Below are 70,642 nucleotides of genomic sequence, written 5' to 3' on the forward strand. Positions count from 1 at the left end.
GCTTACAACCTTGTTGGGAAGGTGAAGTAGTTGAAAACAAAATTTAAATTTGTGAAACAGGGCGTGTGCGTACGCGCAGGGGTGTGCGTGCACGCTCTGGAGAGTTTTAAGACGTGTGCGTACGCATAGGAGTGTGCATATGCACAGATGCCAAAATTCACAATGCCTGTTCACTCGCACAACCTGTGCCGGCGCCCCCAACAGACTGGCCTTCCCAACGTGTGCGGTGCACAGCGCTGTGCGTACGCTGCAAATAGATTGCCTGCCTCTGCGTGTGCGTACGCACAGGTCTGTGCGTGCACACAGGATGAAGATTTCGCAGAGGTGTGCGTGCACACACACCAGAAATCACAATTCTGCAACTCTGCAGAATTTCAAATTTTAACACCAATCTTTGAATGATCATAACTCCCTCTATAAAATTCCAAATTTTACAAACTTTATATCGATTCGAAGAGTTTTCAATGAACTTTGATTCTAAACTAGTTTCAATAGATTTTAAAAACCGAGGCATAAGTTATGATCAGACAAAACTCACTAAAAATCAACTTTTATCCAAAATCACAACTTTCACAATTTCTTGTAAAATACAACCAAAACCATACCAAACCATTCCAAAACTCCATTTCTCATCCCAATCTACCCTTTGTGTCATATTTTACCAATCTTGCCACATATCCCTTCTCATTTCATCCTTCTAAACCTCAACATCAACTATATAACACTCATAAACAATCCACATTCAAATTTATCATTTCATCAACCTCAACATTACATTAATCATACCAATCTACTTTTCAAATCCGTACTATTATTCATCATCATCATACCATCATAAATCATCATACAGCAACATTCAACAACTCATCAACCATATTAAGTTCAAACCTATCCTATGGGTCACTAGCCTAAGTGTTCATGGATATTATATACTACATAGAGGAAACCGAAACCATACCTTGGCCGATCTCCAATATGCACTAAAACCTCAAATTGAGCCCAAGATAAGCTTTCAGTCACAATCTAAGCCACCAAGAATCTCCAGCAAGCATCAACAATCATCAACAAGCTCCAAACTCACCATAATCAAGCTATATATACATAAAACATCACAAATCAACCTAGGGCTCATTATAATTGAAATTTCACAAGAGTTTCAATGCCTCTTACCTGGCCCAATAGTTTTGAAAACCAAAACCAACATCAATCAAAGGTTAGAGTGTACCTAAACACCTAAAAATCACAAAACCTCACTTAGCCAAAAACCCTAAAACTCGAAACTTTGAGGAGAAGAACTGAGAGAGATTCGAGCTTTCCTTACTAGTTTCTTGGGTGGGTTTTGTAGAGCTCTTCACAAGGAACGCATAGCCACAAACGATACAGCGATCGAAGCTCTATAGCTTAAGATATGAGCTTGGGAAGATTAAAGTGAATAGTGTTCAAGGATTTCTCTTCTTCCCCTTCTCTTTGAGCTGGGTGTGTGTGTTTGTTAGTGTGGTTTGGCTGTTTGGGTTCATTAAATGAACCTTATATATGTTGGGCTTGGGCCCGGTCCAACCCGTTAGCATTTTTAGCCCGTTCGGCCCAACTTTAGGCCAAACTTTTAACACTAACGCCCGATTTTCTATTTCTAATATTTTTCTAAGGTTTTCGACTGTTTTCACTTTTCCTCGCATAGTATCGGGTAGACTTGAACCGGTTCAATCGGTTCGACTATCGGTTCGTAGTTTTTTACGGTTTTTCTCAAAAAACACATTTTCTGACTCAGAAAAATCTGCTGACTCCTAAAATCACATTTAAATCCTTGAATTCTCACTCTAACTTTTGGAACTTGATTTGGGCAATATTAATCACTAAATTAAACGGTTAATTGAGCTCGGTTCTTACATTGTGCAAAAGGAGTGGAACAGTTACTCGAATACCAGCATATGTGGGAGTTACCCTTGAATCTGATTGGTCATTTTATAAATAGATAAAAGATCAATGAAAAAGTGGTTGGAACTTTGCTTAAAAAAACACTCAAGCACACTCACATCTCAGAAATTTTTGGAGTCTGTATTTGAGTCATTTTTCTGTAGGGTTCCTTCCACATTTTAAATTTCTATTTAAATTTTCTGTAACCTTTACTTTCCATGCAAATTTATCTTTCAAGCAATAGTTATCTTTTTTCCTTGTTTAATTTTAAGTTTCAGTACTTTATTTTCAATTTTAAAAATTCTTTAATCTAATTGAAGGCATTTTACTGTTTCATTTAAATTTAATGCATATTATTTCAAATTTAGTCAATTTATTTTTAAAATTTATTTTGTTTATCTTTCATATTTCCTTTTATTTTTTTTAATCTAAAAGGTCATTTAATGCACTTTAAAAATCTGATACTCATAGAAGAATAAATTTTACTTTTAGACATTAAATATCAAACCACTTTCAATTTGTTAAAAATCGATAAAACAAATACATAACACATAATAAATTAAAATAATATAAAATAATAATTTCACCAAATAAAATATAATAAACTAAAATAATAATTCAAATTATAATAAGTATATCCATATCTTTTATAATTATGTAATAAGTATGAAACAAACTACAAACACAAAACACAAAATAAAAATAAGACTTGAATCAACCCTAAAAGCACAGACATAAAGCAAAAATATGAGTTAGAAGTTAGAAATTTAAATTAGGAGTAAAAGCTCATAAGCACATGCAACCATAGCAAAAAAAAAAAGCGAAATAAAACCGAAATAAGTGATCGATGAAGAAGGATGGATGAAGGAAGAAGTTAGTTGGGAAGCATGAAGAAAAAAAAACTAATAAAATTGTGAAAGAATAAGAAAAGAAAAAGAAGAAAAGATGGAGATTTTTTATTGATTGTTTATTGATTGAATTATGAAGGTAAAACTAAATATATATAGAGTATTATCTACAAAAGATAAGATAAGATAAGATAAGAAGATAACAGAAAGATAAGATAAGATAATAAAGGCTAAAATTGTAATTGAGTTTATGTATTTTATTGGGTTGAATTTATGGGCCGTGAGACTTCTTTATTGTTGTCATGGGTTAAGGTGGAAGAATGGTTTAATACGTCCGCACAAGTTGGACGATGTCAAGAACACCAAGCTTATTGAGATTAAGATGGAAGGGTTGAAAAGACAGACTTGGTGAAGATGTCAGCTAGCTACCCAGAAGAGGGAATGGAGAGAAGTTTCATCACTCCAGCTTGAGCTTTTTGTCGAACCAAGTGACAATCAACCTCTAAATGTTTGGTTCGTTCATGAAAAATTGGGTTAGCAGCAATATGAACATCACTCTGATTATCACACTATAAAACTGGTGGGCGGATAGGAGAGATGCGTAAAAATTATAACACATTTAGTGTCCATTGAAGTTCACAAGTTGTGTTGGCAAGTGTACGATATTCTTCTTTAGTAGATGAGTGGACAACGGTGGTTTTGTTTCTTGCTCTTCCAAGAGATTAAAGAACTGCCTAATAAGAAACAATAGCCTGTTAAAGATTGTTGAGTGTCAGGACATCTGGCCCAATCAGAGTCACCGATGCCGAGAAGCTAAATTTCTGATTCTCTTGGAAAAAAAAGTCCTTTGCCGGAACTAGTTTTCAGATATCATAACACTTACTTGGTAGCTTGAAGATGAGATTCAGTAGGAGATGTCATAAATTGACTTAATTATTGAGTGGCATACAAATATCTTCAAAAATATCTCCATGTAAAAAAGCATATTATTGACATCCAACTGATGTATGGGCCAATACTTTATAGAAGCCAATGCCAAAATTAATCTGATGGTGGCAAGCTTGACAACAGGGGGAGAAGGTTTCCAAGAACTGAACACCTTCAGTCTGAGTGAACTCTTTAACCACAAGGCATGCTTTATATCGATCAACTGAACCATCAGACTTGCGTTTAATGCGATAGACCCATTTACAGCCAACTGGCTTAATGCTTATAGGGCAATCAACAAGACGCCAAGTTTTGTTCAACTCAAGAGCATCTAGTTTATCTTTCATGGCACTACGCCAATTAGAGTGTTGATTGGCGTCTTTAAAAGATTTTGGCTCTACATCAGAATGTAGAGATAAAAGAAACTTATGATGAGAAGATGAAAGAGAAGAAAAAGATATAACTGAAGATAGAGGATAACGAAACATTGAGGGAGAGAAATTTGTGGATGTGAGAGAAGAATTACACAAGTAATCAGAGAGATATGTTAGAGGTCAGTAAAGTCGGTCAAAATGATAAATACGGGGTTGCTCAGGTGACGTGGGATGAAGAGGTGATGATGGGTTAGTGCCTATTGCAGAAAGAGGGGAGGTTGTATGACTTGAAATAGATTCGGGGTCATGGGTTCGATTTGGGTAGGACACGACAGTAAAAAAAAAGAGGTGTTGTTGGAGAAAAGGAAGAATTGGATAGAAGGGTTCAACTGGAAGACTAACTGAATATTATTTTTGAAAAGGCGTGTTTGGCAATGTTGGATTGAGTATATAGAATTGGACATTTTTGGTAACTAAGGACAAGATCATTTCATAAAAAATCTCATTTATAGAAATCTCAATTCTTTTATCTTCTAAAACATAAATAATATATCCTTTAAAATCATGTTGAAAACTAATAAACACAGCCTTTTTGGCTTTTAGATCAAATTTTGATCTGTTTGTCATTAGAGTAGAAACAAAACATAAGCATCTAAAAACTTTAAGGTCATGATAATTTGGTAGATGATTAAATAAAATATCAAATAGTGTTTTAAAATTAATTGCGAATGATGTAATTCTGTTAAATAAATAAACAGCATGTTTAACAACATAAGACCAAAAAGATGATGGTAAATTAGATTGAAACATAAGAGTATGAGTTATATTCAAAATATGCTGATATTTGGTTTTACCACTCTATTTTGTTAAAGAGTTTCAACACAACTACATTGATGAATAATGTCCTTTGAAGCATAAAAATCATGTAAAATGAATTCTGCTCCATTATCGGAACGAATAGCTTTGACTTTATAGTTGAATTGTATTTTAACTAAAGTAATAAATCTTTTTACATGATTTTGCACTTCTCCCTTTTGATTTCAATAAAATAACCTATGTAAAGCGACTAAAATCATCAACAATAGTAAAAAATATTTATAATTATTAATAAAATTTTGTCGAAACGGACACCAAATATCAAAATAATAAATCAAAACTTGCATTGGCTTTATTAAAACATTGAGAAAATGAAAGTTTCTTTTACTTAGAAAGATGACAAATATCACAAGTCTCATAATGATGCATAGAGATAAAAAGAAGATGTTTATATACATGATTAAGTCTTTGTCCAGAAAGGTGTCCTAAACGAAAATGCCATATATTTGAAGATGTAATGGGTGGGAATTGGATGAAATTTATGGAATATGCAGTGGATAGATTTTTACTGAAATTGGGTTCAAGGAGATATAATCCCTCTCTCATTATGCCCAAATCAATCGCCCCCAAATTGTTGCTCTGTAAAGTGCAAGAAGAAGATGAAAAGTTAGTACACATTTGAGTGCTGATGTAATTTTTGAGATAGAGATAATATTAAAATTGAAATGAGATAAATAAAGAACATCATGAAGAATTAAAGATAGTGAAAATTAAACAATGCCTTTATAAGAAATAGTAATTTGAAAACCATTTTGGTAAATGAATAATAATAGGAGAAATTTATGTGTAATAAATAAACTAAGACAAATTTGATGCAATGTGATCTGTGACACTAGAATTAATGATCTAAGTGTTTAAGAATGAATCTCGATTTGAAAATTTGTTAACAATAGAAAAAGTACTTAAAAAACAAAGATAATGAGTAATTGAATTTGACAAAAACCTAAGTTGGTTTGAAGGATGAGTTTTTTTTATTGGAAGAAAGTGTCATGAAAAAAAGTGTTTGACTGATAAAAGGTTTAAAAGAGGCTCTTGATAAAGTTGTTGGCGTGCCATTTCTCCTTGATCTAGGATAGAGTAGGGAGACAGTTCAATAATTCGAAAAAGATTGCTTTGAGTTAAATTAGAAGGTTGATTATTCATAGTGGGAGGGGAGGTTGAAGGGATTTTAGGATCTGAATTGATTGGTTTATTTATGGATGTTAGCAGCACTCAAGAGGAGTTCTGGTACCATAATAAAATTGTGAAAGAATAAGAAAAAAAAGAAAAGATGAAAAATTTTTATTGATTGTTAATTAATTGAATTATGAAGGTAAAATTAAATATATATAGAGTATTGTTTACGAATGATAAAATAAAGATAAGATAAGATAATAAATACTAAAATTATAAATTTGCAACTAAATTTATATATTTTATTAGGTTAAATTTGTGGATTGCGAGACTTTTTTATTATAAGATGAAAGAATAGTTTGATACAAATTAAAAATATTAAAGTAAGACAGTAAATAATAATTTTTTTTTAAACTCAAACAACATCAGTTTGGCTCAAAATAGGTAAAGTCACAAACTCACGAATTTAAATGAGTTCATTCAAGTCAACTCGAATTCAATTAAATCTATATAAAAATAAATTTGAGACCAAATCAACTTGATTCCATTTCTTGAAAATATAAATTTAGAAAATTCCACGAGCTAACTCTAAAATTTTCAACAAGAAACATCAGTTTTCAAGAGAAAATCCGAGTGAAGGAGTGATGGTGGCTAAAGTAAAAAACAAAAGGAAAAAAGAGGTTTTCCTGAGGAGAAATACATGTTGATTTTTACGATTTAATGCCACCGCAGTGTTCAGGTGCTGAGCCAATGAAAAATAACGAGCAACTGTGGCATCGACTTAAGAAGGGGAAAAAAAAAGGATAACTAGCCAAAATATTCAAGCGGTGCACACGCAGCAAAAATTTTAAAAGATTTACTTGCTTTTTGGTTTTTGGAGGGGTCGTGGGAAGACTGGAGAGGATTGATATGAAAATATCTTCCGAAGTAGTGGTATCACTGCAAAAAAAAGAGAGATTTATATAAAAATAAATAAGCCAGCATGGCTTGTATAACAATAAGAATAGAGAAATAAATAAAATAACAAAATACTAGTTATAACAATTAGAGTTAATTTCGTTTTGGTGTCCGAAAATGGGAAGGCCGGTGGGTACAGCGGAGAAGACACACGAAAGAAAGAAACAAAATTAAAATTGCAATTAGAAAACCCTCTTTGGTTGTTGTTCTTCCACTGAGACTAAAGTCTGAAGCTGAAGCTTGGTCTTCATGAAACAGAAAGAGAAAGAGCATTGAAAAGAAAATAAACGAAACGACGTGTCGATTTAGTCGACGGAGGAAATTATGGCTGAGAAGGCGGAGGTGCAGCTCAAGGAGCTGGGATCCAAGCTTGACACCCTTCCTTCCTCCAAAGACGTTCTTATCAAGCTCTTGAAGGTACCTTCCCCATTCCGATTCCCTCTTCTCGCAATTCAATCTCTTTAGGCGGCTTCCTTATTTCTCGTTAATTATTATTTATTTATATATAATTATAATTATAATTATTAGCTCAAATGCCTTCGATATCGGTGGGCTTAGTCCAAATTTAACGCTTCTCTTCTTCATGGTCATGAAGTTTGTTTGAAAGTGGGAATATGGCATCTGCTTTATTTCAACGGTGTTTCCTGCAACTGGGAAACGAGAAGTGCAATTAGTTGGTTTGAATTTGCTATATATTAGTTGAGGCTTGTCTTAATGTCGAGTAAGCTTGTGAAGAATCTTGCGACTTCTTAGGTTAATGCTTGAGTGGTAGGAAAGGTGTAAGGTGCTCCAGTATTGTGTGCTAAATCAAGGGAAATTGCTGAATTGACTGACCATTATAATGATCTTGTGCTCTGATTCTAATAAGTTTAATATATTCGGGATGTGAAGAAAACTGGGCAGCAATGGATAAAGATGCTGAAAATTGCAACTTAAGTTTGTGGATGTGAATGTAATAAGTCCATGTATGCGGAAAAGGGAGAAATTGGGGTTATTTTTAAAATGCTATTGTGCTTGAAAGTTTGTTTACTTGAGATGGATTATGGCATAAAGAAACAGCAAGATGAAGAGAGAAACATATATTGGACTGTGATTGGTGAATGAGGGATTGTTGAAGTTTCATATGTTACCGTTGAAGTTTATATAGATGTAGTCTTACAAACGTAGTTTTTGCTAGAAAGTTAATATGCCCTTTTTGTGTTGTCAACTGCTGTTCCCCTTCTCACTTTTCTCTCCCTCTTACTTGTAGCAAGCAAGTACATGCCTTGCTGAGTTGGATCAGTCACCTTCGGTTTCAACATTGGAGTCAATGAAGCCCTTTTTTAATGCAATTGTTAAGCCAGAATTGCTGAAGCACCAAGATAAAGATGTCAAGCTTCTAGTTGCAACCTGTGTGTGTGAAATAACTCGAATCACTGCCCCTGAAGCTCCTTATAGTGATGATATTCTAAAGGTACCTTCCCTTCTCTAATACCCTATAATCATGAATCATCTTCTCATTTACAACTTGAAAGTACAATTGTTTCCCGTTTAGTTTCAGCTGAAGTTTAAAAAGAAATTGGAAAATAATTACCGTTATCCTTTGTCCTACCTAATCTTGGAAAGATCTCTTTACAGGAAACCTTTCACTTGATTGTGGGCACTTTCAGAGGTCTAAGCGACACTAATGGTCCTTCCTTTGGCCGAAGAGTTGTTATATTGGAGACTCTTGCAAAATATAGATCTTGTGTTGTAATGTTAGATCTTGAATGTGATGATCTTGTGAATGAAATGTTCAGTACTTTCTTTGCTGTTGCCAGGTTAGTTTATCATAAAATCTGCCAAGTGGTTAATTGCGTGATATGCTTGTTTATAATAAAACCTTTAATTATTTTTTTGATTAAACATTCTCTTTGGGTTATGAGTCTTGCATGAATATTTTGTTTCATGCTCAGAGATGATCATCCAGAAAGTGTACTGTCCTCCATGCAAACTATAATGGTGGTTCTCTTAGAAGAGAGTGAGGATATCCGCGACGATCTTTTATCTATTATATTGTCTTCATTAGGTCATGAAAAAAAAGTAAGTACTTTATGTAATTTCTTTCTCCTGTTAAAGGCAGATATTAAGAAACTATATTTAAGAAATTTTAATTCCAGGATGGTACTATGGCTGCAAGGAAGCTTGCTATGAATGTCATACAGCAATGCATAGGAAAACTTGAACCCAGCATTAAACAGTTTTTGCTATCGCTAATGTCCGGAGATGACAAGCTGGTGAACAGTCAAGTTGAATATCACGGTGTTATCTATGACCTATATTGCTGTGCTCCTCAGATGCTATCTGGAGTTCTCCCTTACGTGACGGGGGAGCTACTGGTGAGTAGTGATTTATTACCTTGACACTGTCTTTTTAAACAGATTATCATTTATTTACAAGTTCCTTATTGCTCTATGAAGTGTTTCCGTTGTGAAATTTTATTTTATTTTTTTATCTTTTTGTGCTTTGTGGAGGTTCTAGCTTTGAAATGTTTAAACTTGTTATATCAGAGTCATTACTGGAGCTTTTTTTCACCCTAATTAATCTAGTTCATGACATTAACAGAATTGTTTATTCTTGCGTGTCATCTTGATGTCCGGATTCTCACATGTAATTTGATAATTTGTAGACTGACCAGCTGGAAACCCGTTTGAAAGCAGTGAATTTGGTTGGCAACATAATTACTCTTCCTGGATCTTCCTTTCCTGAAGCATTTCAGCCTATATTTTTAGAATTTTTGAAGAGGTTGGCTGATAGAGTTGTTGAGGTTCGCATGTCTGTCCTTGAGCATGTTAAGAAAAGTTTGTTGTCCAATCCTTCTAGAGCTGAATCTCCTCAAATATTATGTGAGTGCATTAAGCACACCACCATTCTTTTACTATAGTATCAATACTATTATTGTTGTTGTTGCTATTGTTGTCTATATGTACTGATTGTATTTGGGTCAAACTTAGCTTCCCTATGTGAGCGGCTACTGGATTTTGATGAAAATGTCCGAAAGCAAGTTGTGGCTGTTATCTGTGATGTAGCATGTCATTCACCGAATGCAGTTCCAATTGAAACTGTGAAACTTGTTGCAGAACGTCTTCGTGACAAATCTGTATGTATAGATTTATGTGTCTATTTTTGTTTTTGTTTCCTTCTTAATTCATTGTTTGATGATTTCAACTAAGGTATCTTGATCCTTATTTTGTTTTGCATTTGCAGCTACTTGTTAAAAGGTACACATTGGAGAGATTGGCTGACATGTATAAAATTATTTGTGAGAAGCGCTCTGACAATGTCAATCTTAATGAATATAACTGGATTGTTGGGAAGATCCTTAGATGTTTCTATGATAAAGATTTCAGGTGAAACACTTGTGCTTTTAATTCTTCATCTCTATCATCATGTGAATCAAAATTTATTCCTTTTTATACATTGGTTATACTTGTAGTTGTACTGATACCAGTAACACTCATATCTTGAGTTTCTATTTTCTTGTTATAATATTTAGTAATTATGATTTTGAAGATTTCTTCTTGTATTTGGGCACACTCTATTTTTCTGTTACATTTGATCAATGATTTCCCTGTTATTGCTTTCTTCCCCTATTTGGTTTGGTTTTATGTTATTTCTTTCATAGAGTTGGGGGTGTTCAGGATCAATGACTTCCATGTTGTTTCCCTCTTCTCCTTTTTGGTTTGGTTTTCTGTTATTTCTTTTCATTTAGTTACTGGTGTTATAGTTGTTGGTCTCTCTCTCTCTCTCACTCTCTTTTTTCCTTTCTCCTACATTCTGCAGGTCAGATATAATTGAATCTGTTCTGTGTGGGTCCCTGTTTCCTGCAGAGTTTTCAGTCAGTGAACATGTTAAGCAATGGATTGGGATTTTTTCTTTATTTGATAAAGTTGAGGTCAAGGCTTTTGAAAAGATGCTGGAACAGAAAAGCAGGTAAGATTGGTTGACCTTTGTGAAGGCTTGTACTGCACCTGGCATCCTGATATCAGTATGTAAATCAAATTTTAGTTTTAACAGAATCTCTTTGGTAGCAGGTTACAACAAGAGATGCAGAAGTATCTATCTCTGAGGCGGACAAGTCAGGTATGTGACTTTGGAACTTTTCAAAGGGAAATTGATGGGCAGAAAGGATTGACTCTTATTTAAACGCAGGGTAAAGATGTTCCCATGGTCCAAAAAAAGATTTTGTTCTGTTTCCGAGTGATGTCTCGTTCATTTATTGACCCTATAAAGGCTGAAGAAAGTTTCCAGATTCTTCATCAATTAAAAGATGCTAATATCTGGAAGATTTTGACAAATCTTGTGGATCCAAATACTAGCATTGACCAAGCTCGTGTTTACCAGGTAAATAGTCTATAACTTACAGATACTGACGGTTTCAGAGATATTTATTTTTATAAACATGTTAAAACTGTTTGGCCATTAATCGTTGAACATAGAACTACTAAATATTTGAAGGCAGTATTCAATTCCTCTGATATATTTCATCCGCTGGCTTCATGAATTTGAGGGGTTATTTTTTATCCCTTTGCCATTGGCATCTTCGTTTGCTACCATACATTGCACTGCCAAATGCTAATTACTGTGCCTTTCTGGTGCTTTTTGGCAATAATCCTCATTAATTTTCTCATTCACTCTTCCAGTTAATTGTAGCCATTTTTAACATTATAATTGAGCATGAATCACAGTTTGATCATAATTTAATGTTTTTATCAACTGATGCTAGGACAAGTCAAACTGCTGTTTTACCAACTAGATTAAAGTAAATTTAAGTCCAACATTTTAATGAATTTACAACTTGATGCTTGTATATCTGTCTCTAGGACTGCTTTTCTCTAGCCAGTAAGAATGCTTTTTCTAGGTCGAGACCGATTGAACTGCATAGATGTCATTGCTGTAGTTATTCAAACCAGTATAGTTTCTTTTCCTTGTGTGTAAAGAAAGAAACTCTAGCTTGTAATTTGTTATGTGTTGATTTAAAGTATTTATTTATGTATTTTTGTTTGCAGGGTGATTTGCTCAAAATTCTTGGTGAGAAGCATCGCCTCTATGAATTTCTGAGTACTTTTTCTGTGAAGTGCTCCTATATGCTTTTCAACAAGGAGCATGTAAAAGCAATTCTTTCAGAAACAGCTGCTCAAAAATCTGCTGAGTGTGCTCAGCATACACTATCTTGCATGAATATACTGGTGGTAAGAACACAGCTTCTTGGTGTCCTTGATTAAATTTAGTTCTTGAACATTATTTGATGTCTTTGGGTGTGATTTATATTTAAATAGTTGTTAACTGGCGTCAAAATATTTTCAAAATTGCAAGGTTTATTTCCATAAGATTACTGAACAAAGTTGTGAGACATGAAAATTAAAAAGTCAGCATTATCCCTCCCTTTTTGCGTTTCTTGTTCTTCTTCTTCTTCGTTAACTACACTCATTGTAAACTGCAGATGATTGCTCGTGTCAGTCCATTTCTTCTTACTGGCAGTGAGGAGGAGCTAGTGAATTTACTCAAGAAAAATGATGATTTGATTAAAGAGGGTGCTTTGCGTGTGTTAGCCAAGGCTGGTGCTACTATTCGTGAACAACTTGCAGTTACTTCAAGGTTCTCCTGTTAAGGTTGTTAAAGTTTTAAACCAAACTTTTCACATAATTTTCTTACCATCTCTTTATTTCTTCCAGTTCTGTAGAGCTTATATTGGAGAGACTATGTTTAGAAGGTAGTCGAAGACAGGCCAAGTTAGCTGTCTATGCACTGGCTGCAATATCAAAGGATGACAGCCACAAACCTCTCTCTGTTCTATACAAGGTTTATATGGTTAATTCATTGATTATAAATATACTCATGTTTTATAATATTCTGATTCTTTCCCACCTTATATACAGAAACTTGTAGATATGCTGCAACAGAAACAACATCTGCCTGCAGTGCTGCAATCTCTGGGATGTATTGCTCAGACCGCAATATCTATCTTTGAAACTAGAGAGGGTGAAGTCAAAGAATTTATTATAGACAAGATTCTGAGATGTGATAGTGTAAGCCTTTGGTGTCCCTCTGAATGGTGTGCTTTTTAATGGAACAAGCATTGAAATAATTGATTTTCATACAAACACATCTTTCTCTGTTTCAGAAAGAAGATCGCACGAGAGAATCTTGGGATGATAGAAGTGATATTTGTATGTTGAAGGTTGGTATGAAGAATAGTCTTTTGCTATTGGAGATACTTAGGATAGCTTTTTGTGCTCTGTAATTTGATATATTGAATATGTTTGTAAGTTTGGTTCTTTTTTAATAATTTATACTCTATGTTACCCTTTTTTTACTTTCTTTGCTACAGATATACGGCATTAAAACCTTAGTACAGAGCTACTTGCCAGTTAAAGATGCCCATGCTCGTCCTGATATAGATGGTCTTTTGGATATACTTAGGAACATCCTATCTCATGGTGAAATTTCAAGAGAGCTACAGTCCAGGTTTTATAAGCTTCAGAGTTGTATATATACACATTTAAGTTAGTTCAAATTGAATTGTGGGTTCAAATACTGGGTATTCATTGATGCTCTCTTGCAGTTCAGTTGATAAGGCCCATTTAAAGCTTGCTGCTGCAAAAGCAGTTCTTCGTTTATCAAGGCTGTGGGATCATAAGATACCTGTTAATCTATTCCACCTAACTCTAAGGGTATCAGAGGTGAGCTCCTTTTTCTGTGTAGTTAATCTTTTTCATGAACGTTTGTGTGTGTTTTTTTTCCTTCCCCACCTAATTATTATGAAGATTCAAGACTACTACTACCATATTTGTAAACAGTAATTCATTTATTGAAGTTTTCATTTCAATGTAGAAATATTTGTTTCTCTTTCTGTTTTGACTCTTGCAGATCAACTTCCATCAAGCTAGGAAGATTTTCTTAAGTAAAGTTCACCAATATATAAAAGAACATCTTTTGGATGCCAAATATGCGTGTGCTTTTTTGTTCAACCTATTTAGATCTAAGCCAGAGGACTTTGTCGAGGTAATAAATTCTGTCTTTTGTAATTTTCAAGTTTTAGGTAAATTGTTGATAAATAATGCCTTCTTTGCAATTTTAAGTTTTCCTAGCTTTGACGTCAACTTTGTGTTTTTATGATGACTTGTCTCTGTTAATGCAGGATAAACAGAACCTGGCTGATATTATTCAAATGCTACACCAAGCAAAGACACGACAGCCTTCTGTGCAATCAGATGCAAACTCCTCAACAACTTATCCCGAAGGCATCCTTCCGCACCTAGTTCATGCACTTGCTCACAATTCATGTCCAAATGTTGATGAGTGCAAGGATGTTGGAGCATATGATAATATATACCGGTACTACTTTACCCAAATAAGAAATTTGAGCTGGATGAGTATTTATATACTCTTCAAAAAGGGTGTGAGAAGATTCTAGAGATCTGGAAAAAGGGGGGAATAGGGCAGCTTGGATGTTATGGTATTTCATATACGTTTTGTCCTGTGCAAATCAACTTGTGGCTTACTAATGCCTGTATTGCTAATATTTGGTTCTCTTCTGTTTGAATTTGAAAGATAAGAAGAAAGCCATGTGTATTGAATTTATGTCTTCAAAAGTTTTTCCTTTTTGCATATTGAGCTGCACTTGTTCTTTTTTGGCTCTGATGCTTACATTACATGTCTATGTTTTTGCTGATTTGTTTTGTATTTAGCAAATATTTAGATGCGTATGTGGTGTTGAATTCAAATATGGTTAGGAATGGAACTTGGGTTCAGTAGCTAGGAATTATTTTTTAAAATACTTGAGAGATGGAGTATGTTATGTTGCATATGCTTATTGCTAGTGTTTCAAATGTTCAGGCAGCTGCACTTAGTTATGTCAATGATACTGCAAAAATATGTAGATGCCAAGTCAGAAGCAATGACTGACAAAGAGAATGAAGCAATATCTACCATCACCTCTATTCTTGAGAATATCAAGTGTTCTGAAGATATAGTTGATTCGTCAAAATCAAAGGTTGAGGACAAATATAGTTTAACTTTTGACCATTAAAACTAGTAAAAGCCCAAGTGATAAGGGAGTGTAATCTTACATTTCTGATAAATGAATGTCCAGAATTCTCATGCAATATGTGACGTTGCGTTAGCAATAACAAAGCAATTGGTGCCAAAGGTTGTTGATTCACAAGGATTTTCCCCTTCAGTTCCTCTACCTCCAATGCTGTACAAAGCATCTGACAAAGAAGGAGATGAAACCGTGGTATGCTTTCTTTGGATCTTTTTTTTTTTTAAAGAAAAATAAAGGTTCTCCTTCCAGTATGCTAAGTTATTTCATATGGAATTAATGCTTAGTAATGCAACTGAATTCATCTGGCAGGTAAGTGAAGTGAAAACCTGGTTGGCTGATGAAAGTGTCTTGACTCACTTTGAATCTCTTGAACTAGAAGTGGTAAGTGTGATGCAAAGTTTATGTCAACTTCTAGTGCTTTTCACTCTGGACCATGTGGTTATGCTTTTGCATGTCAGGTTCCATCTGAGTCTGCTGATAATGAAACTTCAAAGGACAACGAACAAGATGAAACTGACATGCCTCTGGGAAAGATGTTGAAGCGCATAAAAGCTCAGGCAACAAGTGGCAAAAAGGTGAAAAGGAGTAAGAATGTTACAGCTGAAGTGGAAGATGCTGAAAATGATGATGATATCTTAACTCCAGTCAAACAAAATAACTTGGATAAATCAGGTGTATCTACCAATTTTGAACCTAGTAATGGTCATGAACATTCTTTGAGTAAGAATGAACTGAAGAATTCAGAGTATTCATCATCAAGTAAAAAACGAAAAGCTGGAGAAACTACACCTATCTCATCATCTAAGAGTAGGCGGTCATCTACCTCTAAGACTTCTCAAAGAGTATTAGGAGAAGACTTTCCTGAAGCTGAATTAATGTTGAGTGCAGGAGTTGAGCCTGATGGAAAAAACAAAAGTAAGCAGAGAAAAATGGTCAAAGGCAGTGACAAAGACTTGTTAGTCTCCTCATTAAAACGAAAAAATAAGCACTCTGATAGCTATCATAATGATGAGTCTGACGAACCTGATGATCATGAAATGAAGGTGCAGTCTTGTGGTCAAGTACATTTATGCTGATGTGGAATCTAATTTATCTACATTGTAGACTTAAGCCTTCTTTTTTATTTTTCCTTTTCCCCTCTGTTGCAGAGTTCCCATAGTTTTAAACGAAGTAATAAGATGTCAAATACAGCAGGGTCTACAAAAAAGGTGAAACGAAAAACTACAGCAGGATTGTCCATGGTAAATACTATATACAGGATTTTAGTTGATGTTGTAATGGTTTGCATTTTAATATTACCCTATGCAATGTGTGTATCTTAAATGACACGCACACAGTTATTATTTGTATTCTTGCAAGTCTCTTTATTCAGATCGTTTGATTTGATATATTATCTACAGTGCACAATGAAGGAAGATGAAATTGATACTGAAGATCTAATTGGTTGCAGAATTAAAGTTTGGTGGCCCTCGGATAAGAAGTAAGTGCTTATGATTATAAGATCATGATGTAGAAGCAAAACAAATTATTGATGTCAATATATCTCTCAAATGTTTGTTTTGCATTTTCAATTCGTTTGGATACTGCAATAAATATTTGCATCTGGCTATCCACCTGACATACTCAATATCTTCCTCGTTGGAACCCTGGAGACATTGCTTGTTAGAGTTTTCTTCATCTCTGCCACATTCCAATTGAAGTCTTTATGATGGTATATTGATGGTCTGCAGGTTTTATGGAGGCACTGTTAAGTCTTATGACTCACTAAAAGGAAAGCATGTGGTATGCTGAACTTACCTAATTTAATTATATGATGCCAAAAACTGCCTTTTCTTCTCCCCCTCTGCTTTCTGCTGTTTAATTCTAATACAAATTCCCTGTCTCACATCTTGTTGAAGATATTATATGATGATGGTGATGTGGAAATACTCCGTTTGGAAAAAGAGCGGTGGGAGCTCATTGACAAGGGTCGCAAGACTTCAAAGGTGGGTTTTCCTTTTGTGCTGTTCCTACCTTTCACCGACTTGTTTCCAATATTTTTTGTTTCCATTTAAAGACATTAATTATATTTAAAATCTGAATATCTGATGCACTTTTTACTTTTTCCCCCCCTCCAGAAGTTCAAACCCTCTTCGCTTGAAGTGTAAGTATTCCTTTACAAGTTAGTTTTTATTTCGGTTCTATCTGCATGAATTAGATGTTTTAATGTGTATGAATTATGAGAATGATCATAATATCTTAGAAAATGAAAAGGCCAAGTACGTGTTAATCTATTTTAATTTGTGTGCTGACTTCCGCCACCCCCTCTCTTCTTTTTTCTTTTTAATTTGTTTTATAGGTCTGGGTTCAAACATAAAGGTCCAAACATAAGGTCCGATAAAAGAACAAAAAAAAGGTGAGTGTAAATAACTGATATCTTTTTGCACATTTGTGATTCTTTCATTTATTTATTTTTTAACGCTTCAATCATTATCTTTGTCCTGTAGTATAATTGGTAAACAATCTCCGAAAAAGCCTGTAAGACGTGAGCAACTACATGCGTTGAAAAGTAATTTCCATGAGGAGAATGTAAAAAATTCTTCTGAAGTATCAAATCCTGAAGAAACTACTAGTGAGATGGACTCAGGTACTGCGTCTTAAATGAGGCCTATGTGTTTGTGTCTTAGAGTTCAGACTAATCACGTTTAATTATGTATGTATATCAAGAAAATTCAGTTGATTGATTCATCGTTTAGGCTGGAATGAAACCTGGTAATTGTATTCTACTTTCAATGTATTTGTATTTCTAGTGTCTCATGAAATTTCTTTTGAAGATGGTTCAGAAAAGGAACTGGCTGAAGTGTCTGATGAAATCATAACAAAAAAGAACGAGTCTAAGAAGAAAGCAACATCAACTTCAAGAGGAAGGAGGCTTCAGAAAAAGAAGAGCTGGAGTCATTTAGAGGAATTAGATGAGGAGAAGCAGGATTATGGCGAAAGGCTTTCTGATGACAATGTGAGCATCCCACAAGGTGGTCAAGACGACATTGATGGTGAAGAAAGAGAAGTGGAGCAATCAAGTGAAGCTTCAAAAGAAAATGATCATGGAGAAGAAGAATCAGATTCTGAAGGGCACCAGGATAACAGCAATGTGGGAGGTAGTCCTATACAAATGGAGAAATCACATATATCATCAAGCCTTGATGGTGCCGGGGTTGCTGAGATTTCTGATGATGAAGCTCCTTTGGTAAATGATTTATCCTTTCCAGTACTTATAACCCTTTTCTTTATTGCATGTTCTAAGCTCATCAATGAGTTTGTCTGGTGCAGAGCAAATGGAAACATCGGAAGACAACGTCAGGGAAAAAACGGTGAGCATTGTAGCAAATATGGACAGCAGCACCAGCAGCAGCAACAGAGGTGACAGGTTTCAACAAGAATGAAGATGACCTCCAACTTGGATGATGGATATCATAGTTATTATTAACACACCATAAAATATAAATGTGCTTAGCATGCCTGGTGATTACTGGTTAATGGCCATGGCAATTTTATACAATGTAAAAAGAAAATATTTAGGGCGCATCTAGGTTCATTAGGAGTAAGTTCATGCTAAATGAGATGACCTTTGTTTTTGGTACACTGCTAAATGATCTTGTATTAGGCCGAGGAAGTTATAGGTTTAGCTTTAGCATATGATTCATTACCGACTCTGGCTATCAACAATGTGTACAGCTATACCTATACGTGCTGGATAATTATGTTTGCATCTTTAGCATCTTTATGTTTTTGCTTAATTTTTATAATGAAATATTTAAACGAAAGAAATTTAATTAATGAAATTGAAAACGGAGTATTTAAGTGAGAGTATACCAAGTAATTAATAAACGTTTTGTTCTTTGTTAAGAACTGAAGTCCTTCTCAGGACGAAATAAATTAAGGACGCATTTGGAGTGAGTGAACTAATTTATACATGATATACGATATAGAACACATTTTTCACTAGTAAATTGTGCATTTCAAAATAGACTGATAAGAAATGATTAAAATGCAAGAACGAATGTTGAGTATCAATATTTGTTAGTGAAGTGACACGCTCTCTTCCAGTTTCCGTGACAGCAGATCACCGAGGAAGTTTGGTCAATGGTCAACCCGCGGTGTCTAGGTGGAATGACAAGCAAGCTTCACGTGGTGACTTTGGACGAGGATGTTCCATTAGCACTTGCTTCTTTATATAGTTTTGTGTTACTCTCCACTCATTCTGTTGAGTTTTCCATTGCTTCTGTTGTCGGTGTTCACTTGCTGGTTTCTTTTTTTTTGTTCTAGTTGTGTTCTTGTTGCTCTATAATTAAAATTAATGGGTGAAGGGTTGAGGCTACTGAAAATCACAGTTGTGCGAGGGAAAACATTAGTGATCCGGGATTTCAAGAGCAGTGATCCTTATGTTGTGGTCAAGCTTGGCAATCAGGTATATCCTTTTTTTTGTTTTAATTAATATCATATCAACACTAATCAACATACTTTAATCTCAGATCAGAATGTTAGTATGATTCATCTAACTGTGTATCAGACAGCAAAGACCAGGGTCATCAATAGCTGCTTGAATCCTGTTTGGAATGAAGAGCTAAATTTCACTCTCACTGAACCATTGGGATTGCTCAATTTGGTGAGCTGAGTTTCTTGATATTTGTTTTGCTCTTCTTAAATAATGAAACTTCCTAATATAGTGTAAACTAACTAACAAGTTGGTCTTGTATGAATAGGAGGTATTTGATAAAGATGTTTGGAAGGCTGATGACAAGATGGGAAAATCATACCTGAACCTTCAGCCATTGGTGTCTGCAGCTAGATTGAGGGACATTTTGGGGAGTTCATGTGGTGAAACAGCACTGAGGAAGGTGATGCCAGAGAGAGATAACTGTCTTGTCCGTGAAAGCATCATCAACAATAATGTGAATGGAGAGGTGGTGCAGAATGTTTGGTTAAGGCTTGATGGAGTTGAGTCTGGGGAGCTTGAATTGACCATCAAGTTGATCACTCGTGTTGCCTCTTAGTAGCTTTAGACCTTAGTGTATTTATTTATCTATTCTTATTATATAAATAAAAGTTAATATCTGTTATAAATATATTTTTTTGGTAGCTTTAAACCTTTAGTTAAGAGTTGGGTTCTTGGTTAAGAGTTAGACCCTTAATTATAAATAGCCATTCTCATGTTTTTTAATGCATACAATCAATACTAGAATTACTTATCATACTCTTTATTCTCTCTCCTCCTTCTCTCAAATCTTAATTCTTATTTTTGTAACACATTATGAGTACGAATTTTACTCCAAGATTAAGTAATTATCTCCCCTCACTACTATATATACCACACATAAATAACTATTTTTATCATTTTTTTTATAAATACATTTTTTCTTTTTTCTTTTGTTTTAATTCGTATAAAGATTTTTGAAGTTTTATTGAACAAATCTCCAGAAAATTATTTTATGCTTTAGGCACTTTGAGTCATTCAGGAACTTTTATATAATTTTTTTTTATCAATTGAGTCGTATAAATAGGATGTAACAACATCCATTAGGTGCATGTCAAGCTTTTCATGCACAGCTAAACTAATCATATATCTTAATGTTAATTGAGTCCACTAGGAGAATATGTTTTCACATAGTTAATACCAAATTTTTGTGAGAACCCTTGTAGTACTAGTCGTGCTTTGTATCTTTCTATTCTATTTTTTTCATTCCGTTTGCGCACAAAAATTCACTTGTATCCCACTAGTTCTATACATTCAGGGGTTTTGATTATAAGATTAAAAACTTCACATTTTCTAAGTGAAGTTAATTCAGCGTGAATTGTGTCTTTCCATTTTGACATTTTGGCCAATCATCTCTCTGTCTGCATTCTTTGACATATTTTGGTTCATGATCCTCATCTTACTTTACTATTTCTACAACAATATTGTAAGCAAAAATGTTGTCGACAACAGTATTCTTTCGATCCTATATTTTTTCGGTAGTGACATAACTTATCGAGATCTCTTCATTTTCAACTACCTGAACCTCTTCAGAGGTTTCATCAATAATTATGTCTTCGGATCCCCTTTGAGTATTTTTCTCCATATTGTGACCATCATGATTGATTATCTCTCTCTTTTTTTTGGGAATTTTTATCCTTAAAACCGATTGGTCTTCACGCTTTAAGCGTGGATTGCTTTCATTTGTACTACTTCCAAAATACTTATTTTTATTGATGCATTTACAACTACAATGTAAGATTTTGTTACTCTCTTTAGGTCAGTAAATACGTCTGACAATTAGTTTGTAATATTTTGTAAATGAATTAACCTTTGTACTTCTATTTCACATTGTCTAGTGCGAGGATCTAAATGTAATAACGACAATGTATTATAAGTAATTTCCTTTTTCAACAGCTTATTTTTTCTCCCTAATTTGGAAAAGTTATTTTATCAAAATGGCAATCAGAATATCTTGTCTTAAATAAATCACCTGTCGTGGGTTCAAGATGTTTTATAATGAACTATGCTAAGGAGACAATTAAGAATCTTAACAATGTGTACAATGGATTGGTTATTTAGTCTAATAAGGGTAAAAAATAAAAATTATTCTACAAATTACCTTAAATCCAAAAACCTTCGTTCATTTATTTCAAAAATAACCATCCAAATCCTAAATTATAAACAATTTCACTCCCAAATCGCTCTTCCTCCCTAGCCAGTAGCCACTCCTGTAGCCCCCTCTCCTGTCACTATCGTAGGATTGTCATCAAACAACTATCCACGTAGTTATTGAAATAATCACCTGGCTACCTAGTGAAATGACTATCTAACATTTGTTAATTGTATATACTTAAGCTGAAACAAACAAAATAACCATCCAATTAAGAATTAAAATAATCATCTACATACCTAGTAAATTGAACATTCAACACATTTACAAGGTGAAAAGAGTTTATGGCAACTAGATTGTGAAAGAGAACATAATTAAATCAGAGGTGTTAAAGAAGAGGAAAAAAAAAGGTTAAAAAATGCATTGCTTGATATATTTGCTATCAACATTGCCAAGGTTATCAAACTCGCGAGTCTAAGTAAACTCATGGAACTAACTTGAGTCGAGTTAAAACTCTATATATATATATATATACTCATTTAAAATTAACAATATCAAATTTAAAGCACATAATAAACTAAAGTAGTAGATACACTATAACAAGTATTTTAGAACACAAGTTCAAATCCCTTACAATTATATTTATGCAATTAGTACAACATACAACGTACACAACTAAAAGTTCTAAACTTCTAATAAAATTAAATTGAACTCCTCCAATATCTTTATCTTTCATGACATCAATAACATCTTCATCAAAATCTTCATTTATCATTTTCTTTAAGCAATATTTTCAAACATTTGGTACCTAAATAAAAAATATCAAATAATCAAATTACCAAAGTTGTCCCTAAATAAACACTATGTCCCTATTTTCGTTATCAACTATAAGTTGTTCTTAATTGTTAATTTTCTATGTTATCCCTAGATAACAACCATGAACATTGAAGTTGAACCATAATCAAAGCACTGTAATTTACTAACTGCCTAAATTTTCAAACTACATAAAAGACAAGTAATAAAATTTAGAAAAAAAAAAAAGACTTGAATGGAACAAATGCACAACAGCTAGCTGCGAGCCTGGGATGGCTGGCAAAGAACCAGCACGAAACCGAGTAGAGATGCAGCACAATTGTGCTCATGTAGTGCAGAGATGGAGTCACGCTGCAGACGCAAAGAATGAGAAATGGTGAGCAACAGCAAAGCACAATAGAGATAAGAGATACGAGCCAACAATGACAACGTAACGGAGTTATGCACGAACGGTGCACGAACAAACCACGGTAGCGCGACGAACTGTAGAGTCATAGAGGACACGATAATAGTGGCAATGAGATGAACGAGACAACGTGGTGGATGGCAAAGGCTCCTTGTGCATCGAAGCAAAACCTAGCTATAGTAAGAAGCAGAGCACTGAGAGGAGAGAGTAGAGATCGACGTACAACTGTTTTAGGACAGAGTAGAGAGCGACGTACGACTGTTCTGGGACACAAGCAACCATCGGTGAATGGTGATGAAGATTGAAGTGTGAGAAAACGACAAAGAGGGAGAGAATTGAGAGAAGAGTGATTAGGAATTTAGTCATTTAAGGTTACGTATTACTGGGTTAGCATAAATGTTATAATATTATTCCTTTTTTTTTTGCCCAAATGACGTCATTTTTGGCCAAAATCGACACCCAAAGCAAACTCGTAAACTCGCTCTTAAACTCGTGATTTTGACCGAGTTTACATGAGTTCACCTGAGTCTACCCGAGTCTACTAAAAAACGAATTTATGTTCGAGTTAACTCGACTCCACTATCTAAACTCATAAACTCATACGAATTTACGAGTTAACTCGAGAGTTTGACAACAATGAACATTGCTGATGAGTGAAGATATTGACAAGAACTGACACGTTAATTCCATCCAAACTGATCCGTAAAAGAAAACTATATTATATTAGAAGAAAAGAAAAACAAACAAGAAAAATTGAAGGAAGCATGCATACATAATGTTGTATGGTGTAAATTGTTGTAAAATGATTTTTCTAATAGCTTACTATACATTTCTCTCTATGACAAAATTCTCTAACTGAAATCGAAAAAAAAAAGTTAAAAATGCATAAATGGTCATGTTTACTATGCAAGAGAACAAAATAAGTACTACTTCTTCATTGAACTTGAACTTAGAACAAGAAATCCGGCAACTGCCAGGGGCTGCACAAACACCGCAATGGGGGCTGCTAGGGTCACTCTTTGTGGGCGAAAGAAGTGCTCAAGAAGTGCTCAGACGTCCGCGGCAAGCACTCTTGCGTCAACGGGTGCTCTAGGTGGCGGCGGCTTGTGTTTCTTGCGGCGACGGACCAGTGAGAATGGAAGAGAATAGGAGAGACGAAGCGAACACACATGCGGAGAGGGAAGCAGGTTTGTTCTCTCTACAATTCGAAATCCTAGTTTTTTTTTTAATTCAAAAACGGTAATTGTTGGTAATTAATTAAATTAATTTAATTATTATATGCTCTTAATTTTCTTTTTATTCCTATTGTATACATTGTACACTAAAATTAATATTTCTCTATATTTTTTCTTTTATAATTGACGGACATAACCAACATATATCCTTAATCCTTTTTGGGGTCCTGTCTTTGTGCATTGTGGTGGAGTAATTGGGACATAAATTGCACATTTAAATACTTTAAGATGAGTAATATTTGACTCCTAACCACAACCCAATTGTAAAGGAGAGAATTCTAAGTAGAAATTAACCATTTAAAAAGAACATGTTTTTATAAGTGTTAGAGATATAATCATTAATATTGCCTTCTCCCATTAGCTTAAGCTTTTGGGATGAGTAGTTTCATAACTTGGTATTAGAACTCTATGTTCGAATAGTTTGATTCTTAAGCCTATACAAAATCAAACAAACTCAGAAAGAGACTCTTGTTCGAGGAGGAATGTTAGAAATATAAATTAGTTTAAGCTTTTGGGATGAGTGGTTTCATAACAACAAAAACGTCTAATAACAATAAAAACTAAAAAAAAACAAATACAAAAATAAAAATAACAAATAAAAATATAATTTTATATAATTTCAATATAAAAAAAATTATATTACAAAAATTTTTAAATAATATAATAATTATTAAAATATATTTTCTATTATCATTAATTTATCATTCTGCACATCATACAGGTACCAATCTAGTTTATTGGTAATGATTAATTCCATCATATATAGATGCATATGCCAATGTAATTTATTATCTAATTTATAAATGAAAGTGTTCTGCTTCATGCTTATAATTTATGCCATGTGGTAATGGGATAGTAATAAAAAGATAAAAAGATAAAATTGATAAAAAAAAAATTACCAGCCAAAAGTCCAAAGCAAACAGAAAATGAATAAAAATAATAATTAAAAGAGGTTGCCTTACGTGCCTAAAATTTAATCCATAAGAATAGGATCAAAGAAAGGAAAGTGTATACTGTATACTGTATACTACTGTGGAAAAAAAAAAAAGATGAGGAAGTGGGTCCCTTTCACAATAACATATAATAATTGCCGTATTTAGTTTCCCAACGTAATTCGCTTTTCCTTCGTTTGATCTGAGCTACTTTGCTTGGCTTCTCAAAGTCTCGCGCCTCTGTTCTAAGTTCTAACATCGACCTTCTTCAATTCTGTTTCCTTCTTGTTCTGACTGTGAGTTTCCTCTGCAACCGTAACTGTAACAGTAATTTTAACTATGTGATGGTTCTTGTGACATAACAATAACATATCATTTTTGTTGTCAAAAGGTTATTTTTTATATTTCCGGAAGCACCCCATGTCGCCAAAATCCCGAGGTATGTCTCTCTCTTGTTAAATTTTGAGACGCCAATCATTAATTTATACAAATTTCAATTTTGAGATCAGTTGGTGCTTCTCTCTACTTCCTTAGCTTGCTGAATTTTAGAAACTTAAGATGGATTCCCTCTGAAGGGAAGTACAGTTGATGAATGAGAACAGCATGAAGCCTCTCTAATCAGTGAATTTAACTCCGCTTTAACTCAGTCTCGGTGCATATGTGTGTGTGCTTTTTTGTTACAGATGTTTGTATTGTTGGTGTTGCAAGGACTCCAATGGGGGATCTACTTGGCAACCTATCATCAATTATGGAAAGGGTTTAGCTAACATGTACCCTTACCATTAGTAGAAAGTTTTAAATGTTTTTGTTTAATGCGTGCAAAATAAATGCATTGGAAACTTAAATTTTTTATATTTTCAATGAAAACTTTCGTAATTTGTAAACTTAACATCAGATACATAAACCCTTATGGAGTCAAATACTTGATCTTCTTGTGTTTTATGTTGTCATGTAAATATATGCAGCTGCTCTCAAGAGAGCAAATGTTGATCCATCCCTTGTGCAAGAAGTGTTTTTTGGGAATGTTCTTAGTGCAAATTTAGGACAAGCTCCTGCCCGACAAGCCGCCTTAGGGGCAGGCATACCTACTTCTGTAATCTGCACGACTATTAACAAGGTGTGTTCATCGGGGATGAAAGGTACATCTTTTAGTGGGTTTGGAAGGCTATTCATACTCCAATATATGATTTATTAGCGGGTATGTGATGAAATCATGGTCCTGTGTTTTTTGTTGCAGCTACCATGCTTGCAGCACAGACCATAGAATTGGGTAGAAATGATGTTGTTGTGGCTGGTGGTATGGAAAGCATGTCAAATGCGCCTAAGTACATTGTAGAAGCAAGGTTTCCTTTTCATTCATAAATTGCCAAAATTATACACTTTGCCGTGTTCAAATGATTTTCTTGTGGTGTTTCAGTAGATACTTTATCCCACCTAGTTTCACCTACTAAGTTGCTTGCATTTTATGCTGGGTTTTTCTTGTATATATTGCACTTGTAATACAGGAAGGGGTCTCGGTATGGACATGATACGATCATTGATGGTATGATCAAAGATGGCCTTTGGGATGTCTATAATGACTTTGGCATGGGAGTTTGTGCAGAAGTATGTGCAGATCAGCATGTCATAACAAGAGATGAGCAGGTTGTGTAATATATTTCATGCTATGCTTATATATTTCTTTATTATATCGATTTGAGAAGCTTTACCTTCTTGCCAAATGACATTACTCTATCCCTTGGAATATATTATTTCAACTCATTGAAAACCTTAGTTGAATCAAGTATTCATCTTGCTATTCTTTTTTTCTATGTATATCTGTTAGGACTCGTATGCCATTCAAAGCTTTGAGAGAGGAATAGCTGCTCAAAATGCTGGTCATTTTTCTTGGGAGATAGTTCCGGTGTGATTATGATTTCTGCCTGCACTGAACTGTTGATAACTTATGCGGTAATATTTATGTAATTCTGATTTAAGACTTTGGTCTCCTACAGGTTGAAGTTTCTGGTGGAAGAGGGAAACCTTCTAGAATAGTTGATAAAGATGAAGGATTGGGGAAGGTAAGCAGATAACAGTATGTAATTACATGTGTTAACTTATCTCTATAGGACATAGTGGTAGATATTAGGATTACATTGTGATGCCATGTGTATGCACATCTAGAGTATAATGTACTAACCAGAGTTACTGATAAAGGAGAGTTTATTAGAATTTAGAGTTTCTTTCACTTTACTCTTTTTTTTTTTCTTTTTTATTTTGTGGTATCTTCTGCCTCTATTGGTATAACTAGAGAAATTTGTCACCAAATTCACGTCAGTTCCGTAATAAAAAAAAAATCTGTATCTGTTGTTGATTTTTGGAAGGCAAGGGGAATTTTTTCAGTTCATTGTTATTTTTGTTTTCAGTGTTATCTCAGCATCTAGCCTTTTGGTACCGCCAAGGTTAAGGTTCTCCTGAACACCCTAAAATTAAGCTCTGTTAATATGGTATCATACACTGGTTAATGTTGGTGTGCTTACTTCTGTTATTTAGTTCAGAAGTTCTTCTGACTTTTTATGGTTCGCAGTTTACTTGATTCATGGTCTTTCTGACTTGCTTGGCATTGGATTATGGTGGAGACTGGTGCATTTTGATTAATATCTATATTATTGTTCTTGTGGCTAGTTTGATGCTGCAAAGTTAAAGAAGCTTAGAGCAAACTTCAAGCCGAATGGTGGTACTGTGACTGCTGGCAATGCTTCTAGCATAAGGTCCGTCTCTTCCACCATGTCGCTCTAAACTTCATACATGTCTCTTTGCTTATCTGTTATATGTGCTCTAAATCTAGAGTGCATTCTTTATTCTTATGTGAATTCATGGGAATAGTTCCATGCATCATTGCAAGAAATTCGATTAGTTTTAATCATACCATTCTAGAAAACACTGATATAGCAATCACGAGGTTGTGAAGTGCATGCCCTTTTATTGATAATGAACTGGTTTATGGATTTGACTAGTGATGGTGCTGCTGCAATAGTGCTAGTGAGTGAAGAGAAAGCACGTGAGCTCGGATTGCATGTAATAGCTAAGATAAGAGGATTCGCAGATGCGGCTCAGGTCTTGTGACTGATTATTCTAAACTGTTTTGATCTTGATAAATATGATCATGTAGAGCTGAATCAAAATGATCCTTACAGGAACCTGAATTATTTACAACTGCTCCTGCCCTTGCAATACCAAAAGCTATATCAAATGCTGGTCTGGAGGCTTCTCAAATTGATTATTATGAAATAAATGAAGCTTTTTCTGTAAGGAATACAGCACCCTTTACTCATTTATTCTTATTTCCTTTATCTTTTGTTGTTCTAATTTCTTCTATACAGGTTGTGTCTCTTGCAAATCAGAAGCTTCTTCGTCTTAGTCCTGTGAGTGTTCATGTGACTAAACTAGTTCTTTGCACATTAATCTGACATTTTCTTTTGGCTAGCATGGCTGCTTCTCCAATTTGATTCCTTCATTCTGCCCCATTACATGACTAAATATTGTATATAATTCATGCATTTCTTATTAAATGCAGGACAAACTTAATGTACATGGTGGAGCTGTATCATTAGGCCACCCACTGGGTTGCAGCGGGGCTCGAATCCTAGTTACATTAATAGGGGTAAATTGCAATCTTGGTTACTCTAAGCATCTTATTCCTTCACCCTTGCATACTTTTGCATGTATATGAACCAACTTGGGTTCGGCTGTTTAGGTATTGAGACAAAAGAATGGGAGGTATGGCGTTGCTGGCATCTGCAATGGCGGAGGCGGGGCATCTGCACTTGTCCTTGAGCTCATGTAAGCACTTTTTTTCTTTGGTTAAGCTTTAGCCAAGCTTAACATACTTTACAGTGTAGTTGGTCCTTGTTTTTAATTAATGTAGCTTATAAAGTTATAACTGTAATTGCTGGTGAATTATTCAGGGGCCTTAAAGCCTTATGCTCAAATATGATGCTTAAATATGGTTTAAGATGATAAATGTGGCTTAAATAAAGGGCAGAAGATAATCCTTGTGGAACAATGAGGTTTATACATAAAAGAATGGAAATATTGTCAATGAAATTGAACAATCTTAATTCCTGTAAGTTGTAACAATCTGTCTCAACTATCTTGGTATGTATTCTGATGAATAATTAAACATATGTTTGCTTATTATTAATCAAGAAATCCCCAATAATTGAGGATTTTTGCAATTTGCAGGCCATCAGCCAGGTTGGGGCATTCTAAATTATGATCTTGGTCTCCTCACATACTGCTTCACAACACTTCTGTAGCAATTTTTTTTCTTTGATCGAGGAATAATGTAATAAGTTCAATTAGAGAAATAAATGGAAGTATTAGCTAAGCATCACATTTTTCTTTCTTGGATTCATCTCCTTCTATTCATATATCTTCTAACACTATTATTGGTTCAGCTTTCAATGGCATTCAGTTTCTTCCATAATAATTTGGTTTGGGGATTCTTTGAGCATGACTTGCATGCCTTCCCCTTCTTGTTTATAGTGTTTATTCTATGGAAAAAGATTTTTTGTTAAAAAAAATTCACTATTGTGCTATTCATTATAAACTTACGTTATGACTTTTGAGAGATTTTGGTAATTTTATGGCAGCAGATCAGATTCAAAGGGGACAAATAATTAAAAAAAAGGAAATGCAAAAAGAAAGGAAAAGAAGAAAATAAGGAAGGCATAAGGAGTTATTAAGATGTGGAGTTATTCATTGTGAAACATGAATTGATTTAATTTTTTATGAAAATTAGCAAATTTAATACGAGGAGTATCAGAATGAGTTGAATAAGAAAGATGGTACCAATAGGGAAGCTAACGTAAGTACAAATAACTATTTGACATAATCTTTTTCCTAAGAAGTGAGATGCCTTAAAATATTATAGGTATTATTTTTTATATATATTTTGTTTTAATATTAAAAGTGATTGATAAGAAGAGAAATTTTTTCATACAAAAAAAAATGTACCCTTAAAAAAATAGTACAAATATTATTCTCAACTTTAAAAGCATTTTATTTTTAGAGAAATATTAAAAAGTTAGAATTTATTGTTTTTTGTCTTTTTGGTCATTAATGTTTAACAGTATAGGTTAGAAGTAGGGTTTTTATTTTTTGTATTGTAGGACAAATAGTGTTTTTCAATAATGGAAAAACTTAGTGTATTTTTATTTGAAAAAGTTTAAGGGACCAGCAAATTTTGTGTTTTTTGGTCAGCATTTAATCATCAAAAGAAAAGTGAGTGATTTCTCACCATTGGATGTAATCTCATATCATTAAAAACATTATTGATGGCCAATTGATGGTTACAAAATATCAAAGTTGCTGGCCTCCTAGCATTCATCTTTTTATTTTATATGAATACTACAAATCTGAGAGTCAGTTTTGTATTCCAACACTGAAAAAATTTTTGAACAAGCAAATCGATCTTCTGAATTGAGTTTTCTGAAATTTTTTTTTGTTTTTTTATCCAAAACTGACCTTCATTTTTCTACCTCCACTCAGAACCGATTCTCGTTTTTTTTTTACTTTCATCCAAGATCAGACTCTTAGTTTTCTATCCCTACTCAAATCTAAAAAAAAATTATCTCCATATCCATAAGAAACACACTTTTTATAATTATGTATAACATACTCTTCCAATTCATTATCAAAAAAATTAATCTTAAAAGTACGTTATTGAATTACTAAACTAAATAAATTGAATTGATAGATAAAAGTGATTGATAAAAAATAATATAAATTTTGCCTATCCTTAAATATTTTTATTTTTTTTTATTTCATCATTTTTTACAAATTACAAATAACGAACTACAACTAATATATCATATCATTTAGGCATTTAAAATGACCACTATCACAGTTAGGAATATTATCGTTACGCAATTACGTGAAAGAGATTGTTGTTGATTTCTACTTGTTGGTTATGCTATGTATGGTATGGAGTCAAATCTTATCAAAGGATTGGCTGTAACAATTCAATTCATGGACAAGAGAAGAAAAGAGAAAGACAATCCCCATCCCGATAATAACAATAACAGATCATATACATAATGTTATGGATAAGATTAAGGTTAAAGTTAAAGTTAAAGTTAAAGTTAATCCTGTGGTGTTTCACTATGTCCAGCGTGGCATACTTACTAATGATATTCCGAAAATACCCCGGGAGAGAAATTTCAAAATAGTATTTTGACACCACCCTGTAATGACCACAAACCTGTCTGTGAGATGAGCCAAAATAGGCAAAGCGAAATGTACGTCGCTGCAGATTTATTCAAACACATTGTCAAAGGGGAAGGGTCCCTGAAGCCTTCGCATACGTGTATAGGAGGGAAAAGCTTGGGCTCAAAGGAACCTCTTCCTCTTCTTCTGGGGAGTTCTTTTGAGTTCCTACCTTCCCCGGGCCCCCCCTCTCTCTCTCTCTCTTCTGCCTTCTTCATCATCTTTGTGTCTTTCACGTAAGATATCATATTATTTGTACATAGTAACAAGAAAATGCCGTTTGAAAAGCTTGCATATTTTGTTGTGCATTTTTTATATCATGCATGTCAAGATCTGTGTGCATAGAAACGGTTATCAATAAAATATTATATGAATTGTGGTGTGGTGCAGGTAATTAGAAGGATCAAAGAAAATGCACGCCGGGTACACAAGGAAGGCAGCTTCTCCAAGAGGAGAGGTGGGAGAGATTGACACAACGGCTCCGTTCCAATCCGTCAAAGCTGCTGTTAGTTTGTTTGGAGAAGTAGCCTTCCATAAGGACAGATTTTCTATCAAGAGAAGATCTTCAGAGGTATTCATCAATTAAGATACCAAAATTCAATCATTACATAGATAAATGATATGCAATGTTCTTGGATCTGTAGGCAACTTTACAAACTCACAATCTAGATGATGGATGTTGAATAAGGAATATATATTTATAGATATATTGTTTGGCTCTTGTTTTATGGTTGCAGAATGTGTTTGAGAAGGAGACACAGCTTGTCTTGGCACAAAAAGAGTTGAGCAAGATAAAAAAGCAGCTGGACAATGCCGAGACGGCGAAAGCGAAAGCGCTGTCCGACCTTGAGAAGGCAAGGATGACACTCAAGAATTTGACAAGAAAGCTGTCCAACATGAGAGAATCCAAGCAATCGGTGATCAACGCTGCTCAGGCTGTGCAGAATCAGGGAAAACAACTCGAGAAGTCGCTAAAGTCGCTGTCCGTAAAAGCCATAGGATTTGAGGCATGGAAACGTGAAGTGGAAAATGCAAGGAAGAAGTACACGGTAACCATAAATGAACTAGATGCTTCTAAGCAAGACCTCACCAAGATCAGGCAAGATTTTGATGCAGCTTTGGAGGCAAAGCTGGCAGCACTGCAGGCAGCAGTAGACGCTCAGCGTTCGGCAAAACTCAACTCCGAAAGGATCAGCGAACTCTCGAGTGAAATCGCAAACATGAAGGTGAGAGCATCAATTGAGCAAATGAAGCTTTCATCTGAAGCAGCAGAACAAGAAGAACAGCAATCAAATGTCACAGGACAAAGAGAAGCCCAACTAGGCTTCTACAGAAGTGCTAAGGAAGGAGCATTGGAAAAATTGCAGGCCTTAAAAAGCCAGTATGATCCAGAGCTAGTGAAGAGTCTAGATGCCAAACTTGCTGAAGCAAGTGCAGAGATTGAGGCTCTTCACGAGCAGATGAGAAAGATCCATGCTTCTGAGATGGAAACTGTGAGAATTGTAACTGCAGAGCTCAAAGAAGCAACAAAGACACTGCAGGACATTGTTGCAGAAGAAAACTCCCTCAAGAACCTTGTGTATACTCTGAGGCAAGAACTAAAACATGTGAAGAAGGAGCAGGATGAAGTGAGGGAGAAGGAACAGGCAGCAGCAGATCTTGCTTCTTCCCTTGCTGAAGAACTGCAAGGGAGCATGGCAATGGCAAAGCCTAAGCCTGGTTCTGAGGAGGAGAAGGAAGCTGAAACCTATTACGAGCAGAGTCTGCAAATCCGGAAACTAAAAAAGGAGGCAGACGAAGCGAAGAGAGAAGCTGAAGAGATGAGCAGAAAGGCTCAAGAGCTGAAGCAGGAGGCTAAAAATTCCCGGGCAGTGTCTGAAGAGCAAGGGATTAAGCTCCAAATTGCTATGAAGGAGGCTAAGGAAGCAAAAGCATCAGAACAAAGAGCCCTTGTGGAGATGGAGCATCTGGCTGAAGTGCAAGCCAGAGTCACAAACTCGAAAACCGGTGCTAGGATCAAATTGTCAAAGAATGAGTATGAAACAATGAATGAAAAAATCAAGAAGTGTGAAGATTTGGTTCATGAGAAAGAGGCAGCTGCCAAGGCTGAGTTACAAGCAATTTGCATGAGGAAGAATGAAGTGGAGATGAAGGTGCAAGCTAATCTGAAAGCAATTCAGGAGATAAAGGCTGCAACAGAAATGGCTTTGTGGCATGCAGAGATGGCGGATTCTGCAAAGGAGGCATTTGAGAATGAACTAATGAGGTGGCGCCAACAAAAGCAAAAATCAGATGTTTCCTCCAAGATGATGGATTTCTCAGAGAGCTCTTCAAGATCAGTGTCACTTAGCATCTAGAAAGTGAAATCCACCAACAGATGCTTGTGAGGTTGATTGACTCATTCTTTCATTCATTCATTATAACAAAGGAACACTCCTTGCAGTGAAACACCACTCACTTTATGTATCAGCATCTCTCATAGTACGCTTGGAAACATTTAAGGCTTCCATTTTTTCATTGAAAGAACATTGTGCAAAAAATGCCAATTATCATTGTATACATACTCTTGCTCCTAGGTGATAACTTTAAAGTAAAGTTTCTGCCTCTTCAGTCAGGTAAACTTAAAATGTAGACATAGTTGTCTATCGTTCCTTACTGCACATTATGTAGACTTTTGCAAAGTCAACGATGGTTAAAAGTACCATGTGTTATTTCAGGAAGTAACAAAACATCATCAACATCACAAATTCACAATCTAGTCGTACCAAATAATCAGGATTCTTAGAATGCTTCTAAAACCAAATCAACTCGCCTAATATATATTGAGACATTAGGAGGCTTGAGCATCAAACATTCTCATTGGAGAAATTCTTGTATGAAATATAAATCTAGCACTTCATATTTTAACACAATAACAATCAAACTCACTCCACTAGCTTTGTTTAAACTACACTTCACTGCTGTGCTTAAATTAGGAATGTCATGTCTATCAATTCAAGAGCCTTTTTAATTAACGAGGACAAAGGACATGATTATTTTATATTGTAATAACGAATGGGAAACAAAACACTGGCGCATAAATGAATTGGATGTGATGAATTGATTATATTCTGAGACTAACATTAATAGTAAAGTATTATGTAAACAACAATACTTTAGCCACAAATAAGAATGTATTTTTATTCCTACTTATTTCTCTATACAATACTTTCAATTTAATATATTATATCTGCAAAGAAATGGACAAATGATATATCTAATCTGGCTACTACCTCTGAATTTCTAAAACAAACAAAAAATATGGATGATTAGTAGTACTGTCAAAGATCAGATGATCAAGAGATTCAACAAAGCCTTAGATGTTAACTCATCAATGCAAATCCTGAACGCAAGTATTAGTCATCATTGATTTTGAGGTCTGAAACTCCATTGCCATTATGAAACTTCTGTAACTCTGACTCTAAAGTCTTGGCAATTGATGCTTCTTCACCTTCGGCCGGCGGCTCCGGAAAATCTACATGAAAGGATCCCTGCTTGATGGGTTCAACAGATTCACGGAGTCTGGCTTGCTGATTGATGTAACTGTAGAGCTGTTGGTGAAAGGGGTGATCCAAGGAATAGCAATTTTCACTTCCTCTCCCTGAATGCTTGGATGATCCAGAGCCTTCTTTTTTGCAGAAGTGTGGCAGAGATGAGTAATCCATGATCTACATACCAAGTTTTCTTTATTAGATTCAATTAGGCAACGTAGAAAAAAGAATGCGGAAACCACATAACCAAGACTGTCTCTACCTTCAACAACTCCTCTCGCCCACAGCCTGGTAACACCTGCACTTTTCTTTTTGTCCTCTCTTGTAAAAGTGGCTTCACAACCTGCTAATGCTAAGTGTTTAACATCATGCTGGTGTCTCAATAGGTGCTCAGCAGAAAGCAACTGCCATTTAAAGTAGCAATTTCGCACAGGAAACAAAGTTGTAGAGAATAATGTCTTCTTACCTTCCAACAAGCTGAAAATATGTATGGGGTATTTACAACGTAATAAGTTTCTGTCTTCTCGGGGTAGTTCAGATCATCAATGGATGATATAATAGTTAACAACTGCAACAGCATAAACAAGTCAGCAAGATATATAGCCATTAAACTCAGGGAAGGGAGGAGGGAAGAAACTTCATTATGTCATTTTTCATAAAGCAATGAGCAAAGACTCCAATCTGGAACAAAATTTTGTGCATGTTAAGCACTTTCAGATATACTACAAGTTACTAATCCTGATCTGATAACAACCATTTTTATATGAGCACAAACTTCTCCAGCATACCAATTCTTCACAAGCCATTCTATTCACAATCCATATATAACTTCAAGAAGGAACATAAATAAATTCAGTGCATAATTAATCATGGGCATGCTAGTCTTGCTGGATCAAGTGGCCATATGAACTAAATAAGTACCTTAATCTGGTTCAGGGCTGACAGCTTCAATCCTGTCATATCTAAAACCTTTATACATTTGGTAATAGGCCGCCCATGCTTCTTCGACGCAGAAGGCTGCAGCCATATGTGTCAAAACAAAAAGGAAGAAAGTCTCCTATAACTAATAACTGGTTAACAGAAGAGTATTCCAAAGACTACTGCTCACCAAGATTACTCGATCACGATATTCATTAATTTGAATGTGAGACTGCACATAATAATGAACCTGCACTCAAACAAACATACAAAATAATGCCAGAAGAGATTGGAATCAAAAGCCTGAAGATTAATGTATACTGTACCCCAAAAAATAAAGCAGTGTCCTTTTTCTTTTCTTCTAATAATTAAACTTACAGATGCTTTATCTAATGTGCTAAGCCCAGCACCAATTGCGAAGACAGGAAGACCCTAGAGGAAAATAAACAGGGAAATAAGTCAACTAAACAATATTATTTAATCAACATAAATGTAAGTATGTGGTCATAAAACCAATGTTTCACTAACAATTGCAATAATGTCAGGTTGCTTTCTGTTTTGAAGCACAACTATGATGAAATGGAATGAGAAAAAGAATATGTTTGAGAATGAGTACCTCTCTTGAGTACCCTGACAAACCTATGAGTTGTGAATCACGCACTGCTCTGTATAAATCAGGAGGAATAATTGATTGAACTTGGAAAAAAAAAGAATATATATATATATATATAAACTATTGTGTTAGAGATACAACATAATATGAACTTACAGATAAGATGTTGTCAATATCATTTTGAACTCTCCAGTTTAAACAATCAACCAACTGAAACACAGTACAACATCATGTTACTTAGTTTTAACTTACAGTGAAGAAGATATTAGCAAGCAAAAGATTAAACAAAAAGGACACTTGCACTATCTTACCATTTTATGGGCCTTGGAAGGATTCCACTCTCTTGCTTTTAAAAATCGCACTAGAGTTTGAGTGACATATCCTTGATGAACATTCTATCCATGAAAGCAAGTAAAATCAATGAGAGAGAGAAAAGGAGAAGGAACAAATGTATTATATCGAATTTAGAAGGAAGAGTTATTAGCTTTTTCAGCCAACTTTTAGTCAATACTAATATAGACAGAAATTATTACTCTTGTGTTCATCAGTATATAACTAAGAAACTGAGTGAAAGTGTGAAACACAAGAAAGACTATAGATACTTAAAAATTGAAACATTTTACATAGTGTGCCAAATATTCAAATCACCAGCAAAGACAAAGATTTCACTTTCAGGGACTCAAGCTATGTAAAGAGAACCCATTATCTCACAAAACCTACAAAGCAGCGAGCTTTCTAACAGGCGATACAAGAACACAAAAATTAATGCAGATTAAAAAAAAACAATATATAAACTGTCAAAATCAGCATAGTTTCCTAGTAGCAAAACCCAGGAAGTGATTTTAATTCAAAGTCAATAACTGTGGTCGGGAGAAAAGTTGAAAGGTCAAAAAGTCAAGGAATGAATTTGACTTGAAGAATTTGGAACCGATCGGTTAGAGCAGAAAGAAAGGAAGGAAGAAAGAAAGGATGAAGAACGAAAGCAGAAGGAAAATAGGAGAAATGCTAACCTGGAATGTTTTCTTCAATGGCTCCTCAACTGCCATTGTTGGGAATGAAGTTCAGCAAAAGAGAAAACAAGTGAGGAGCCCATAATGAGAAGAAAAGGAAGAAAGAGAGGTAAAGGAGAAACCTTGATCCATTGATGCTTGCAACTCTTTGACGGCTTCCTCAGGAACAAGCCCCATTTTCTTGTGCTGAGAATGAATGAAGAGCCAACAAGCCCAGAAACTGGTGTCGTGAATGTGAACACAACACAAACCCAATTCAATTGGGGATAAGCCTTTGTTGCAGCTTGCTTAGGTTCAGTTTTTTTTCGCACTTTAATTTGCTAATTTCCTTCAATGTTACTGATACCGCTAACGAGAAATTTGAAGAACGGAGAGACACACACACGGAGAGAAAGGTCTAATGAAGAAAAGGAGGGTGCATTATATATATAATTAAAGAGAGGAGAGTCAAAACTCAAGATTCAAGAATGGCGGGCCTAACCTAACCCCGCTCTCACCTGGAAACAAATTCTCTGTGAATTAAATTTACATTTGATAAATTGAATCTTCTTGAGAGAATAGTTAATTCAAAACACACACACTCTCTCTCTCTGGATTGAATGTTCTCGTGATTAGTGGCATGGTTGATGTTTATTTTTCCCTTACTACTATTATATGTTAGAAATAAAGATGCAGAAAAAAGGGAAGCTTCCGAATCTAAAGTATCAGAAGACTTTTCAGCATAATGCAGGAACCCAAAGTATCTTTAATTCTTGAATAAAGTCCCAGCCACGTCGCGGAAGATTTTGATTTCGGATAATTAGTGTCCGAAGAAAAAAAATTTTTAATTTGGCCATTTACAATAATAAATGCCTAAATGGTGATAATTTTTTATTAATTTATCACATAAAATTTAATAATGATATATATCTTTATTCGTATCTGAATCAAAGTTATGAATTTATGAGTTTTGGAAATTTTAATTGGCACAATATTATTTTTAGGTCTGTAAAAACACTTTAATACTTAAGTTAATAGTGTTCTTAAGTGGTAAAATAGATAGATATCTACTTGTTAAGTTTTCTCTTTTTTTTATATCGTTTTTTCGGTTCGACGTTATTAGATATTTATTGTCTTCGATATCTATTTGTTATTATCATAATATGGTGACTTAAAGAGGTTTTGACGTTTTCTTTTCCTTGTGATATATTCTTTAGCTCGTAACGTAGTATTCTCGTTAAATGTTAATAATATCCTTTAACTTGTTGTTTCGGTAAAAAAAAATCTATCATTGTTTGATCTTTGATAGCAGAACGTGATTTATATTATATATCAAATTAGGATAACTCTATGGACTAACTCAACATTCGACCTGTCAAATCTGGCTTTTGCAAAACCTTTCAAATCGGCTTATCGATTCGTACTATAATTAAATAACTTTGAAAATATTGACATAAGTGACGCACCGACGTAATCAAACCAAAAGCCAATTTTTCTAATTTTGAATATCTTAATTCATGGAATTGAAGAACCTTACTTATAAAATAGACAGGCCATTGGTGTTTACTGTTTACCCTCGTTTTCCAATACTAAAGTGGAAGCTATAGTTTCCTCAATCACAGACAAATACAAATAAAATGGGTTTTCAGGTTCTAGTTCCTCTAAGATAGGAGGAGACGATAATAATTGTTTAAAATATTGGAAGGCAGTCTCACACTCCTCTGTCCAAGTAAAATCTATGCCTTTTTCATTAAATTAAAAAACGGCTTCGTTTTTACAGTAGAAGTACCCAAAAATCTTGATAAAGCGACTAACCAACCTGTTAGCTCTAAACATCTTTAAGGCTCTAAGGACTTGATATGTCGAGTATAGCCTAATACTTCTTAGAATGAGCTTTTATTTCCCTTTGAGTTACCATAAAGCCTAAAAATTTACCTCTCCAAACTCCAAAAATGCATTTCGCTAGGTTCAACCTCATCTTGTAAAGTTGGAAGCAAGAGATTTCTTTAAATCAGTAATCAAATCGGAGTCTTCTTTAGTTTTTATCAACATGTTGTCAATATAGACTTCTATGTTCTTTCCAATTCGCTGCTTGAACACTTTAGCCATCAATCCCTAATAAGTGGCCTCTATTTTTTTCAAACTAAAAAGTATTACGGTATTAGTAAATCTCTTTTGGGATAATAAAAGAGGTTTTATCTTCATCAGGTTTATGCATAAGTATCTGATTATACCCAATATAAGCATCTAAGAAACTGAGTATATGATATCCTGAGATAGAATTTATCATGTTATATATATTAGGCAACCACGTAGAATAAGTTAATTCTCTGATAAATCCAGCATCCAACAACTCTTGAACCTGTTTCTTGACCTCGAAAGCTAGGTCAGACGACATCATTCGACGTTGTTGCGCAACAGACTTAAATGTAGAATTAATAGCAAGTTGGTGGGACATGAATGTGGGATCTATCCCGCACATATCAAAAGGTTCTCATGCAAATAAATTTACATTACCTCTCAAGAAACCCTAAAGTTTCGACTTCAGGGGATAAAGTAGATCCTTATTAATTTTGGTGTATCTTTATACAACATCTCCAATATGAAACTTTTCCAAATTCCCATTGGGCTTTGGTCTCAACTTCTCTTGAATTTGGGAGTCCATATTAACAAGAAATACGCCAGTAGAATCCTTAGCTTTGTCTCTCAAGGACAAACTCGCTTTATTGCACTTCATGGCGGCTACCCAATCTCGTTGAATAGTTGCCACCCGACCTTCTGAGGTTATATACTTCATGACTAGGAATTTTGTTAAAATAAACGCAGACAAATAATTCAACGTCTTCTTTTCGAGGATCAGATTATAAGTTGTTGAATCCTTCTGAACGACAAATTCTTCTGGAACCACTTTAACATTTGGACCTTCCCCTACGGTAAATAGGAGATCAATAGCCCCATGAAGCTTGATGTAGTGATCTCTTAATCCCACTATCCCAGGAAGGTATGACTTCAAGTGCTAGTCCTTCAACCCCAATGCATCAAAAGTGTTTCTAAAAAGCAAATTCGAATCTGCCCCAGTGTCTACTAGGATTCTTCTTACAATGTAATTTGCTAATTTTCCAGTAATTACTAATGGCTCATCATCATCTGATATGGTGAACTGAAAATCATCCGATGTGAATTGTACAGTAGGGATGCTGTTTACTTCTAGGACCTCCGAATTTACTGCTTTAACATATCTTTTAATGGCATTCTTAGATTTAGGTAATCCATTTCTGCATATTTTGGTCTTCATAATCATTTTGCCGTCTGAGCGACCTAACGTGTTGAACAAATTTGGAAAGTTTTCCATCTTGAATTGCTTGTTTCAATGTATCCTTTAAATAGATGCAATCTTTAGTTTGATGACTATAGGATTTATGATAGTCACAATATTGTGACTTATTCAAAGAAGCCTTTAATCGTATTTGTCTTGCTTTAGGGAGGATACCCCTGTGAGACACTTGCTGATAAACTTCCACTAATGAGGCCACCAACGGAGTATAGTTTAAAAACTTTCCAACTCACGGGGTTGACGGTTTTGGAGGTGTAGCTTATCCCGACGTCCTGACCTTATTAGGTGATGGAGTGAGGTTTTTCCTCTTGGTCACAATCACTTTCGAGACATCTTCATCCCTCATATACTTTAAGGCGATATGATAGATTTCTTCCATAGATTTTACATTCCTGAAATTCAAGTGTCTCCAAAAATTCCCTTCTAACAAGCCTGCAACTAGGAACAAACACACAACCTCAGGAGTTCGTGTGTTGACTTCTAGTAAAGTCTTATTAAAGCGATCCAAATAATCCCAAATGCTTTCACCCATTCTCTATTCCATACCAAGTAATGAGATCGAGTGTTTAGCTTGAGTCCTCCTAGTCGTGAAGTGTGCTAGAAACTTTATCTTCACATCATCAAACGATGATATAAAATCGGAAGGAAGAGTATTGAACCATCCCATGGTTGGTCCAGATAGTGTGACAGGAAAAGCTTTACATCTAATGGCATTTCCGATCCCTTCCAGATTCATTCTTACTTCAAATATATCTATATACTCCTGAGGATCTGACTTCCATTTGGACTTCAAGTTAGTTAGCTTATCAAAGTGTTTTGGTAAATAGACCTGAAGTACGTGTGAAGCAAATGGAGTCTGTTCCATAATAATGTGTCCCTGGGGTATCCTTATGCCTTTTAGGACTTGGGATCTTTTCTGGAGCCTGCCTCTTTCTAGATTGGGAAGAACGAGAACCAACTCTATCCCTTTTCCCTGGGTCACGATGTTGCTCCTCACATCATGGGGAGTCCCTCCTATGTCTATTGTTACAATCTAACGACCTTCTAGTGCGACTATCTCGTCGGTCCCTTGTGTGACTCCGGGATCGAGAGTGTTGAGACATAGACAATTCTACCAATCGATGCTCCAGCTCCTGCATGTGATGTTGCATTTCTTGGATTATTTGCACATAATTTCCCCTAACCCTACCAGATGTTATTCTCCAACATTCTGGATTGGTTGTTGCTCATATCCAGGGGGAATTGGCTTCTTTTCAGTAGTGTTGGGATCAATTTCATGCCAATCTTCATGGAGCTTCTCATTGTGAGGAGCGTTTCGGTTGATAATTAATTGTAACTTGAGGTCGGCCATGGAAACAATGATGTAGGATTCCCACATATGACACCGACTATTTGTATCTGAGTTTGGGTTACAAGCTTATGAGTTTCGGAGATCCTAACTGGTACAATGTTGTTTCCAGGATGGGAGAGCTACCTGCGAAAATAGTCCAACGCTTAAGTTAGTAGTGCTCTTAGATGCTAAAGTGGACAAATGTTTACCTACTAAGTTTCCCTTTCCCTTTATACGGTTTTTCCAGTTCGGCGTTATTAGACATTTAATGTCTTTGATATTCGTTTTTTAATACTGTAAAACCTGCAAAATTAATAAAAAGATGGTCAATAAATAAATTATTATTTAAATAAATTAGAAAGTTAAATTTTATAGTTTGTAATGGAAGAAATAATTAAATACAAATTTAGACACTAATTTTAAAGAATTTGGCCTAAGATTGGACCAAACGGACCAAATCGATTGAACCGGACCCGTACTGGGCCCAAGGCCCAACTCAACAATACTAAAGTGAAGAGCACAGCTCTTCTTCCCCAAAAGAAAGGGGGAAACACGCTGGACAAGGGTGAGAGAGAGGAAGAGGGTTTCATGAAAGCATAACCTTTAAAGTGGGATAACTTTTGCTCTGGTGGTCGGAATTGTGTATCGTTTGTGGCCACGCGTCGGGCTTGTCGAGCTCTTTCAATTCCATCCAAATAAAACTGTAAGTAACTCGTGTTTTCCTAGATCTATTTCTGCTGGTGTGTTAAATTTGGGTTTGGGGTTTGAGGAACTCAATTCCTTGATGATTTTTATGTTTTAGGGATTTGCTAGCCTTGATTCCTTGTGGGTATTGCTCAAGGATAAGTGGGTGAAGGTAAGAACCTTAAACCTTTTGTTGATTAGTGAATTAGTAAGCTTGAATGTTGATTATAGTGATATGTTATGGGATTAAATTGAATATTGTTGATTTGGAGTACATTAATGATGTTGGGAGCTTGATTGTTGGACCTTTGATGGCTGAAATCATTGGGTGTGGATTGGAGTCTTTAAAGCTTGAATTATGGTGGTTTTGAGCTTAGGGAGGAATCGGCCAAGGTATGGTTTTGATTTCTCGTAAATAATATAAATGTCTCGTAAAAACATAGGCTAGATGACCATAAGATAGGTTGAAGCATGTATGTATATGATGAGCGGATAATTTATACGCTTTTTGGCATTGTTTTTAGGTAGTTTCTAGTATGTTTTAGTCACTTTTTAGTATATTTTTATTAGTTTTTATGTAAAATTCACATTTCTGGACTTTACTATGAGTTTGTGTGTTTTTTTGTGATTTCAGGTATTTTCTGGCTGGAATTGAGGGACTTGAGCAAAAATCTGATTCACAGGCTAAGAAAGGACCGCAGATACTGTTGGATTCTGACCTCCCTGCACTCGAAGTGGATTTTCTGGAGCTATAGAAGCCTAATTGGCACGCTCTCAATTGCGTTGGAAAGTAGACATCTTGGGCTTTCCAGAAATGTATAATAGTCTATACTTTACCCGAGACTTGATGGCCCAAACTGGCATCCAAATGCCCACCAGAGACCCTTTTCTGGAGTTAAACTCCAAGGAAGGCCTATGCACGTGAAAGCTTCAAGACTCAGCCCAAACACACACCAAGTGGGCCCCGGAAGTGGATGTATGCACTATCTACTCATTTTTTGTAAACCTAGTTTACTAGTTTAGTATAAATAACACTTTTTACTATTGTATTCGGAGTTTTTGAGCTTTTGGGGAGTTCTTGGAACCTTTTTTGGAGGCTGGCCATTCGGCCATGCCTAGACCCTTTGTTCTTATGTATTTTCAATGGTAGAGTTTCTACACCTCATAGATTAAGCTGAGGAGCTCTGCGGTTCTTCATGAATTAATGCAAGTACTATGGTTTTTTCATTCGATTCACACCTACTTCTTCTCCAAGATATACTCTTATACTTAATTCAGTTAAATCAGACTGAAGGGGTGACCCGTGACAATCACCCTCTATCTTCAGTACTTGTTTAGCCAAGATACGCGTGCCTGACAACCACAAAGCGGTCTACATGATGGTCAACATAGTCATTGGACGACAGCCGGAGTATATTCTCTTGGGTCTCTAATCAACGATTCACATCGTCTCTCCTGACAACAGAGCATCTAAATCTGAGATTAGGATCTTCGTGGTATATGCTAGAACAATAGACAGCATTCCTGAGATCTGGAAAGTCAAAATCTTGTCCGTGGTATTTCGAGTAGGATCTAGGAAGGGATGACTGTGAAGAGCTTCAAATTTGCGAATGTTGGGCACAGTGACAGTGTGCAAAAGGATCAATGGATCTTATTCCAACGCTAGTGAGAACCGACAGATGATTAGCCTGCGATAGCTGTGCCTGGTATTTTTCATTCGAGACGATAAATCCGACATTTGATTAGCCGTACAGAGACCGTGGCCGGACCATTTTCATTGAGAGGATCATACAGCTTGCCATGGAAGTAGGGGTGTTTAAATTCAAACCGATCCAAATTAAACCACTCATCCAATCCAATCCAAACCAAAAATCGATTAAAACCGCACTAATTCGGATTTGATTGGATTCTATTTTTTGCAAATCGCTGGATCGGATCAGATTTCGGATCTAATTTTCATAACCGATCCAATCCAATCCAAACCGCACAATGTACTATAATATTATTATTTTATTATTATATTTACAATTATACTTATAACATGTTCAATTTTTTGTACATTTTTATATTATTCATGTATTATTATTATTTAATAAATATTTTATGTTCAAAATGTTATTTATTAATTATTTTAACTAATCTATAATTTTATTTCTATTGTTATGTTATTGTTGGCATTTTAAGATATTGTTAAAACTTGTTATATCATCGTTGATTATTTAAAATTTGATGTTGAGACTTGTTATATGTATTTAATTTTTTTAATTTATAAAACCACAAATCCAATTCAATCCAAACCGGTTGAAATTGGATCGGATCAGATCAAATTTTTTTAAAATTAGCATCCAATCCAAACCGTACCGCAAGTAAAATTAGTGTTCGGATCGAATGAGTTTTTGACTCAAAACCGATCCAAACCGCACCGTGAACACCCCTACATGGAAGGGAGCACGCATGATTGGATGAAGACAATAGGAAAGCAGAGGTTCAGGAGTAACAAAGCATCTTCAAACGCTTATCTGAAATTCCCACCAATGAATTACATAAGTATCTCTATCTTATTTTATATTTTATTTATCTTCTAATTATTAAAAAACACATAACCATTTGAATCCGCCCGACTGAGATTTACAAGATGACCATAGCTTGCTTCAAGCCGTCAATCTCCATGGGATCGACCCTTACTCACGTAAGGTATTACTTGGACGACCCAGTGCACTTGCTGGTTAGTTGTGCAGAGTTGTGAAAAGTGTGATCACAATTTCGTGCACCAGTATGTTAAAAAGTTAGTAATCCTAATAAAAAGATTGATGATTGATGATTTTGAAGAGGATAATGAATGTGAATTATTGAATGAATGAAGGAAGCAAATTTGGATTATGTGTTGGTGTAAATTTAGTGGTTTTAATTAATGCAATATGTATTTGAGTTGATGAATGATGATTATGTTGAATGATGATTTTGTTGGTGTTTGATGATGATAATATATTATGATGAATATATGTTGTTGATGTGTGTTGTGGTGAGAGTTTGGCTATGATATGAAAGTAGTTATGTGTATGGTGGAGAATTGATGTAGCTTTGGTAAGATTTTGGAAGGTTTGGAATGGAAAGTTTTGAAAGCTTTGAGGTTTGGTACTTTTATGAAAATTTAATTTTTAATAAACTTCGGTGATTTATAACTTAAGCCTCAGTCTTTAAATTTGAATGAAACCTATTTCAAATTAAAGATAATTTCAAGAGTTTTAAAATGGTATAAAGTTTGTGAAAATCTGAATTTTGTAGAGGAAGTTATGGACGTCGGAAGTTAGGTGCAAAAAACTATTTTCTGCAAACTTAACATTTTTCTGGAAACTGGATTGGATGCATACGCGACGCACGCACACGACGCGGGTGTTGGCCTCTGTCTAGCACTTCCTCGTATGCAGCGCATAGCTGCGTACACGGCATGGTCCAATTTTACCTGCATGCGTGCACACACTCCCCTGTTTTGCTCCAAAACTCTATTTTTCACGGTTTGACCTTCCCGACAAGCTTGTAAACCTCTGAAACTATTGTTTTGATGAAAACTCATTATTTTTGAACTATTGAACAATCCTCTGATGTTCCAAACCTCTAGAAACTCTTACTAAAATGTATTAGTAAGGTTTTAAGTCACGGAGTAAGGGTTAGCGAGTTGAAGAAGGGGATACCTAATTTGATGAGACGATAAAGGCAATTAATGAATGAGATGATAGTGAAAGAGTTTGATTGAAAGGATGATGAATGATTATGTTTGAGATATACGTGACCGTGTAAGACGCAGTGGTGTTATCCACTTGCTCCGGGTATAAATTGAGAATGAATGGATGAATGAGAGTAAATTGTAATGATAATGAAAATGTGTTTCTGTATGTGACTCCGGGTAAGATGCAATGGTGTTATCCACTTGCTCCGAGTAAGAGTCAACAAGCTGGGTAAGATGTAGTGGTGTTATCCACTTGCTTCAGGAGAGTTCGAGACTTCGGGTAAGATGCGAGGGCTGTGTTCTGTCACCACTTGCTCCGGGTCGAGAACTATAACACCACTTGGATAAGAGGTAGTGGTGAGGTTGTCCCCTACTTCTGGTACGCGGATAAGATGCAAGAGTTGCGGTGTTGTCCCACATGCTCCGTGTTTGGTGTTTTGTCCAGAGTTTGCTACCAAACATGTCGGGTTTGGCTTTATAACCGACAGATGAGACTCATCAGCTATAGGACATGCATACATCATATGCATATGTTTGATTTGCTTGTTTGTGCATTAATTGGGAGTGCCTATGTGAATTAGTATGACTAATTGTTATACTTGCTACTTGCATTACTTGTACTCTAATTGTGTTTGCCTTTGTTTGTTTGTTTGTCTGTGTGGTTCCACTGGAGTTGGGAGGATTGGAGGAAGGTGAAGGAGTAAGGATTTTGGTTAGAGTTAGAAAACTACCCCTGTTTACGATTTCTATTTTAATTCTTTAAGTTTTATTATTTGAGTGTCGGAGTTCTAGGATTGCCTCTAGCTTTTTCGGGACCTTATATACTATTTATGCGGGCACCGTTACCATGCTGAAAACCTTCGGTTTTCATACCATATATATGTTGTTGTTTTTAGATGCAAGTCGAGAGACACCTCGGTAAGCGTTTGGAGTTCATTTTGCAAGCGAAGTGCTATAATTGGGACACTGTATTTTGAGATTAGGCTTTATATTCTGTATTTAGAATCTCCTCTATATGTATATCTTTATTTTGTCCCTCTTAAAGGTCGATGTGGAGAAACAAGTTGTTGTTTTAATTTGTTTTAGGATATTTTGGGTTATGTATATCTAGGTATTTATACTCCGGCCAGCCTTAACTTCGCAAGTTGAGTCAGCAGTTCGGTATCTTGTAACTCTTGGCATTCTACTCTTTATATACTTATGTATTATCCTTTTATGTTTTCTCAGTTTACGTTCACGCGAGCAATACGCTTTTTATATATATATTATTTTTAGAGGTCGTAGTACTTCGCCACCTCTGCTTTACGACTTAAGCGTAAGGTTCTGTGTGATAGGGTGTTACAAATGCCATAATATGACGACTTGAAGAGATGTTGACGTTTCTTTTCCTTGTGATATACCCGTTATCTCGTAACATATTATTCTCATTAAATGATAATAATGGTATTGATTCTTTTCCAAAATAATACTGTTACCTATTGTGACGTGTTTATTTATAAAAAATCTTCACTTGTTTTAGTTGGATTGATAAATAAAGAGCAATTGATAAAGGTTATTTGAAAAATTAAAAGATAATAAATGCTTCACTATCAAAAACTACATCATTTGTATGCTCATGTGGCAGCAATAAAATACACACCACTGTAGATAATAAAATACATGTCCACCGTTCGTTATCATAGAGGACCTAATTGATACTATTCTTCAATGAGTGATTAGTCCAAGGTCGAAATTCTCGAGGATCTAATTGTCAATTTACTCTTAATTTTTTATCTCTTCTTAATTTTAGTATTTTGCTTTAGTTTTTCACATGACAGAGTTTTACAGTATAGCAAATACGAGATACCTAAATGTCAGGGTAAATTTTAGAATGATAGGTTTAACATTGTTTATATAATTTTCTATAATGTTTAAAAATATTCTAGATGGTCTCGAAATATTCTAAAATACCACGAAAGGTCTTAGAATACTCTAGAAGATTCTAGAAGACTCTAGAAGGTCATAGAGTATTCTAAAAAAGTGTAGATATATGTAGAACTATGGACTTGAGGAGTTGAAGAAGCAACTCAAGAATCTGTTAAATACTAAGTTCATCCGTCCATCAAATGTACCATATGGCACACCAGTCTTGTTCCAAAAGAAACATGATGGCTTGTTGAGACTATGCATCGACTATCGAGTACTTAACATGGTAAACATCAAGAACAAAAACCATATTCCTTTGATATCCGATCTATTTGGTAAGCTTGGTAGAGTCAAGTGGTTTTTAAAGTTTGACTTGAGGTTTCACCAAGTGAGAATTGTTGATGGTGATGAGTTTAAGACCACGTGTATCATGAGGTATGGATCGTATGAATGGTTAGTGATTCCTTTTGGATTAACCAATACTCTTGCAACATTCTATACTTTGATGAATGAGATCTTTCATCAATACCTTGATTGGTTTGTAATGGTCTACTTGGATGACATGGTTATCTATATTAATATCTTGGAGGAACATGTAGAACACTTACGAACCGTATTCAAGATCTTGCGAGAGAATAACATATATATGAAGAAAGAAAAGTGTTCTTTCGTAAGGGACAAGGTCAACTTCTTGGGACACATCATAAAAGATAGAACTTTATGCATGGATTAAGAGAAGGTGAAGGTTATCAAATAGTGGGAGCCTCCAAACAAGGTGTCTGAATTGAGGTTATTTCTTGTGTTGGATAACTACTATCAAAGGTTTATCAAGGGATACTCCGCCAAAGCTGCACCATTAATCGATCTTTTCAAGAAGAATCAATCTTGGGATTAATCAGAGGAGTGTCAAAAGGCTTTTGATGAACTGAAGACTACTATCATAAAGGGACCGGTACTAGATTTGTCCAACTATTCAAAGGTGTTTGAAGTCTATAATGCTTCTGACTACACTATTGGAAGGGTTTTAATGTAAGAAGGACATCCTATTGCCTTTGAGAGCTGTAAGTTGAATAATACAAAAAGGTGATATACTGTCTAGGAGAAGGAAATGACTGCATTGGGTGCATTGATTGAGAAGTTGGCGCCATTACTTTCTTGGTTCACATTTCATTGTCAAGACAGACAATGTAACTACAAGCTACTTCTATACTCAGAAGAAGTCAAGCCCTAAACAAGTTAGGTGAGAACATTTCTTAGCTGAGTTTGATTTTGAATTTGAGTACAAGTCCGGCAAGACTAACGTGGTAGCAGATGCACTGAGCCACAAGGATGAGTTGGCAGCCATTTTCACTGTCGTGGAGCTTGGTGGTCATCGTCTTTGTCCTACCTTTTCTCAACTTCTCCTACCCTTGATCTGCTTCATGCCTTTGTCTCAACCGTCTAGTCGGTCTCCGTTGCTACTTCCCCTCGCCATCGGTGGTGCCTCCTTGTTGTCCCTATTGGTCGTCGTTGCTAGGTATGTGGTTGTTGATGTCGTTACATCTGCTTCTGCTTTAGCCACTCACAAATTGGGACTTGTGATTGGAGCTCCTAAGTTATGAATTATGCAGGTCAGGAGCTCCCTAATTTGAGTTTCTAGTCACTGTTTCTCCCTTAATCTAACTATTTCATATATTTTTTTCTTAAATTTTATTTCTTTTAGGTTTAGCCTATTGATTTTGGTTGTTTATATTGTTGAATTAAACTTGAATGCGTAACTATGTAGTGCCCCTGATTTGATTATTTTATATTGTTATAAGATAGAAATAAAAATTTTAAAATAAAACAGCCAAAAGAGTGGTTGACATAAATCAAAATATTGACATAGCAGCACAATGTTATTAATGATGTGCAGTTGAATTAGAACTGCAAGTTGAAATTGAATGTTCAAGGGTTGATTTGTTGTATTCTTTTATACTACATGCTACATGATGCTTTTATTGTCTTTGAGTGTGTTTTATATTGTCCTAATTTAGACTCTTAAAATGTTTAATTATAAGCACTTATTGCATAGTTATTGAGGATTTGAATGTACTACTTCTTATAATTTCTACTATTATTTTAGTTTATGATGTATTTTTGGGTTGACATTGTTAATTTTGAAATTGTATTTTAAAGAATCGTAATAGGTAAAGTCGAGTCTAGGTAAGCTCTATGAGTTTACTTAGACTCGCAAATTTGACAATCTTGATATGAAATTTTCCAAATCTTACCTAATTATAAGAAATTTTATTAGTGTTATTGTGGCATTCATTGTTCTTGTTGGCTTGTTGGAGGATCGTTTCTTTTCAAAATCAGCAAGCATAAAAATCTTCAACTTATTCCTTGTTCTATTACATTAGAGTATTGTTGATGTTCTGTTGCATTATAGTTTGTTCATTGTTACTCTGAGGGTTATCTATTAGGAATTAGGATGAGCTTTTAGATCTGTCTTGATTCAATTGCAACTCAAACTATTTGAAATCTTGAGTTGAAGTGCTGCATTTAAGATTGGTTTCTATATCCATACATTAGAACTATATGGAGGTGTTTGATTTTTTAACAGCTTCATATGGAATTCCACCAATACCCGCCAAGACACCGTGCAAAAGAATGGAGGCTAGTTTAAATCATCTCTAAGGCCATGGAGTTTATTCTCAAGCTAATATAGTGATGTTCAATAGTCACTATTCTATTAGAGAGATAATTAGTTAAATATTTTTTTTGTTAAAGTTGATTAAATATTTATTAATATGTCTGTTATGTGGAGTTTGAGCATAAAAAGTTATAGAAGTGGCATTTATTAACTTTTGGATTTTAAAAAATGAGGTCTAAGTGACATGATATTTTGTAAGAGAAAGTGCTTATTTTGTTTTAGTGTTTTATTGTAACCTTTCAACTTTGAATTTGATGGAAAATTAAAGATTAGGTTGGACTATTTACCGATTACCATTGATTATTCTATATCCAATTCCAAAGCTTGGACACTCGATGGTAATACTTGAACCTTGGCTTCATTCTATTTGGAAAGCATTGAAAGTTATACTTGGAAGACAAAAGAATAGTTCTACTGTTAACTATAATGGATCATTGTCTTTAGATTGCAAAGTGAACATTTCTTTGGCAAAGCTTGAGTTTGAATCCAATGCTATTTTAAGGTGTATATGTCAAAACTTATACATAATTGTATGTCAAATTTACAATGTGTACAATGTTCTGTGAATAGATTTCTACTAATGTTTTTTTTCTACTTCAATTACAGGAGAAAAGTTGAATTGTTCACTAGACCGAGAATTTTTTAAATATACGAAGAGATTACAAATATAAAGAATTTTTCTATATATGCCAAGTTTAATAATATTAATTATACTTAATTCTTAAAGTTGAAATATACGCTATCATTCCTTATGTTTTAATTAGATTACTTGTGAGGAGAGAATAACAGTAGTTGATTTTGATTTTATTTTTTCCTTTTATTTTACCATTTTATTTTGCAATTGAGCATATCTTGAGTGAAAATCTACTTCTTGGCTTTGATTCAAGATTTTCAGGTTCATGCTACACCACTGAGTGAGTAATGAACATTTTATTTTATGTCTTTTTAAATTAATATTTTAAAATGTAGAGTATTTTGTTTAGTTTGATATATTCATTTTCATGTACTTTAGTATTTTAAGTAAGTACCTTGTTGACTTCACAACCTCTTTAGATATAGTAGTTTTGTATTGTTTAATATTTTGAGTAAATAATTTACAAATAAGTGTTTTTTTTTTTTTGTTAACATTTTGGAAGTATCTACAAGTTTAATATTGGTTATTTAGTATTTTTTTATGTTAATATCTCAAGTTTAGTAAATATGATGTAAAAAAAAATAGATTATAGTAAAAAAATAGTATAAACTATTGTAGTTGGTCAGTTTTTTTTTAAGTTCGTGTATGAAATTGCGACTGTTCAAAACCGTCGCAATTTTTTTTGAATGCATATAAATTTGCAGCGGTTGTGTAAATCTACTTACTAAAATAGTGGCGATTACAGGCCACCGCAAAATCATCAACCTAATTAGCGGCAGTTATACCAGCAGTTCTTAAAATTACCACAAAATCAAATGTTTGCATCCTAAATCGCAACGGTTATCAAACCGCTGATATGTTATTTTGCAGCGGTTCAAAACCGCCGCAATTCCCAAAAAACCACCGCTATTCGAGTGTCCCTTGTAGTAATTTTAACAAAGATAAATTCATTTCTTATGGTGTAACTTTGTATTTTTTTTTTTTACAAATATTGCATAGTTTAACGTTTAACTTAAGATATAAGTATAAAAAGTTAATCTTTTACAATTATTAGAGAATATAATTTAATATATTAAAAAGAAAGATTTAAGAATGATTATTATTACATAATTATAACACTTTTAAAAATCATTAATCAAAATATATGGACAAAAAAACTAATACAAATTAAAATAAAATTAATTTATTTATTCCAGTCAAATGAAATAATTAACATACTTGATTAGTTATTATAGGGGAGGCAATAGAGGAGTTTATGACGATGCTAGCTCACAAAAAAATGAAAGTATGGAAGATAAGGTGTTAGTTGAAAAGGGAGTTTATGATGGAAGGGATAATGGTTTCAGCAAAGAGTCTAGGGGACGTGGAGAGGAATAGAGGAAAATGGTAAAAGCGGAACCTGATTATAATCGGGTGGATCTTTTGAAAAGAAGTTTCTTTGGTACTAACATCTAGCCAATTAAATTTGTGTATGTTATGAAACGATTAGAGATAGATGGAATGGTCCTGAAAAAATTGAGTGTAGGGATGTGGGGCCGTTTAATTGCCTTATTAGTTTGGAATTAGAGGTGTTTAGAGACATAGCCTTTGAAGACCACATTGTAGTTTGTCAGGAGCAGTTTGCGACGTGTATGGGTTAAGTTATATGGTGTTCCTATTCATGTATGGTCAGAGAAAATTTTCAATAGTATTAGTAAGCTCTGGAGGAAATATGTGATGTAGGATGATGTTACTGAAGGATGTTATTCCTTTTCGGCGATCAGAATTCTTGTTGACAGCTATCAATGAGAAACCATTCATGAATGGGTGACACTCAAGGTAGGGAATGCGGTGTTTGAAATCTTTGTGACATAGTTTGGCAGTGAGGTTTATAGTCTTTAGGTCCATCTTGAAAATAGCAGCTCTAGTGCTAGAGTGGTGGTAGACGTGGATGAAAGTGAAGAGTAGGCCTCTAGAAGGAATAATGGTGTTGAAAAACAAACTAAAAAAGGCCAGAATTAATGGCAAAGATGGTGCCGGAAGACTCCGCAGTGGAAGAGACGGTCCAAGAAAGTCAAGGCAGGGAGAAGGGGGTGTGTTATGGGACCCGCTGATAGGTGTTTTAATTAAAAACAGCTGAAAAGGGATCATGTTATTGTAGATCGTGCATGAGGAGACCAAGATTTAATGGAGAGGGAATATTTGAATAATTTAAATAGAATTTCTACGGTGTCACGTGAGAAAGGTGATCTATATTTTTTTTTTTTTGGTCAAGAAGGTGATCTATATTTAAAAGGGGATATGATTGGCAACCTTGGGCTGGAAAGGAATAAAGGCCCTGTCCCAGCTCTTAAGTACAAAAAGGATATATCATGAATCTGGACTTTTTAGAACAAAGGAAGAAGACGTCCTCAAATTTTATGGGATCATGCCCCTTTTCATCGGGGTTTGGCCCAAGTGTGAAAGGAAGGCATATTCATCATGAGGTAGATTCGGGCTGGGTTGGAGAAAATCTGGTGGGTAAAAAAGAACATACTATGAAACATAAGAAAGGGAGATATCAAATTGAAGTTAATGAGGATACCTATGTGTCTTCTGAGAGCTTTAGAGAGGAACTGTTGCGCACGCAACTCATCTATGAAGAAAGGGGTATGAGATTTTTGGATAGTAATGAAGACTTGGTGCTAAGCAAGCTAGTTCCCAAGATTTAAAGAAGGGGAAGCGAGAAGTGGAAAGGGATAGCAAGGAAGAAGGGCTGCAAGAAGAATCACAACGACTTCAGCAGCAGCAGAGTTCTCAAGTCATGAGATAAATTGCTTATCAAATGAAAATTTCTTTCTGGAATGTGAGAGGGTTAGAGGGCAGAGGAAGGTTGATATAGTTCGGAATAAATGTAGGAAATTTACACTGGGGTTTATGGGTATTATTTAAACAAAGAAAGAAGAGTCATGCATATCCTTAGTGGCACATATCTAAGGTAGAAATGGATTTCGATAAGATTGGGTGGGGTTTATGGGTCAGTCTGGTGGTATTATATGTATTTGGGATGAGAATTTTATGGAGTATGTCAGTGTTATCAAAGGGTTGAGATGGATGCTAGTGGTGGGAGTTTTGCAAGAGATTAGTCTAGAATGTGGATTTTGTGTAGTGTATGATTCACATGAAAGGGTGGAGAAGGAACGAATATGGTATGAGTTGACAGCAATGAAAATAGAGTGTGGTGTTCCGCTAATAACAGGAGGCGATTTCAATGAGGTATTGAATATTGATGATAGAAAGGGGGCTATTGCCCTGTCTCAAAGTAGCTGCCTGTTCAAGGAATGGGTGGAATCTGTAATTACCCAACTTCTAGCTTGTCATGACCAATACAAGCAGCCAGGCGCTACTATTTAGCTGACTTTAGATATTTTAGATCATATATTAAGTGTATACATATGAGCTTGTAGCGCTAGTCGAAAATCGTGTATCTAGACGCGCATATTGGAATAATTGTAAATTAAGCAGTTAATACAAGAAACGGAAAAGCATAGCGTAGCATACTCATATCATACATGAAACGTCCGAAGGCTTAAATCATCACAAAACATAAGTTCATACTTAATTACTTACTATATTATGTACATACTCCATCTTTAATGCTTACAGACTCCGGCTCATAAGAGCCACCCAATCTACATTATTAAATAAATAAAAAGAGCTAGCCATCTAAAAAGACTATTCAAGAGCGAGGGCAAGGACCACTATTATTAAGACTACTACCATTACTACTACTACTACTACTGCTGCTGCTGCTGCTGATACTGGATCTCCAGAAACTGCTGTCACAATATGCTGAAGTGAAGGAATCACTCTGACGTGCCAGTGATGTTGCTGCTGCTCGCATCCAGAGGGAGTCCTCTTCCCTAGTCTCAAAAGAGCTAGAGTACAGACCCGCCATCATCTAGTCAATCTACGCCTCTGAGCTAAACTCGGTTGAAGGTGTAGAACCAGAGCTTTCAGGGACCCCTGGCCTGTTGAATCTTGGCTCGGCTACAGGGGATGGTGGTGGAGCATCGAGCATAGGTACGTCAGGAACTACTTGATCCTCTTCGGGGTTGAACCATGGTGGATACTCGGGTATGTCAATGATCCGATACTCCGGTATTGGCTCTGCCATATTCAGAGGGTAAGGCAGAAAACGATACTAGCCTCTGCCGGGGTGAAGCTCGAATAGCAATGTATCATCAGGAATGTTAGGGTCAAACTCTTGGCTGAGAAGAGGGTGAGAGAAAGGACGGTTGGGAAGATAGTAGGTGTATGTATGCAGACTACCCCAAAACACCGCGCTCTCCGTCGCGGGGTCCACGTATCTGCCGTACGCTGGGTACTCAAAGAAGATCACGCCGGTCCCCATCTGCGGACATGGGAAAAAGGGAGTGAGAACCTAAGGTTCCCAGTAGGTACTATACGAAAAACCTAAAGGGATCCACAGCCTAAGTCTAATCGTTTATAAGGTCACAACAGTAATCAATCATACAAACAGATGTAATTACAAGTATATAACAATATAACAATCACATATATAAGTAAGCAAACACAAGCAAAGAAATTTCGTAACCAAGTATGATGCATGTCTGGTCCTACGTAGGTCATGAGTTCATGTGTTGGTTGGCTACCCGCAGCCCGACATTACTCGGCCCAAGTCCGAATATGGCTACTCCATTGGGTCGGTCGCGTACTGGTGCCCAAAATACAATCGCGGCACTAATAAAGAATGGCCCAAAAATACAAGGTGCTCCCAGTGAGTAGCAGTTCATATGGCGGGCATCCCCACGTTCATATAATCTCTGGCCAGGTGGGATGGAAGTCCGCTCTGCCAGGTACTTCTTAGCACCTTAGGGTTTACAGTTTCTTCTTCCGCGGCATATCTCAATAAAATTTATTTCTAAGGGACTTCTCCTCCCTTCTTTTATAGAAACTTGTGCCTGATCTTTCTTAAAATGTCTTAGCCTTGTCACATTTTACCATTTTACCCTTTTTATTTACCTTTTTTTTTACTGTTTTCATTAAGTTTTTAATGACGCTTTCACCCTTAATGTTATTATTTTACCATTGTATCTTCATGTTTTTCCTAATATACCTTTTCTCCCTAATTAAGTTAATTATTTATTTTTAATTTGACTTTATGCCTAAAATTACTAATATGCCCTTAAGTACTCTAGATTTTACCGTTTAACCTTATTTAGCATCAAAATTTTACCGGATTAATCCTAATAGTTGCCTATGAGTAAAATTATTCCTAATAATTTTATTAAATGCCAATTTTCACCCTAAGGGACCTAAAATCAAATTTACACTTTATTAATTTATTTACTTATTCTAGTTACTGCTTTTTACCGTTTTACTTCTAACTTTTACTAAAAGTTTTATTTAGGCCCGAAACTTTTTTATAATTATAATTTTGATCCAACTAATTTATATAATTACTATTTTATCCCTAATGACACCAAATTTAGAATTTTACTTATTTTTTATTTAAATTACATTTTTAACTCTCTTTTTATCCAAAATGACCTTAACACCCTTTTTACTTTAGAGGTGTAGTTTTTATGTTTTTCTTCACTTTTTGTGATGTTTAATGCTTGAAACTTAAACCCCAAGTGCTTCCATATTTTTGGCTATTTTCACAAAAAATCCAGAGGCAATATAACAGTATTTTACACATATTTAGCAAGCCAAAACAGTGGTAACTCACAAAATTTCTAGAAATTCAAAACAAGCACAAATTTACCACAAAGTGACTCATATAAGCATCGAAAACAAGCACAACCATATTCTAATTAATCCTAACCCTTATCTCTTATGTAATTCAGTTAGTAAACCTTTCTCACACTAGAAAACGTGCATATAAGGGCAGAAACACAGCTGGTGGCGGTGAGTTTCGTTTTTGGGCCTAAAGTGTCGCAAATCGTCGAAATTCAACCACTGTGAGCTCGAAACTCCTTAACTCCTTAGGCGTGCTCCATGGGTACTTCAAGAGGAGTTCTCTATATATGGAGGAGAGTAAGGATTCATCATGGTTACTGTTTCTTTTTAAAAGAAAAAAAGGAGAAAGAACAAGAGTTTATCTAGCCGAATTTGGTATAAATGCAAAGATTGGCGAAAACGGACAAGGGTTTGTGCTTGTATAGTTTGAGTCCTTGAAGAATAGTGTATGAATGGTGAGATAAGAGGATGAAAATACAGGTTGTGTGTACAGAATTTTCTCTGTTTTTCCTCTCTCACTCACGGTTCTTATCTTTCTCTTTATAGTAAAATATTATTGAATTTTTTGCTTGGTAATTGTCTTAAATAAAATTTGTATAACCTAATTAAATGTTAATTACAATTAATAGGCCGTAAATATACGTGGTATAGGGGTAATTCATGCAGCAAAAATGAAAGAATTTTTGTCGATAGAGAATTACTGGTGGTGTGCAACTGTATCTATTTAAAGGGACTCCCAAAGGCCTTATCAGACCATTGCCCTTTGTTGGTTCATACTAACAAAGTGGATTGGGGACCTAAGCCTTTTTGTACGCTTAATGCTTGGCTGGGTCATGGAAACTTTCTAGAGATGGTAAAGCGGGAATAGGGTGAGTTGGAAGAAGAAAATATAACACCATACCATATAGAGTCTTACCTGCAGTCATAAGTCAGAGGTGCGAGGCATTACGACACCTAAAACTTAAAAGCACGTACGTAGTATTTGAAAAACAATGATATATCAAGGAGCCTGTGAAGAAAAGATGACATAGCAAGCATCGAATTACAGAAATGAAAGAAATATATATATGAGTTCAAAGGAAATACATAGCAAATACTAGTCTCAATCTGTGAAGATAAGGCCGGTAAGAAAGTATAATAGAACCCCTCATGTTACAAAATACAATCTGTTTCTCCATAAATCAACCTCTAAGAGGGATATACAAGTATGTGTTTAAAAGTGGAACATGTAAATACACTAAGTACAAAATAAAAAAACTAAAAATAGTCTTTGCTTTCCACAAAAAGTCCAACACGCTCAACGAGGTACATCATGTCTTGTATTTGAAAATAACAAAATCCGACAACGGGTGAGAACCTGAAGGTTTCCAGTAAGATAATAATTCCAAATAGAGGCTATGTAAAAAGATATGAACCCGCTAGGCAATCCTAAACTCCAATCATTCAAGGTTCAAGTCTAGGGTCCTTTCTAAATCCGAACAGGATAATTAGACTAATTCTCAGTTAAATTAGTAATTTTTTATTCCTAACTCTACTCAATACAAGTTATCAATCATACTAGTGATCTCAAAATCTCAGTCTTTTCCAATACAAGTCATTATTTCTCTCTCTCTCTCTCTCTCTCTCTCTCTCTTTATCTCTCTCTCTGTATCATAATTATCCAAATTCCATAATTCTATATCAAGGCTCAGTCTTAATGGTATCAATTTATTCTCAATAATTAGTCTCAATCTCAACCCAGAGCAAATGGGGCAAATCATAACCCTTGCATCTACCTAGGGATTTCCAATCTCAACCCGGAGTAAGTGGAATAAAGCCACCATTGCATCTACCTAGGGAGTTCCAATCTCAACCTGGAGTAAGTAGGACAAAGTCACAACCTTTGCATTTACCCAGGAAGCTCAAATATCAACCCAAAGCAAGTGGGGTGAACCACAACCCTTGCATCTACCCAGGAAACTCAAAATATCAATTAAATTTATTTTCCATCATTCAGATATATCAATAGATCGCATCAAGAACAACCCTCAACGTCACCATTGCCAGCATAAGGGATCTCTCAACTATTCAAACACGTACAAAATAATACAAAGAATACACAAATAGAGGGAGAAGGTAAAGCAATTATTTCAAATAGCAAGTAGATACAATTATTCAACAAGCGTGCCAAATACAAGATGCACACCCAATTAATACATACAAATACAAATGATGCTTGCCTGTCCTACTGGCCATGAGCTCACGTGTCGGTTAAACTGCCAAAATCTGACACATCTGGTAACTACCTGGACATTGTCTCTCGATTGCATCTCCAGGAGAAAAAACATATTCTGGATTATAACAAGCTAGTCTCGTCTCAGAGGGAGAGTGCCATATCACCTTTTTACTGGAGGTATCATTCTGTCTCAAAGCGAGAGTGTCTTATCACTTGTCTCAGAAAGAGAGTGCCATGTCATCTTGCAATCAGAGAGAACGTGGACAAAACAACCCGCCACATTCCCAAAAAGGAACACTCTCAGCTTATCACAAGCTGGTCTCAGAGGGAGAGTGTCTTGTCACTTTCTCATTGGGGGTACCATTTTGTCTCAAAGGAAGAGTGCCTTATCACCTTTCCCAAGTCACACCACAACCACGAATAAGAAGGATGGAACCACTGTCATTGTCCAGCACAGGTGCCAAATCAATATGCAAGCAGGATAAGACAACCGTGCTTGCCAATCCAGCCATTCAGGCCATAGTCAGTCAACATCAATGTCTTTAACCCATTTCACAAGTTATTATATTTATTAATCACAATCCTCTATCCATTATCAGATTTAGATTCGTTAATCTCAATTCGTCATTAAGTAATTAATTTCACTTCCTTGTGAGAAGGACAACGCCAATATCCTTACCGTGGTCGGGACAAATCACCCTGTCATCCGGTTTAACCAAGCGTGTATCTGGAAACAATTTACTTTAATTCATTTTGTATACTCACACTAATTTCAGAGTCTAAAAACTAGGTATCGGACCTTAATTGGGATTTACGGAAAGTTACAAGCATGCCAGAAAAGTCAAACAGTTAAAAACAGAAATTATGTGAGAAAACACGACTTGTGCATATGCATCATCCTTGTGCGTACGCATAAATCAGAAAGACTTCACAGCTTGTGTCGTATACGCACAACTTGAAAATTTTCTAGGTGTGCGTATGCATACCCCTCGTGCGTACGCACGAGTACTAACACAAACTCTAAAATTTCAGATTTTTATACCAAATTTCAAATTTTCATAACTTTTTCCACAAAGTTTTATTTTTCTTCATTCTTAAACTATTTTAAAGATCGTTTCACTAGCTTAATCTAACACAAATTTCATTTGATTTTGAACTCTGAGCGCCAAGTTATGGCCCGTCGAAGTTGGTCAAAAATTAGTTTTTACCAAATTTCACTTAAGTGCCAAATTCACTAATTCTCAATTCAATTCAACTCGAAATCAACCCAAAACCATTCCTAGGCATCCTCAACGCATAATTCTCAATTCTCTATCTATCCTTACAATTCAAGACTTAATCAACTCAATTTCAACATCGTCAATTAATTCTAACATTTAATCCATCATTAGTCAAAACCAAACCATCAATCCCACAATAATTCACACAATACCAATATATCCAATATCACAAACAACCAAACATCAATTATCTCATACCACTTACCTCTACTTATCAAATAGGAGATTCATCATCCTATCACGGGCTCTGGCCTAATTTTGACATCAATCAACATCATAAACATTCATATCACTCAATCCACAATATTGTAACCAATTTTAATCCAACCCTATCTTAGGGGAAATTAACCTAGATTTTCACATAGTATTACACGGTGCTTATCCGAAATTAAGATCCGTACCTTCGTTGATGGTGATCTCAACCTCGAAAAACTCTTCTCCAACAATACCAACCTCCACCAAATTCTCAACACTTTGATATGCAACTCTACTCCGCACCAAATTAACGCCAATGCCAATTCTGAACGAGCCGAGATAATCCACACAATCTAATCACAATAATAACTCAACTTTCATACTAGGATTTTACTCAAAATTATGGAGAATGAAGGGAGTTAAGCTTCCTTACATTAACCTAGGAATCCATGCTAGAGTACCCCTAAAAAACTAAAATCACAAGATTTCAACTCACACGTACCCTAAAAAATACAAAACCGAAGAGAATGGAAACCTAGGCAGGGATTTCATGTTTACTTAGCACAATGCCTAGATAGAATTAAAAATGGATCCAAAACGAATGCGTGGCCACAAACGGCTCGTTAATCAGAGCTTCAGAGCAAAAATTATGGACAAATAAAGATGGTGATGAATAGTCTCTCTCTCTCTCTCTCTCTCTCTCTCTCTCTCTCTCTCTCTCTCTCTCTCTCGGGGGAGATTACAACCATTTTATCGCCTTTCAACAGTGAGTACTAGCTATGGTTTTTTGTCTACTATCATTGCTATTAACTAGTTCTTACTCTCATTTGATTTGATTTGATTTCATTCAACATCCGCGTGGACTTGGGCCCGGTGAAATCCGGTTCAATTGTTTTAACCCGTTTTTATATCCTAATTATTTTTATTCTCCTAAATTATAAATTTTTTATTTTCTAATCCTCTTTATTTTTAATTAATTTATTAATTAATTATTCAACATTTATAAATTTTACAGAAAATATAGTGAAGTTAAAATGGCTAAGAAGGCCACTTAGGTGTTGGAATAAGGATAAGTTTGGCTTGATTAACAATAATATTGAGAAGGTAGAGAGGGAGATGCAGAGGATTGATAAGCATATTGAACAAGGAGAAGTGGATGAACGCTCGTTAGCAAGAAGTAGAGCTTTACAGGTGTTAGCAGAATGTTGGTATACAAAGAAGGAATTTTATTCGAAACAAATGTCACGATCAAGATTTGCTTCAAGTATGGATCAAAACACAAGTTTTTTCATGCTATCACTGAACAAAGGAAGGGTGCTAAAGTAATGAACAATATATGAATACAAGGGAGGATCTTCAGTGGATCAAGAAGGGTAAAGAGAGTCGTGAGGGTATTCTTTAAGAAACTCTATACGGAGGAGTAATTTTCGAATATAGAGTTTGAAGCATTATTGGTGATTTCTATCACAAATGAGAAAGCGAAGGAGCTGGAGGTAATTCCGGATGAGGATGAGATAAAGAAAACAGTGTGGGAATGTAATCCAACAAGAGCACCAGGACCAGATGGCTTTAACTTCTGAGTATTAGAAAGCTATGAGGAGTGATTGGTGTGGAGTTCTGTAGGATAGTGACAATGTTATTTACAGATGGGATTTTACCAAAGAAGGCAAACTTGACTTGGGTGGCTCTTGCACACAAAGAAGGAGGAAAAGATGACCTTGGGGACTATAGACTAATAAGCATGGTGGGATATTTGTATAAGGTTATATCTAAGATGCTTGCAAATAGACTTCGTGGTTTGATGCCTAGTCTTGTAGGAGAGGCCCAATCGGCTTTTGTAGAAGGAAGAAAGATTATGGATGGTGTTCTTATTGCTTGTGAAACAGTACACTAAATGAAAAAGAGAAAGGTCCTAGCATGGCTAATAAAACTAGACTTCCAAAAAGCATACCACAAAATAAGATGGAATTTTGTAGATATGATTTTAGAAAATATAGGCTTTGGTGAAAGATGGAGGAAGTGGATTAAAGTACATGTCACTACAGCTAGTATGTCAATCTTGGTAAATGGGATGGTAACTGAACCATTCTCCATGCAAAGGGTCTGTAATAAGGAGATCCACTGTCTCCTTTTTTCTTTATATTGGTGGGAGAGGTTTTAAATAAAATGCTGGTTAGACTTAGTGAGATGAGGAGAATCAAGACGTTGGAAAAGGGAAAGAAAAAATTAGCCTGTTTCGTCTGCAGTTTGTTGATGATACAATTTTATTTTGTCTCGGAGATTTGGAGTCTGTATGAAACTATAAGAGAATCCTAAAGGATTTTGAACTGATGACAAGACAAGGTTGAAGATCAATTTGATAAATATGCAATAATTGGGATGAACTGTAAAGAGGTGGAAACTCTCCTGGCATGTGCTATTTTGGGTTGTAAAAGGATTGATCTCCCTATTTGGTATCTAGGAATTCCCTTTGAGGCTAATCCTAGAAAAGTTGTTATATGGATTTCGTTTATTAAGAGAGTGGAGGAAAGATTGAAGGGGTGGAAGGGTAAGTATCTAACAAAGGTAGGAAAACTAGTTCTAATAAAATCAGTTTTGAACAACCTCCCAATGTACTACTTAAGCATATTTAAAATCCCAAAGAAGGTGACAAAGAAGATAAATTTCTTACAAGTGAGGTTTTTTTGGGAAAAATCGGATGGAACGAGGGGAATGACAGTTGTAAGGTGGAAAGTAATTCAGCCCGAAAAAAAATGAGGGCTCAGGGGTAGGAGATATTGAACTAAAGAAAATGACGTTGCTCTTTAAACGGTGGTGGAAGTTTGATAAGGGGAATTATCCTCTTTGGAAAAGGATAGTGTGCTCGTGTAATGATCTATGTGGGGATGAACGACTCTACGATCAGGGGCTGAAACTTAATACAGGACTTTGGTCGGATATAAGGAGGATTGAAGAGAGAAACGAGAGGTTGGCTACTTTATTTTTAAACAAGTTAAAGATATCAATTGGAGATGGAATAAAGACAAAATTCTGGTCTCACCTGTGGTTAAAGGAAGGAGTTTTAATGAATAAGTTTCCAAGATTGTATATGATTGCAGCAAACAAAGATAGCCTCATTAGTAGATGTGGGGTGTGGAATGGATTAAAGTGGCTGTGGAGAATCCATTGGAGAAGGCCGCTTAGGAAGTGGGAAGAAGAGATTTTTGAAGAGCTGTTATCAAATAAGGTGGGGATGCAACAACATGATGAATACTCATTGACTTAGTAACATGAAAAATCTAGTTGTTTCTCTATTAAATCTTTATTGCAGAAATACTATGAAGATCTTTACTCGATTCAAGGAAGTGGGAAGAAGAGATTTTTGAAGAGCTGTTGTGGTTTTTATTTACGTTAGCTGTCTTGTGTTCCTCACCTTTCTATTAGAAACTTGTGAGAGGTGGAACTATATAAAAAAAAAAAGATATAACTGAATAATTGTATAAAATGTTATTAAATTCAAATTAAATAAGACACCAAAAATTCAAATTAAATATGATAATTTAATTCTGTTTTATTAAAAAAAAATAGACCTCATTATGTGAATTACATATATATATGATGACACATCATTTTGTTGGAGATGAAATGCTTTTTTTTTTCCGTTGGAGACGAAATATACAGCAATAAATCCCTAATTTTAAATGGAGAAGAACTCTATGAAGAATATTCTAACATCTATACAGTATACTTATTAATAGCACAATCTTTGTAGCAGGCCATTATTTATGTGTAATCTCAATTCTTTACCATTTTTTTCCAAGTCCTGCGTCTCTCTGTTTGTCTATCTGTTTTTCTATTCGACTTCTTAATAATGAATCTATTGTCTATCTATATATCTATACATTCTATTTCTTATAAATGTGGTCAATAAAGCATTGAATGCCTTCAAATCTTTCCAAGAAACTGTTAATTATTAAAAATAATTATTTAATAATTTAATGAGTAATCCATAAAATAATAGGATCAATACATAAATGATAAATAATAAATTTAAATATTTCACTTATGATAATAACTAGATAACTATAAAAAATAAAATAACAGCATTTATAAATAAATATTTGATAAATTATTTTCTTTATCAATTTAATTTTACCTAAGCTATTAAATCTAATTTTTATGGTGTGATTTTTTTTTTTTTACAAATATTGTATAGATTAATGCTTAACTTAAGATACAAGTATAAAGGGTTAATCTTTTACAATTACTAGAGAATATAATTTAATATACTAAGAAAAAAGTTTTAAGTATGATAATTATTACATAATTATAATATTTTTAAAAATCATTAATCAATACATAGACAAAAAATTAATTTAAATTAAACAAAACTAATTTATTTATTCTAATCGAATCAAATAATTAATATAATTGATTGGTTATAGTTAATGTGGTTAAATAAAATATTAAATAATTTAATATTTTTCTCAATCAAATTAAATAAATAATTAATTATGACACTCTTAAAAATTAATAATCAGAATATATAAGACAAAAATTTAAGATAAATTAAAACAAAATCAATCCATTTATTCCAGTCAAATTATATAATTAATGCAATTGTCAATTATAGTTAATATAGTGAAATAAAATATTAAATAATTTGATATTTATTTTAATCAAATCAAATAAATAATTAATTATTTAACGCATTTAAACGAATCAAATAAAATAAATCAATAAATACCTTTAAGAATATGTCATACCAATTATGTTATTAACTAAAGAAACTTGATCCGAATAATTTATTCTTTGAAAACTTAATGTGAATCTTATAAATATTTATATATTATTTTATAAAATTTAAAATAAAATAAAAATTAGAATTAGTATTGGAGATATTTTGATGTCAATAAATCTTATCCTATGTTACGTAATCTTAAGGGTTCGTGGCATTTGACTTTAATATATATATATAGACCGGATCCTAGTATATACTCTGTTCGTATTCTCACTTAACATTTTCCAATGTAGAATGTTACAATCTTTCTTTGCAAATGATTGATACGTACAACCAATAAGAGCACATAGCCCAGGGTGATGTTACTTACATGAACCAACCACGATACGAGTAATATTAAAACTTCAAAGTCCACATCAATGAAGTTTCTTGGTTGAGGAGTTTACGGTTTAGTTTGTTTAACTTAAGCCAGTCAACTCAAGACTTTTTCTCATCAACTTAATCAATCAATCGTCACTAGCTAGTTTACTAGTCTTAATAGTGGATAGAGCACGAAAGCCTGAAGCTGCTCTATCAAGAAGTGTACGGTCAACTCTTGTTTTCGTGTTTATTACGTATTTACCCTCGGCTACTCAAGAATTCATCAGCTATATATGCATTTCTGTGTTTCAATTTTTTGGTCCATATAAAATATCTGATCATGTCATCAGTTACAAGATCCGTAGAAACGGACTACAACGATGAAGAAGAAGAAAGTTTCGCTGCGTGCAGCTGCAGTAGCTTTATGGCTAAGGGGTTCAAGAGAAACCAAGTGTATGATTGCAGCAGTGAGATAGGAGAAGAGGAGGAAGAAGATTACTATTATTCAGAGGAATTGTTTGAGATCAAGCTGATGAAGGAGGCTTTGGATACCATAACAGAAGAAGACGACGACGACATGAGCACTGTCTTCTCTCTTGATTTTCATAAATGCAATGAAGAGGAGGAAGAGGAAGAGAACTTGGTATATGTGGCAGTTGGAGAGGATGATTCAAGCATGGAAGTGTTATCATGGGCGTTGAAGCACGCCGTGACACCCTCCACCACCACCCTCTATCTCATACACGTTTTCCCTATCATCAAGTTCATTCCAAGTCCACGTAAGCAGCCATCGATCTAACCATTTTTGCACTTAATTTCAATTGAAAAATGCTATTATTTTTGTTCATTACTTCAATTCTTTAATCTATTAATTCAATAATATACTTTATCACATATTTTTAAACTTTGATGGATTCTAATGACTCTCTAGTGTTCTTTGTTTCGATTCCTACCAATTAATTAAAGTACTTGAATGTTCACTAATAACAGTTGGAAAATTTCCAAGGAGTCATGTAAACAGAGAGTATGTTAACCACTTCTTGACTCAAGAGAAAGACAAAAGGAAATTGATGCTTAAGAAATTCATTGACCTATGCATTCATTACAAGGTAAATGGATCCCTGAACCCTCACCTACCTAGTAACATTAAATCGTTAATCAATATATTATAAAACATACAGGTTAAGGCGGAGATTATGCTAATAGAGGGCGACAAGGTTGCTGAAGCCATCGTTGACCTTGTTGGGACACATGATGTAAGGAAACTGGTAATTGGGACAAACAGATCTAATTTAAGGTACACCAATTTAGAGACAGAGAGAGAGAGTATATTAATTAATAATGATAGCAAGCATTATATTTTAATTTACTAATAATTACTTTGTGGTATTTGAATGATGTAACAGAAAATCAAGGAGTGGCATAGCGGACAAGGTACTCAAGAATGCACAGGAAACCTGTGATGTTAAAATCATATGCCAAGGAAGGGAAGTCATGGACAAAATGATTATCCGCAACTCAAATTCATCACGCTCCAGAGACAGCACCACCAACTCACAGTCACAGTCACAGGATGAAGATGAACCCCGCAGCAGCATTGTCCCTCTTCCGCGTTTTGTGCCCAATCCCATTCCTAATTGGTTATTTAGGCTTTGATTTTTATCACCTCAATAACATGACCAAACATTAAATGTGTAAAGAAAGAAAACAAAAATTGTGTATATCTTTTTGTACTATGAGATATTAAATTACTTATTACTTATAGAAATAAAGAGTGGTAGTACTCTTCTGAACTTTATAATTCTTTCCCCGAAGCCTTACGATGATTTCAAAATCCCATAACTTTTTTGTCTGAATTTCGATCACTGTACTGTTTGTAGTCAAGTATTCATTGTGTCAAGTTTTACGTTTTTACTGGAATAATTTCATAGGTAACCTGCTTATTCACTCTCAGCCTCTTTTTTCCCAATTTTTAAAAAATTAAGTGGAGATATTAAATTTCTTTATTCTTTGATGTTCTAGGATCCAATTAGCTTGAGAAAAATGTTTACTCTTACTTATGTGAAATTTGGGTAAGGTGAGGATATCATAAATCCTATTTAATTTGCTAAATTTATGTTTCGGATATTAAATTGGGTATATATGTATTATAAATGTGTATTAGGTTGAGAATAAATAATTTGAACTTGAAATTGTGGACATTGGGATTTTGGTAGAGGCTGGACATTAGTATTTTGATTGAGTTTTGTGGCTGTGTTTGTGTTGGGTAAATTGTTTTGGTCGTTACGTAGGAATCTGCCAAGATATGGTTTAAGTTTCTTACATTTAATATATAATGTTTTGTGAAAATTTAGACTAGACGATCATAGGATAAGCTGGAATGCAAGTGTATACTTACTGTTTAATAACTTGATGATGGACATGTTTGGTTTGGTTTGGTGATTTGATTATATGATTATAAGTATATTGAAGGAAAGCATGAAGAAATTGTTGAAGTATAAAATTGTGTAATATTATTAAATGGTGGTTGATGAAATGATGTACAGTTTTATTGAGTTTTGTTGTTAGCATATTGTATTGGTATTGATAGGTTTGGTAAAGAATGGAATGGAGATTTTGAATGAAAAATAAGGTTTGAAGAATTTGTAAAAGTTGGTTTTCGGGTTAAATTTTGGCGGGCTATAACTTGGCTTTCGAAATTTCAAATTGATTCCAACTTATTTTAAATGAAAATTGGGTTCGTGAAGTTTATGTCGTTCGAAGAAAGGAAGAAAAACAATTTAAAACGATTGATTTATGCCCATTGAAAATTTTGGTATAAAATATGTGGTTATGCAGGTGCCATTTCCTCATTATGCAGTTCTCTGGTTGATCTATTTTTTTTGGAGAACGACGCCCACGCGTACGCGTGGCATGAAATTTTCAAATGTGCATACGCGTATAACCCCATGTGTACACATAGGGGATCAACATGCATGTCCACGCGTGTGCATGACCCACGCGTACGCATGACATGAAGTTTTCACCCACGCGTACGCATGACAAAGGGACGCGCGTGCGAGCTGCAGTTTCACACTCTCACGCGTACGCGTGGTCTCTATTCCAGCAAACATGATTTTTGAGTTTTAAACCTTATTTCAAACTTCTAAACCTCTATTTTCATTCCTTTAGTCATGAATAATAGTATTAAACCTGATAATCAAATGAAACTAGGAAATGGAAATAACTTGGAGGTGAAGTAAAGCTGAAAAGTGGTGAATTGATTATAAAATGTTACGGATGATCATGTATAATACTTGACTTGATAATCAAATGAATGATCATGTACAGGCACGGACCCAAGGATAATAAATGGGGGGCACTTGCCCCCACTCTGATTTCATATTTTTAAACAAAAAATTATTATTATTATATATATATAAAATATGCCCCATTTTAAATTTTAAATGTCACTACAGATAAACTAAACCCAATTATTAAAAGTCTCAAATTCATTTTATCTTTCTATTATTTTTTACTATTAGTTAACCTAATCAAAGTTAGTCTTCTTCTATTCTCAAATCCCAGCCATCACTCGTTTATTCTTTTAAATCCTCTTCTTAGTTTTATATTTTCAACCTTCTTTTTCTATTCTTTATCTAGTGGTCATCTTCGCTTCATTAAAAGGTAAATTTTAAATTCTCTATTTTGTTTTTTATAGCTCTCTATGACTCTATGTATCTTTCAATTTTATTGTTTCTCTTTTTGATATTTTCAATTACAAATTTTAATTCAAACAATTATAATTTAGGTACTAATTTATTTTTTATTCTCTTCATGAATTTATATATTTTATTTTATTCTCAACTTAGTGATCCTTATTATTTATTTGTTTAACTTTCGTTCTATTCTATTATATGTAATTATGTTGCATATAAATTTTTAAAGTGAATTGATCAATTTACTAATTTAGAATATATATTTTTATTTTTAGAAATAGTAATGGAAAAATATTTCAAAAGAAATCTACCACTACAATCTAAAGTCACTCCATTAGTCTCTTCTAATAAAAAGAAGTTATTAGAATTCAATGTGAAAAGTCTTGTAACTGATCCTAGACAACAACATTTAGCTGAGAGAACATTTTTTGCTATGAATATCATAAAGAGTCAACTTCGTAATCGAATGGAAGATGAGTGGTTGAATGATTGTTTGGTTACATATATAGAAAGAGGGACATTCAATCAAGTTGATAATGAAACAATTATTCAACATTTTCAAAATATGAAAACAAGAAGAGAAGTACCTTTAAGATTTGAAGCAAAGAAACTTAGCGGCTAATGTAGTTTTTTTTTTGAATAATTAATGTGTATTTTTATATTTTTAAATTTAAATTAGTATATCTTTTGATAGTAATGTGTATTATTTTTGCCCCCCAACATAAATTTTCTAGGTCCGTCACGGATCATGTATGATACTTAGCTTGAATGATTATATGATCTGAGATACGAGATTTC

The 70,642-nt window shown here is 34.7% G+C and overlaps 6 protein-coding genes and 1 long non-coding RNA gene across 11 annotated transcripts; 6 read left to right on the forward strand and 1 right to left on the reverse strand.

Annotated features, from left to right (window-relative positions):
• The first annotated feature begins 7,088 nt into the window (after positions 1-7,088).
• On the forward strand, positions 7,089-18,824 carry LOC107465986 (sister chromatid cohesion protein PDS5 homolog A). Of its 3 annotated transcripts, XM_052260873.1 has the most exons (34): positions 7,089-7,426; positions 8,259-8,462; positions 8,627-8,808; positions 8,944-9,070; positions 9,148-9,366; positions 9,657-9,873; positions 9,982-10,127; positions 10,235-10,377; positions 10,811-10,960; positions 11,062-11,110; positions 11,180-11,371; positions 12,037-12,219; positions 12,471-12,625; positions 12,703-12,829; positions 12,907-13,056; positions 13,152-13,208; positions 13,359-13,495; positions 13,593-13,710; positions 13,898-14,032; positions 14,169-14,365; positions 14,867-15,023; positions 15,123-15,266; positions 15,384-15,455; positions 15,533-15,881; positions 15,963-16,117; positions 16,223-16,315; positions 16,475-16,554; positions 16,805-16,856; positions 16,973-17,059; positions 17,192-17,217; positions 17,413-17,469; positions 17,561-17,700; positions 17,888-18,300; positions 18,384-18,824. In XM_052260873.1, the coding sequence occupies exons 1-34, from the start codon at positions 7,334-7,336 to the stop codon at positions 18,426-18,428; spliced, it is 4,851 nt and encodes a 1,616-aa protein (XP_052116833.1). In that variant the 5' UTR covers positions 7,089-7,333; the 3' UTR covers positions 18,429-18,824. The 3 variants fall into 3 exon arrangements, with proteins under 3 accessions (XP_052116833.1, XP_015940459.1, XP_052116831.1); XM_016084973.3 differs by having other exon boundaries at positions 15,533-16,117; XM_052260871.1 differs by having other exon boundaries at positions 15,533-16,117; positions 17,897-18,300.
• Positions 18,825-19,306: 482 nt separating this feature from the next.
• On the forward strand, positions 19,307-20,314 carry LOC107466034 (protein C2-DOMAIN ABA-RELATED 11). 3 transcript variants are annotated; one of them, XM_016085014.3, is made up of 3 exons: positions 19,307-19,521; positions 19,591-19,719; positions 19,817-20,314. In XM_016085014.3, exons 1-3 carry the CDS (start codon positions 19,411-19,413, stop codon positions 20,105-20,107), a joined length of 531 nt encoding a protein of 176 aa, XP_015940500.1. In that variant the 5' UTR covers positions 19,307-19,410; the 3' UTR covers positions 20,108-20,314. The 3 variants fall into 3 exon arrangements, with proteins under 3 accessions (XP_015940500.1, XP_015940504.1, XP_015940511.1); XM_016085018.3 differs by having other exon boundaries at positions 19,308-19,521; positions 19,624-19,719; XM_016085025.3 differs by having other exon boundaries at positions 19,387-19,521; positions 19,586-19,719.
• A 4,918-nt stretch (positions 20,315-25,232) lies between these two features.
• On the forward strand, positions 25,233-25,812 carry LOC107466051 (uncharacterized). The gene is made up of 3 exons (XR_001587593.3): positions 25,233-25,361; positions 25,457-25,504; positions 25,749-25,812. It is a non-coding gene; the product is annotated as an uncharacterized LOC107466051 (long non-coding RNA).
• A 208-nt stretch (positions 25,813-26,020) lies between these two features.
• On the forward strand, positions 26,021-29,536 carry LOC107466024 (probable acetyl-CoA acetyltransferase, cytosolic 2; the record flags this gene model as incomplete). Its single annotated transcript, XM_052251797.1, has 12 exons — positions 26,021-26,204; positions 26,303-26,408; positions 26,571-26,709; positions 26,891-26,968; positions 27,060-27,125; positions 27,730-27,815; positions 28,062-28,161; positions 28,242-28,352; positions 28,428-28,469; positions 28,622-28,708; positions 28,802-28,887; positions 29,290-29,536. Coding segments are annotated over 12 exons (1,119 nt in total), but the record flags the coding sequence as incomplete, so codon positions are not given.
• A 2,190-nt stretch (positions 29,537-31,726) lies between these two features.
• On the forward strand, positions 31,727-33,671 carry LOC107466008 (WEB family protein At1g12150-like). Its single transcript, XM_016084993.3, has 2 exons — positions 31,727-31,885; positions 32,052-33,671. The coding sequence occupies exons 1-2, from the start codon at positions 31,727-31,729 to the stop codon at positions 33,669-33,671; spliced, it is 1,779 nt and encodes a 592-aa protein (XP_015940479.1).
• Positions 33,672-34,411: 740 nt separating this feature from the next.
• On the reverse strand, positions 34,412-38,044 carry LOC107465979 (phosphatidylinositol/phosphatidylcholine transfer protein SFH2). The gene is made up of 11 exons (XM_052255819.1): positions 37,508-38,044; positions 37,386-37,414; positions 36,687-36,770; positions 36,528-36,585; positions 36,379-36,458; positions 36,141-36,194; positions 35,953-36,012; positions 35,766-35,861; positions 35,311-35,412; positions 35,107-35,187; positions 34,412-35,021 (listed from the first exon to the last, which is right to left on the reverse strand). Exons 1-11 carry the CDS (start codon positions 37,560-37,562, stop codon positions 34,710-34,712), a joined length of 1,011 nt encoding a protein of 336 aa, XP_052111779.1. The 5' UTR covers positions 37,563-38,044; the 3' UTR covers positions 34,412-34,709.
• Positions 38,045-66,245: 28,201 nt separating this feature from the next.
• LOC107467338 (U-box domain-containing protein 35-like) lies at positions 66,246-67,922 on the forward strand. Its single transcript, XM_016086411.3, has 4 exons — positions 66,246-66,925; positions 67,137-67,255; positions 67,328-67,443; positions 67,553-67,922. Exons 1-4 carry the CDS (start codon positions 66,487-66,489, stop codon positions 67,800-67,802), a joined length of 924 nt encoding a protein of 307 aa, XP_015941897.1. The 5' UTR covers positions 66,246-66,486; the 3' UTR covers positions 67,803-67,922.
• The last annotated feature ends 2,720 nt before the right edge of the window (positions 67,923-70,642 follow it).

The sequence above is a fragment of the Arachis duranensis genome, chromosome 1 (assembly GCF_000817695.3).
Source record: "Arachis duranensis cultivar V14167 chromosome 1, aradu.V14167.gnm2.J7QH, whole genome shotgun sequence".
Classification (NCBI taxonomy): domain Eukaryota; kingdom Viridiplantae; phylum Streptophyta; class Magnoliopsida; order Fabales; family Fabaceae; genus Arachis; species Arachis duranensis.

Excerpts from the sequence above, each read along its gene's own strand:
- LOC107465986 (XM_016084973.3), top strand. The coding sequence starts at position 7,334 with ATGGCTGAGAAGGCGGAGGTGCAGCTCAAGGAGCTGGGATCCAAGCTT. Across the intron at positions 11,111-11,179 it reads CTCTGAGGCGGACAAGTCAG|GGTAAAGATGTTCCCATGGT; the intron begins GTATGTGACTTT and ends ATTTAAACGCAG. Across the intron at positions 11,372-12,036 it reads ACCAAGCTCGTGTTTACCAG|GGTGATTTGCTCAAAATTCT; the intron begins GTAAATAGTCTA and ends TTTTGTTTGCAG.
- LOC107466034 (XM_016085014.3), top strand. The coding sequence starts at position 19,411 with ATGGGTGAAGGGTTGAGGCTACTGAAAATCACAGTTGTGCGAGGGAAA. Across the intron at positions 19,522-19,590 it reads TGGTCAAGCTTGGCAATCAG|AATGTTAGTATGATTCATCT; the intron begins GTATATCCTTTT and ends ATCTCAGATCAG. Across the intron at positions 19,720-19,816 it reads CATTGGGATTGCTCAATTTG|GAGGTATTTGATAAAGATGT; the intron begins GTGAGCTGAGTT and ends TTGTATGAATAG.
- LOC107466008 (XM_016084993.3), top strand. The coding sequence starts at position 31,727 with ATGCACGCCGGGTACACAAGGAAGGCAGCTTCTCCAAGAGGAGAGGTG. Across the intron at positions 31,886-32,051 it reads TCAAGAGAAGATCTTCAGAG|AATGTGTTTGAGAAGGAGAC; the intron begins GTATTCATCAAT and ends TTATGGTTGCAG.
- LOC107465979 (XM_052255819.1), bottom strand. The coding sequence starts at position 37,562 with ATGGGGCTTGTTCCTGAGGAAGCCGTCAAAGAGTTGCAAGCATCAATG. Across the intron at positions 37,415-37,507 it reads GCAAGCATCAATGGATCAAG|TTGAGGAGCCATTGAAGAAA; the intron begins GTTTCTCCTTTA and ends CAACAATGGCAG. Across the intron at positions 36,013-36,140 it reads GCACATTAGATAAAGCATCT|GTTCATTATTATGTGCAGTC; the intron begins GTAAGTTTAATT and ends GTTTGAGTGCAG.
- LOC107467338 (XM_016086411.3), top strand. The coding sequence starts at position 66,487 with ATGTCATCAGTTACAAGATCCGTAGAAACGGACTACAACGATGAAGAA. Across the intron at positions 67,256-67,327 it reads ACCTATGCATTCATTACAAG|GTTAAGGCGGAGATTATGCT; the intron begins GTAAATGGATCC and ends TAAAACATACAG. Across the intron at positions 67,444-67,552 it reads ACAAACAGATCTAATTTAAG|AAAATCAAGGAGTGGCATAG; the intron begins GTACACCAATTT and ends ATGATGTAACAG.